The sequence below is a fragment of the Xenopus laevis genome, chromosome 5S (assembly GCF_017654675.1).
Source record: "Xenopus laevis strain J_2021 chromosome 5S, Xenopus_laevis_v10.1, whole genome shotgun sequence".
NCBI lineage: Eukaryota > Metazoa > Chordata > Amphibia > Anura > Pipidae > Xenopus > Xenopus laevis.
The window spans coordinates 108,176,039-108,248,127 of NC_054380.1; the positions used below are offsets into that span (position 1 = coordinate 108,176,039).

Consider the following 72,089-nt stretch of genomic DNA (forward strand, 5'->3'; position numbering starts at 1 on the left):
AAGAAACGAGAGAATAACGACAAATTGAAGAAACTGAAATTCATTACCCAATATAGCTCTGAAGCGAATGACATACAACGAATTATTAACAAACACTGGAAAATTCTGGGATCAGATCCGATATTGGCAAAGTTGGATATGGGTAGACCACAGTTCATTTATAGGCGAGGATCGAATCTAAGGGACAAATTGTCACCAAGTATGTTACCAGAAAGGAAAACACATATAAATTGGTTAGGTGTTAAGGGTACATTTAAGTGTGGAGCGAATATCTGCAAATGTTGTAGGTTTATTAAACCTTCGAAGGATATACGGAGTACTAATACAAACAAAATTTATAACAATAATACGTATGTCAATTGTCGTACTGAAAATGTCATATATTTGGCCACGTGTCGTTGTGGAAAACAATACGTGGGAAAAACGACTAGAAGAATGAAAGACAGAGTATTAGAACACATAGCATGTATAAATAGGAATGATTTAACTTCAGCAATTGCTGCCCATGTAGTTAGTGAGCATAATGCTAATGAATACTTTGTCTCATTCCAGGCAATTGAAACTGTCAGTTTGGGGAAAAGAAAAGGAGACATTGATAAACTGCTGTCCAAAAAGGAAATCAAGTGGATACTATTATTAGAAACAGTATCACCTGAAGGACTTAATAGAGAGTGTGATGTTAAGTCATATATAGAATAAAAGGGATATATAAAGGAAGTATTATTCAGACAGAACATAGATATAATCAGAAGTAGTAATTGATAATGATAGTGTTAATAATCACAACCCCTATGGACAGTACTTTTAGTTTTTTGAGCCCTATGAAGAATATGTGTAAGACAATAATTCCTCAGTGTCCCTTCCTACATACAATAAGATAAAGGAATAACGTTGCTAAATAATATTTGAAATCTATTTATACTTTACGGGGCAGATTTACTAAGCTCGAGTGAAGGATTCGAATTAAAAAAACTTCGAATTTCGAAGTGTTTTTTTGGCTACTTCGACCATCGAATGGGCTACTTCGACCTTCGACTACTACTTCGACTTCGAATCGAACGATTCGAACTAAAAATCGTTCGACTATTCGACCATTCGATAATCGAAGTACTGTCTCTTTAAGAAAAACTTTGACCCGCTACTTCGGCAGCTAAAAGCTACCGAAGTCAATGTTAGCCTATGGGGAAGGTCCCCATAGGCTTGCCAGCGTTTTTTTGATCGAAGGATATTCCTTCGATCGTTGGATTAAAATCCTTCGAATCGTTCGATTCGAAGGATTTAATCGTTCGATCGAACGAATAATCCTTCGATCGTTCGATCGTAGGATTAGCGCTAAATCATTCGACTTCGATATTCGAAGTCGAACAGATTTTAGTTCCTAGTCGAATATCGAGGGTTAATTAACCCTCGATATTCGACCCTTAGTAAATCTGCCCCTTCGTGTGTCAGAAATGAGTAATTTATATGGTTATATATGCATGACACATCTACATTAATTTTATTAAATATTATCTATATACATAAAAAACGATGCTGTGATATGCATATATATACTTTTTAACACCTATTTAACAACCTAGTGGTTTTAATGGTTACACTTTATTCACTTTACTTACTCATGTAGATTAATTGAGACTCTCTATATATATATAGTCTATATTGGGATCTCATGATATCAAATAAATTAATTGACTTATATGTAATGTGAGCAAACAAAATTATTGGTAATACAGTGTATTGGTCTAATACAATGTATAAAATGTGTCTATTCACAAATATCACTATATGAATATATGGATTCACAAGAATATATTTATTTATTTTTACATTTTATAATTGTTTTTATGCCTTCACTTTTTATCCACTTTTTTATCCACTATTTTATTCCCTATAATTTGTATGGTAATTTATTGGAATGAATTCATTTAATATTATAATCTAGGATTCATAAGTATCCAATGGGATGTTTTGATGCAATTGCAGGGAATGGATTTATGTTAATTTAATTTATACACACAGGTGTTTAACACTAGACACTCTATATAATGGGTTATCACGTGACACAGTTTGAACTCTGATGAAGTGCCAATAGAGAGGGCACGAAACGCGTTAGTTCGCACCACTTACCCACTGCCTGTTATCACTTATGCAAGTTGAATAAAGCCGCTTTTTCAATGAACAAGTGTGGCGAGTCTTGATGTGGACGGGCCAGCGCTGAATAGCGATACACAGATTTTGCCCTGTAGATGCCGGCTTGGAGTTGCCGGAGTATCGCGAGAGCTGCGGCCGAGACGCCACAAGGAAGGGTGAGCTCCGTTTTAATCTCTCACAACCCGTGTTTCTTCTTTGCAAAAGAATAGACAATAAAATAATAATAATAATAATAGACAAGTTGCTCGTTGACAAATAAAACTGGGCATCAAATGGTTAAATTAAAATAATAGAATTTGTATTTTTTTATTTTAAGCCTGTTAAATTGTAAATACAGTATATATTCTTCATTAAATATGGTTAAATAGAGTTTCATTTTCATTTTAATCACCTAATACATGTTCAGAATTGTGGCACATTTGGAAATAACATTTTTTAGTGTTTTTTAAATTAGAACTGTACATTACTTGTGTTACAAATTCTGGGTATTCAATTTGCAAAGTCATTTTTTCCAGTTACTATTCTCTGAAGTGTTGTATAGCATTTGCATGTTTAATCATAACAATTCACAAGTTAATATTTTACTTGAAGCACTGTTGTGAGATTGCTTGCAGAGCATATGCAAACATTTTTATGAAACATATAATTATATTCAAAATATAAAAATGTTTAACTGTAGTTAGTGCTTCCTAATAAATTAATATTGTGATGCCAAAATCTGAACTACTATTTTTTCATGGTTGGGATAATTAAAATTTTTACATAGAAATCACAGTAAAAAAACTCTCACGTTAAATTTAATAATTATTGGGTCACACATGCTATACTATTAACACGATGGAAATACTGTTAAAGCTGCCAAATAAAAAACATAAAAATTCATACACAGGTTGAAAGTTTAGGTTTAAACGTCCACCCTCTTTTCTCACACTTTATTTTCATTCTCAACTATTTGCACTTTCAAATTGCAAAATTTCCAATCTAGAGATAAGTATGTGACTTTTTTGCTATCAGCTAAAATAAACATTTTTTTATGGAATTGAGTTTCCTTTACAATTTCCTTGACTGGATGGGACATTTTCAGACAGATCTCATCAAGATATTGTATTGCCAGAAAGGAATATACTAAATTGCCATGACACTTGAAATTCAATGTAACAAAAATGTATTTATTTTTCAGGTGCTGCTGTATAGGGCATTGTGAGGGTTGTTTCATAATTTTCCCTATAATACTGTTTGTGTGCCCTGATATGCTTCTAAAATTGAGCAACCTCGATCTTGAAGTAATTCCCCCTGAGGCAGACACACACCGAATGATCCTTGGGTTGTTTGGCTGATTGGCTTGCTGGCCATATAGTTTGATATTGCGTGTATATGACCATGAAAATGTTGTATATTAAATTGTATCTTTGAGAAAAAGAATGTCTGAGCATATTGTTTTCACATCAATTTTAAAGGGCATGTAAAGTCTAAAATAGAATAAGGCTAGAATTGCTGTATTTTGTATACTAAACATAAATATGAACTTACTGCACCACAAGCCCAATCAAACAAATGATTTATGCGTTCAAAGTTGGCTACAGGGGGTCACCATCTTGTAACTTTGTTAAACATCTTTGCAAGACTAAGACTGTGCACATGCTCAGTGTGGTCTGGGCTGCTTAGGGATCGTCATAAACAAAGCTGCTTGAGTTCTGCATGGCTGGGAAGTAAGGCGGGGGCTCCCCCTGCTGTTCATAAGTATGATTGTTTCCCTGCTCAGCAGTTAGGGACCATCTGACAATTCCTATCCACAGCAGTAAATGAAGGGAGAATTTCACTGCATACAGTCAGGTTTCTTATAAAAACGGTACACATTTTTTATTAAAGTATATTGGAGATAGGCTTCTTTTTCATTAAAGAAAGTAAAAAAATTAATTTTATCTTTTTGCCTTTACATGCCCTTTAAGGATACAAATTAGAACTTATGGTATAGATGGAGTAAAACTTGTTTGCTGTAATAAACTAAGCACCTTTTTCATAAACATTGTTTGATAATAGATGCAAATAATCAAAATTAGGTTTTTGCTGGTCTCATAAGTTTTGAGATGGTAGGTTCTTCCATAACCATTTTGATTCTGTATAATTCTTATGAAATATGGCTGTGCCTTTCACCTCTGTAAATAAGCAATCCCTTGTGCAGGAAGAAAGGTTCCTACAAGCAGAGGGCAACCTATTTTTTCTGTAGAGACAATCAGATTTATGTGAAGAGACACCAATACAAGAGTGGAAAAGCAATGAAAGAGCTAGGCTTGTTTTCCTTATTTCCTTGAAAAGACATTGTAAGTTTTACTGGAGTAGCTTTATATGGCATGCAATTTGATTTTATCGATGCACTGCCCTATAAATAGCTGGTACATGGACAATGAGGGGCACATTTTTTCTGAAAAAGGAAGGCTGCAAACAACTCCAAATTTATCCTTGGACCTCTCCTGTTGACTTAAACAGCAATTCTGGAGGTCTTAGGTTGCGAATAGTCGAATTTGAGTTCTTAAAGGGCCAGAGAATGATAAATCTCGAAAATAATTTTTTTAAAAAAAACTTGAATCGAATTTGAATAACTCTCTAGTCAAATTTGACAGTTTTGACCATATAAAAATCAAAAATTCAAATTTTGAATTCAAATTTTCAATTCGATCCTTGATAAATCTGCCCCTGATTGTTCCTATCAGCTCTGTAAATGAGCAATCTCTACACAGTCTTTGTAGAAAAGAGTTTCTTACAGATTATTGCTTTTAGTTTTCAACCTACAGCTGGCTGAAAAAATCTAATCACTGATTCATTGCTATGGGCTACTACTAGGGTTGCCACCTGGCCGGTAAAAATTATTGTTCATCCCAATGTTATTAATAGGAAAAAAAGATAAATATATAGGAAGGCCGGTATTTTTTTCTGGAAAAGGTGGCAACGCTAGTTACTACCCAGGAGCACATTTTCCCAGTGTGTATAAATATGCCCCAGTTGTTTATCCAATTAGAGCTCACTCAAACAACTGATTCCAGTACAAACAAAATCTAACAAAACAACTGCCTTTTGCACAAATTCTGCATGTAGAGAGACATGATGTGTGGTGAGCTCTAATACATCTTCTAGGCAAAAGGAGCCCCAATAAGATATATTGGATCTAACTGTCAATGATTATCTGAAATGAAGACAGAAAGAAGAGAAACAGATGCTGAGAGTGGGATTGTGAAGATAAACTTTTTAATTGCTTTTATTTAGAAAACTTCTTATTTCAGTATGCTGAAGCTTCTATTAAATTGTTATTTTCGCGATAGTTCCCCTTTAATGCAATTAACTTTGATTCTATAGAATAGAAGAATCTACTTTTTTCTAATTTCTCATGCATTCTAATTTGCTTGTGTAATTTCTAGGACAGATAATTTCATGCTTTTTGTAGATGCCGTTCTCCACAGCTTTTGCAACCAATTGGCTTGGTAATGTTGATAACATGTATGTAACAACTTAATTTCATTATTTAATAAATGACACATATTTAAAATATTAAAAACAGAGAGTAGTCTGCTGTAAAGACTCTAGACATCATTTAATAATCCTGCTGCTGATTGTAAAATTTATGGTACTAGATGTCAAGGCCCCAACTACCAGAGTCACAGATTTGACATTTTAAGGTTGCTGTTTGATCTATACCTCTCTACATGTTGTCTGGCAGCAAGATCCATGGCATCTGGTAGACAAGAGATCAAATCAGCCATCACTGCATTTTATTACTTTTCTCTAGATAAGCTACAAAACCCAGATTTCCTCTACAGACTTTCCTCTCTTTTACTAAACTACTGCACACTGCAAATATTGGCACAATTCAACATGTTTCTACCTACAATGCTATTTTTTTCCATAGAATTCCAGTGTAATTGTGGACACCACAAGCCACATCAAAATATTGCAGTAGACACTTGAGCCACAAAGATTTCATATTATATGAAACTGCGAGCCCACTGGACCATAAGGGGTGATATTTAGGCAGGACATGCGCATGTTCTACAATTGCATATTATTTTAGTGGGCCTTGGCCCAATGTCCATTCAGAGTCCTGTACTTACCAGTAAGTACCAGAGCTGTACTTACCAGGCAGGGGTTCTGTAAAGGGCTCCCTTTTACCTCATGCACAGCACCTAGGGGGGAATTCACAAAAGTGTCGGGAACGAAAAAATGTCTTTAAAATGTCGTAGAAAGTGTCGTAGCAACAGCCGACAAATTCACAGAGCATTTCTCCGCCAATTTTCCGACTTGTGCGACACTTTTGAATTAGTGTCGTTAAAAGTGAGCGTGGCTTTTTCGGCGCCACTTTTCCCGCCATTTTTATGAATAACTCGTAAACTCATTTTTTTTACCGACAATTTTTCAGACACTTTAGGCTCTCCAAAATGAAAATGTCAGTCAAATTGTCTTTTAAAAAGTCTTCATAAATGTCGTTTGTACGATGAAAAGATATACGACATTTTAGAAAATTGACAGACTTACGAGACATTCAGAGACGGTAACCTCTGCCTTTGTGAATTTGCCGTTTGTACGACATTTTACAAATTTGTCAACCGCCACTTCTGGGTTATTTATTTTACCGACACTTTTGTGAATTCCCCCCATAGAGCACTAAAAAATAAGTTCAGCTATAGATTTGTGTAAGTTGTTTTAACTGGTGAAGTCCTGTGCCCTTTTTAGTGCTGCTTAATAGTAAATAAACACATAGGACTGTTTTCAGTTAGGGGCATATTTATCAAGGGTCGAATTTCGAATTTGAATTCTTTGAAGTTTTTTTTTGGCTGTAAAGGTCAGTTTTTGATCGGATAGGTCCGTACTCGAATTGCATGATTCAAAGTAATAGCCCATTCAAACTAATTCAAATCAAAGTTTTTCCCCCCAAAAAAACTTTGATTTTTCAAAATCCACCAATTGAATCCAAATAGGTTCTAGGAGGTCCCCCATAGGCTAAAACAGCAATTCAAAAGGTTTAGATGACGAATGGTCGAAGTCTAATTTTTTTAAGAGAATTTTCAATTTTTTCTCTAATTCGAATCGAATTTGAAGTATTCCCTGGTCGAAGTACACAAAAAATAGCTTGAAATTAGAATTTCTTGAATTCAAAAATTCACCTCGACCTTTGATAAATGTGCCCCTTATTGTTGGAGCAATAATTTTTATTTCTCATATATAGTGATGGGCGAATTTATTCACCAGGCACAAACCTGTGGGGAATTATCGCGATTCGCCGCTGACAAATAAATTCGCGAAACCGGCGCAAAAAATTGCAGGCAACAAACTAGATGCCGGCACTGTTTCGCAAACAGATTCGCCCATCACTACTTATATAATGTCAAAACAGTCATGGAGAGTTTGTTTCATTAAGCTTCAGCTGTCTGGATGGTGGGTAAACAATTATCATGTTGTTATGGATAAAGCTATTGTGTGAACAAGTTTTTTTCTTGTTTTACTGAACAGGTACAGTACCTGTTATCCAGAATGCTCAGGACCTGGATTTGTATGGACAAAGGGTCTTTTTGTAATTTGGATCTTCATACCTTAAGTCTAAGGCAATGGTTTTGATGTGAGCAACTTTTCCAACGAGCGTCCAAAACCATTTGACAGCGGAGAATTCGCTTATGTATTTGCCGGCGGTTGCAAATTTGCACCTGCTGAATTTATTCGGTCATCACTAGTTTAAAGTAATATCTATGGGAGATGGCCTTCCTATTATTTGGATCTTTCTGGAAAACATGTTTCCGGATTACAGGATCCTATACCTGTACATTGTTACTTTATTAAGCCATTAAACCTAATGTTTAGAATTATACAGGCACATGCCAGTGTACTTTGAAAGTGTAACAACTAGACATAATTTTAAGCTAATTCACATTTTTAAAAAGTATTAATCTTTTCTCTGTAATAAAACAATACCATGTAATTGTTTCCAGCTAAACTGACACTGGGGCTTATTTATAAACTTTGGTGGCTGAGAAAATATTTGCAACATTTTTGAAATTGTGAATTGAAATGACTGTCAATGCACACAACAACCTCGCACAGTGGCCGCACTTACACAAACACCCGTCTCATTTGCGAGCCATTTGTGAATATTTGTGCGTAAGGCAAATTTACAGAAAAACCAGAACGACCAGCACAGCAATGCAATATTTTAGCTTTCAGGAAAAACATGGGCAATGCAACCATTTGCCTATAAATATGCCCAGCGCCAAACTTTATATATGACCCCCACTAAGTCTATCATTCTATGAATCTGTTAGTAATATGTATTTTTTCTACAATGTAAACCAATTATGATGCCTTCTTTAAATAAGAACTTCAACATGTGTTAATAATTTAAAAGATGTACAATAGAGAACAATCGTTCTTCTCCTTGCTGGCTGCCAGTTATTTGGACTATTGGCAATTTTCTGATTTAATAAATACCAGCACATTTCTGCCTGTCCTTGTAATTAACACATCCATTGACACTTTGTGAAATATATTATGACTCAAGCTCTTGAAAAACAGTAATTCGATGAAAATAAAGTAGATGTGTACTGAAGTATAAGTGTTCCCACTTTCCGTGGTTATACAATACATCAAGGTCACTAGCTTCTTTGTCTGTGATTTCTCTTCTTCAGGGAACAAGAACATGTACAAGTTATGCAAATGGCAAATTACATGTGATTGTGGCCTTGTTCCCAAGCCGCAGTGCTTATGCAACAGATTCTTCTACATATTGACACCTTGATACATACACCTTGATACCTTTAGAATTGCCATAGCCTCTCAAACCATTCAAATGTAGTGTACTGAGGGAAAGAAAATATGCCTGCTGAGGACAGGAATAATTGGAACAGTCTTTCAAGGAAAAAGTTTTCTATAAGCCAAGAGAGGCATCAATAAGGTAAATTATTCATTCTACAGGGTCTTTTATATTATAAAGCTCAAAGCTATTAGCTGTAAGCAAGAAGAAGACTTGAATGAAAAGACAGAGTTTAGTCTTTTTTTTTCACCTCAATGAAAGAATGAAGAGAACAATAGTAGATACAAATCCTAATTGTCAGTGCAGCAGAATTCAATAAAAATAAACATTAATATGAATTATGTTGCATCCGATTTTAATTACAGTATAAAGCTTCCAATGAACCAATGCAAAAAATGTTTCATGTAACTTTATTATATGTACATAATTTAATACCTTTAGCCTTTTATATTTTCCATTTTTATATGATGCTGCTAATAATGCAGGGCTTAATTTCCAAAATATATCTCAGAAACCAATGTTGTCTAACCCCATGATGCTAAGGGGGTTAATTATTAAGTCCGAATTTTTAGTGGGAAAAAAAACCTTAAAAAAACCCCTAAAATGTCTCAAGATTTATTATACCTTGAGGATGGAAAAAGTCCAAATCCAGAAAAAACTCCATCTCGGACCTGCCAAGGTTGTATATAAGTCAGTGGGAGAGGTCCCTATACTATTTGGAAGTTTTTGTGGTCTGAGCTGGAATTATACTGAAAATCTGACTATTTTGGGCTTTTCAGGCAAAATTCTGAAAAAACTCGGATTCGGATTTTCGCAAAATTTTTTGAGTTTTTATCTGATGCTTTTTTAATAATAAATAAGGTCAAATCATGGATTTTAGTTTGGTCAGAATTTTGTAATTAAAATATTTGGAAAAATTTAGATTTTGATAAAGAAGGCCCCCATCTCTAATTTATCATCTGCGGTTAGTCTTGCCAACCATCCTAACAGGTAAATCACCTGTCAAGGCCAGACCCGGTGTTACAAATTTACCAGTAATGTAGTTGTTGGTAAACTTGTAATACCCTCTTTTTCCATCCACCAATTTTTAATCTTAATCTTTAGAATCTTTTTAATCTTCTGCTGCTCTACAGTTGCACCCTTTTATGATTATTTTTTTTTTAATTATAATTGAATGGATCGAATATTCTTAATCTTCTGCTGCTCTACAGTTGCACCCTTTTATGATTATTTTTTTTTAATAATAATTGCCTGTATCGAATATTCCTTTAGAACAATTGAATATATATACAATTTTTACTACTTTAAATACTTTACTACAAAGTACCTGTACTACAAATTTGCATCTGTTCTATAAGGGGAAGCAGGTGGATGGGATATCTGCTTAAGGTGCTTTTATGAAAATAAATAAAGCATGATACTTCATATACTGTATATTAAGCACATGGTTCTGTTATGTATTAAGATATGCTAAGGAAACAACTTTTAAAAGGTGCAGAGTACACTTTAAACTTCAAATTGTTTAGGTGCAAACAAGAAAGGGGGCAATATATCAACATTTGAATTCAAATTTTTACTGCAATTCAAGTTATACAGCAGTTCAAGCTAAAACTCACAAACTAGAAATTTAGAGATTTATTAATCACAAAAAAACTAAAATTTTTGAATGGAAAAAGTCAGCATCTAAAAGATGCTGAGTTCATGTAGAAGTCAAGATGTGTAAGGGTGGTCCAGTGGTTTGGCAGGGGTACCTGCCATGCTCCCTGCGGTGATGCCTCATTTTTTATTCCTTTTTTTATTCATTTAAGTTTTTTATAATCATATTTTTAATTTTTTTTACAAATTTTTAAACTGTGAGTTAATTCAAAGTAGAAGAAAACTTCAACTTCAAATTTTGATAAATAGGCCTCTGAGGTACACATTTATCAAAAGGGCACATTTACTAATGGTCGAATATCGAGGGTTTGATATGTAATACATACAGTAGTTCCATAGCTTTCTGACAACTGTAATGTAATCAAACTCCATTCTTATTAAAATAAGCAGTGTTCTGAATGATTGCCTCTGTTGGTAAAATAGTACCTCCAAGCTTTGAGCAATCAAACCATTCTCTAATGTTTGGGAATCTTGGGAATCACCAACATGTGTAACTCATTATCAAATATCTGCCTCATTTTCCTATATAGGTAAATATTTATAAAGTTTATACATTTGCTGGTTAGCTCTTCTCATAACAATGGTCTTCTTATATAGAAAAGTTCACACTAAAAGGTCGTCCTTAATACCCTCAATAAGGTTTAACTGTATCTCTGGACCCAAATTTAGGTTCATCTTGAACACTGGAGCTGCTTCTGAACCAAAGGAATACCACCACAACTGCTACCAGTACAGGACTCTTATCATTGTCACTAATCTTTTCTTGATGTTATGTACGGAGTATGAAAACACCATTACTTCAGGGAGAGAATCCCCAAAAATTGTACTTCTCACCAACATATATTAAACTTTAAAGTCTTTATTAAGAAATAACTTACCGAAACTCCGCTTGCACTCCTCTATAGAAAAGGTGAACGGGTGATCCATCGTGCATCACTCCATTTCTCCTCCCTGCCTTCCTTATATGAGATAGCCAGGGAGGAGAAATCGAGCACCACACGATGGATCATTGCCTTGTCGTCGTTTCTGAAGAGGAGTGCAAGCGTGCAAGAGGAGTGCAAGTGGAGTTATTTCTTAATAAAGACATAGCGATTTTAAAGTTCAACATGTGTTGGCGTCTTCTTTTCGTAGCATACTAACAAATTTTTTTTCAGAAAATTTTAGCTGTTACTGGTCCTTTAAGAAAACACATAATTTCCTTGTATGCTCCAAAAAGAACTGTAGAGCATTAAGCACCCAAAAGGATTATCTACGTTTATGCAAGGTGTTCATTTCTCTTTGTTAAATGGTGCATAAGAGAAGTCTGATGCAAAGTTTTTGCTTTATTAAGCAACATACAGTAAAAATATATCAGAAAAACAAACAGCTTACAACAAGTATGAAACAGAAGTTTTTCTAAGGAGACCAATAAACAAAAAAGAAAAGACCCAACTCATTGAGAATTTTTTGAGCTTTGACAGCCTTTCAGTAATGGTGTAAGTAGATCTCACTGAGCCCCATAGCAACTTCATTTTAGGCTTAGCTGAAGCATTAGTATAGGTATATATCACTGCTTGACCTGTTTCTGAGGCCCACAGGGCTGCTTAGCCCTAAAGAAGGCAAGCTCATCATCAACAAACAGTGCTTCTATTGTGTTTATAAACCAATTTTAAAAAGCCAGGAACGTGAAGTGGGAGTCACAGTCAGGGACATGACATGTTAGTAAGGGCAAGGTTTTCTCAGCCTGTAAAGAAATAAAGCATAACACATCACACCAGCATACAATGCCACTGAAAATGTATTCATCCCCTTGAAAGTTTTTATGTTTTATGGCATAGAACATGGAATCAAAATGGATTTATTTTTATTTATTATTAATTTACACTGGTTATCAGAATTAAGCTCTTTTATGTCAATGTGAAAACAGATCTCTGCAAAGTGATTTAAAAGAATTATAAATTTTTTTTAAAAAAAAACGACTTTCTGATAATTACAAAATAAGTATGATGATCTATATCAGTGATCCCTAACCAGTAGCTCATGAGCAACATGTTGCTCACCAACCCCTTGGATAAAAAAGGTTTGGGACCCCTGATCTATATATCTATCTGTTGCTTAAGTATTCATTTTGGGGGTATAGTTTTCCTTTAAGTCATTACTCCTATACAGGTAACCTATTGCATCTGAGGGCCCAGCAACGCAAACTGGCTATTTTCACTATGGGCTTATCTCTCCACCTGTTTCCCCCACAGGGTAACCATGAGGGGGGTTCACTCAGCCGACTAAGAGCAGTAGCCTCTCATCCATCCGGGCTCCTACCCTCTTCCTGGCATTTCCTTTATCACACAAGAGTAAGGGACCTATCATCATGCCAAACAGGTCAGAAGACCAGCCCCTTCCTAAGACACAGGCTACCTCACACCCTGCATCAATCTCCTATTGGGCATGCAGTTCATATTCAAGTGCCAGTGCCTATGCCTCTGCAAAACAGCTGCAGCCCCACCTTCCTCCCATGCGCCTGCCACAAGTACTCAATTGAGCCCTGACTCTGAATTGGTGCTTGTGCTAACTCCTAAACCTAGCCAAAACCTAGCCAAGATACCAGAGACCCTTGACAGGGTACTTGAACACCTCTCCGCCCAAAGACACAGCACACTGCCTCAAAACGACCACCTCCTTCCCGCCCTTCTCAGGAGGATCAGGAGGAATTTTCAGGGGAAGAGGGACAAATCCTCTCTGACAAGGAATCTGCCACTGATCAAGACACCCCCAGATCCCAGAGGGAGGTAGATAACTTAATTCAGGCAGTCCTACAGGCCTTGAGTCTAGAGGACGCCCCAGCAAATACAGAACCAGATCAAAACATTTTTAAACAACGCAGGCGCAATGGAAGACTCCAGACCATGAGGTCCAAGTGTCAAAGCGGTTCACACAGACATACCCCTTTCCACAGGAATGTGTTGACCTATTGTGCTCACCACCGGCGGTAGACCCCCTGGTATCACGTGTCAAAAAGCCACCACTATTTCTGTCACCGACGCAGCCTCATTTAAGGACCCTATTGACAAACGACTGTTAGGTTTCTGCAAAGCCATCTTCATGGCAGCCAGTAGGGCTCTAAGACCTATCTCTAAGACCTATCTAAGACATACCGCATGGGTTTCCAGAGCTATGGAGGTCTGGGTAGAACGTGTAGCCCAACTCATAGGGTCTGAGGACCCCTCCACAGATTTACTCTTGGCACAGATCACAGACGCAAATTCTTACATATGCGAGGCAGCTCTAGAAGCAGCCAAGCTAGTGGCCAGAGCATGGACTGGAAAAAATAATTTCACAAGCTACAGGTAGCAAAAGCACTCTTCTGCCACAAAACAGACCAAAACCTTAAGAGAAGTCCCTTCTTTTGTCCCTTTCGCCCCTCTCAAAACCGCAATGGACACAATCAGAAAAACACCAAACATCAGGATGACCAAGGTTCCAGTCCAGACACAACTCCAACTGGAACACAGCCAAAACCTCAACCAAACCCTCCCAAAACAATCCCACCTTGGCATGAAGGGGTGCCCACCCCCGAGGGCATCAGATTAGACGGCCGTCTAAGCAGCTTTCGGGAGGTGTGGTCACAAAGAGTTCAAGACACCTGGGTACTTTGATTAATATGTCAGGGCTACCTCATAGAGTTCACCCAACTCCCACCAAGAAGGTTCTTCATATCAAGATCCCCACTAAGAGAGCCCAAACGCTCTGCATTCCAGGAGGTTCTACACAACCTTGCATCCTCCAGAACGGTAGAACCAGTGCCACCCAAGCAGGAGGGTCAAGGGTTCTACTCCAATCTATTCATAGTACCAAAAAAGGATGGCTCCTATTGTCCAGTCCTAGACCTCAAGAAACTAAACAATTACCTCAAGAGGTGTCACTTCAAGATGGAATCTATTCAGTCCACACTAATGGCCCTAGAAAGGGAGGAATTTTTAGCAGTAGTTGACATCAAGGATGCATATCTACATATACCAATCCACCCCAACCACCAAAGCGTCCTCCGTTTCTTTGTACAGGGGGCACACTGGCAGTTTGTGGCTTCGGGCTGTCCTCCACACCCTGAGTGTTCACAAAGGTCATGGCGGTGGCCCTGGAATAACTCAGAGTCCAAGTGGTGGGGGTCATCCCCTACTTGGATGACCTCCTAGTCATGGCTCCAACACTGTCCCTGGCCACGGAACATCTACAAACAGTCATGAGAACTCTATCTCACCTGGGATGGATCATCAATACCCACAAATCAAAACGAATTTCGGCCAATGAGACCGAATATCTAGGGCTTGCCCTAGATAACTCCAAGGGGTGAACCTTTCTTCCTTCAACCAAGGTGTCAACACTACACAACAGACTCTGGACAATTCAGATGTCACAACAGGTGACTCTGTGCACAGCCATGAGAACACTAGGGACGATGGCGGCATCCTTCCCAGCAGTCCTTTATGCACAGCTGCATACCAGACCACTTCAGAAAACTGATCCTACAACATCAAAGAAAGGATCGGACGAACTTAGATCGCCTAATACAGGTATCGGACACAGTTCGGGAATCCCTCTCCTGATGGCTGCAACCGAAAACACTCCTCTCTGGCAGACCATTCCCCAACCTCAGGTGGACGGTCATCACAACAGACACAAGCCTACAAGTGTGGGGAGGAGTCCTAGGGGATCATACTGTGCAGGGTCGCTCGCAGTTAAGAGAACGCTACCAATCAACATCTTAGAACTCAGATCGATCTACCTGTCGCTACTTCACTGGACAGACCACCTGAAGGGGCACCCAGTTCAAATCCAGTCAGACAACATGACTGCGGTGGTCTACATCAACCACCAGGGAGGCACAAGGAGTCAAGCAGCATTGGCAGAGACAAATCAAATCCTACAATGGGCAGAGAGAACTGTACCGGCCATCTCCGCAGTTCACATCCCAGGGGTAGACAATTGGAGGGCAGACTACCTCTGCAGGGAAAGAATAGACCAGGGCGAGTGGAGGCTTTACACAGAGGTTTTCCAAATGATTACAGAAATATGGGGAACACCAGACGTAGATCTCATGGCATCACAGTACAACCACAAGGTAAAAAACTGCATGGCAAGAAGCAGAGACCCCCTAGCCTTCGCAGTGGATGCACTAGTGATATCCTGGCAGTTCCAGCTGGTGTACACCTTCCCTCCATTAGCTCTTCTACCCAGGGTCATAAGAAAGATAAGAGCAGAGGGGGTACCAACCATACTGGTAGCCCCATACTGGCCTCGTCACACCTGGTTCACAGATCTGGTAACGCTAACAGCAGATGCACCGTTCCATCTCCCAGACAGGGCAGATCTTCTGTCTCAAGGTCCCATACTCCACCTGAATTCACCTCGCTGAGTTTAACGGCATGGCTCTTGAAGCACTGATACTGACCAGATCAGGCGTTCCACCAGAGGCTATACCTACAATGTTGAAAGCCAGGAAGCCAGTATCGGCCAAGATATATCACAGGGTGTGGAAGACGTTCATAGTCTGGTGTAAGAACAACCACAGAAATCTTCTGATTTGGGATGAGAGTAATATACTATGATTCCTTCAGGATGGCTTATACAAGGGTGTGGCACCTAGTTCGATCAAGGTACAGGTTTCAGCCCTTTCCCTTTTTTTTCATCAGCATCTGGCACTGAAACCAAATATCAACACCTTCATTCAAGAAGCACTAAGACTGGCTCCCCTTTATCGTCACCCTATTCCTTCCTGGGATCTCAATGTGGTACTTTCAGTACTACAAGAGCTTCCGTTTGAACCGTTACAGACCATTTCACTCTCAACGCTCACAATCAAGGTAGTGTTCCTTCTAGCAATGATGTCAGCTAGTCGTGTCTCAGAACTTGCTGCCTTGTCCTGCAAACCTCCGTACACAATTTTTACAAGGACAAAGTGGTCCTGAGACTGACACCAGATTTCCTTCCCAAGGAGGTATCGTACTTTCACTTAAACCAGGATTTAGTTGTGCCATCCTTCGTCCGAATCCGAAGACACCACAGGAAAAGAAACTTCATACTCTGGATGTTTACGTGCCCTAAAGACTTAATCTGCAGCCACTAAGGACATCAGGAAGGTTGACAGTCTTTTTGTATTACCTGAAAAACCGAGGAAAGGTCTTCATGCTACCAAGGCGACAATTACAAAATGGATAAGATCCACCATCCTCAGGACCTACAATGTCAATGGAAAGCCTCCTCCATTCGGTGTCAAGGCTCATTCCACCAGATTGCTCAGTACTTCCTGGGCGTTAAAATCAGGCTTCCGCAGAGCAGGTTTGTAAGGCGGCAGTATGTTTATCACTGCATACCTTTTCTAAGTTTTACAAGGTCCATACACTCGCCTCAGCAGAAGCTTCAGGAGGAAGCTGTTAAGGGCAGTTCTCCCTAAACATTGAAAGGATAGTCCCACCCTCATGGGTAGCTTTGGGATGTCCCCATGGTGCCTGTGTCTCCCAATCTAGGCTAGAGAAAAATAGATTTTTGTACTTACAGTTAAATCCTTTTCTCTGGTCCTACATTGGGGGACACCGGCCTTCCCTCCCTGAATTGTTTTTTCAGATACTTAAGAATAATCAAAATATATCTAGTTACTGGCCCTTGGCCAGGAGGTTTTACAGTTCACTTCTAGTTACCGGCCCGTTGGCCATGTTTTTTCAACAGTTGCCTTTTTTCAGGCTTAGGAACACAGCACAGCTCTCTCTTCTTGTTTGGCTTATAATAGTCCGTCCTTACTTCTTTGGCCAGAAAACTGAAGATTGAGGAAGTAGGCAGGGAATAAAGCCCAGAGCAGGAGGAGGAGCTTCTTAACCTTTTAGTGTCCTTTCTCCAAGCAACTGGATCTTCATCCTCATGGTGCCTGTGTCTCCCAATGTAGGACAAGAGAAAAGGATTTAACAGTAAGTACAAAAATCTATTTATCATTCCCTTACAGGTTTTGGAATCAACCCTTTTACTCATTACTTTTATTTTAGTTGTTGCCAGATTTGCTCACTTCATTGACCTATTTAGTAGATCTCTTAATATCAGTTTCTTACTCTGGGATTTTAATTGAAAGGTCTCTGGGATTTTTAATTTGTTATAGAGAGCAAGTTACAGTATTCTGGGTTTGATCTCTGATATCCTTGTAAGTTTTGTGCTTATCTAAATGCAAACTTTTATGATGTTTTTTCATTTATGGAATATCATTTCATAAAAAAGTACAACATTATTATAAGCTTAAAGAAAAAACAGATTTCTTAAATAGCAGGGGGCTGTTTTAAGAGTATCTAAAATAATAATCACTATTAAACCTGAATTATTAATAAATACTAAATTTAAGATGATTGCCAAGAAACTATTTATCTTGGGAATATGTCACATAACGAAACCTATATTATATTCTATTTTAAACTGTGAATTCCAAATTCCAAGAGTAAATTGCTTCATTTACTACTTAGCTCTACATTATGATGTAGCCAGGCATTTTCTTCTAAAAGGATTTATTCTGGGCAAATATTAATAGAAAAGCTCATGTTTTTTTTAATGTAATAGCATGTCAGGATATTTCAGGAAAGTGTTTTCCTGGAATAGAGACTGAAGTATTGTAATCATAAACATTAACAAGTTTTAGAACATGTTTTTTATCATTTAATAGTAACATGCAGAATAAGATGCCTTCTAGTTATCACTGCGTTATTAATATACTCCAAGAAATTTTTCTTTAATGTGTTTCATAACCAGGTAAACAATTAATCAATTATTTAAATAAAATGATACCACTGAATATTTTAGGTCTTTATAAAATATGTCACCAGTGATGGGCGATTTTGCGAAAAAATAAAAAATTGTGAAAACCGAAAATTGACGGCTGCGTTCCAATTTTGGGCGCTAGTATGAAAAGTCGCTTGCGTCAAAGCGTTAAAGTCAATGGGCGTCTGAATAGTGTTGAAATTTTCGTGGGAGATTCGCAAATTTATTCAGCGGTTGTTATTGAGGAAATTCGCCCCAAATTCATGACAGGCCAATTTATTTGCCCATCACTATATGTCACATAATGTAAAATACTGTTTCCTATAAATATAGCCTTTTTATGAAAAATATTTTTTACCTAATAGTATACACCACTGTATGAAACCCATATTGAAACACTGCCATGTTAGATACTAAAGTCCATCTCAATGTGCTCAAACCATACACATTGTACACACCAGTGCTGCAAACAAAATATAACTTCATATAGCAATAAAGAAAGGCAAATTGCAGTAACAATATCAATATTAACCTTGCCCTGGGGTACCCATGGGTTAAGTCCAACCCTGGCACAGTCTTTGCCAAGACAAAGTCCCACACTCCACTCCTGGTTGACATACAGTCACAGTTCCAAGAGCTCTTTACCCCAGGTAATGCTACCTGCCCCAAATATCACTCCTTTAGTAAGAGGCAGTAGCTCGCACGTATTGAACCACGCCTGTTCTGTACAAACCTATATAGAACTGAAATTATTCTTGGTCTGAGGCACTTGTAAAGTTAAAAATCTTTTCTTTTTCTAGTACTGGCTGGCTGGCTCGTATACCAAAACAAAAAAATAATATTTAAGACAAAAAATAAAGTAGATATTATTATAGCTACTAGCAAAAAGGAGTCTATAAAATTGTAACACCCTATGGTTTTCAGTAAACTATTTTTATAGTGTTAGGCTGAAAAAAGACACACGTCCATCAAGTTCAACCTTTTAAGTTTATGCAGTGTATGACCTGCCTAACTGCTAGTTGATCCAGAGGAAGACAAAAAAAAAAACAAAAAAACATTTGATAAAGGTTAATCTATGTAGAACGCTGAAACTCACTATATTTTATTGTTTTAAGCATATATATAAACTTTTTCAGAAAATGTTGGTTATGGGTGTCGACCCTGGCTGCTGACTCCAATTGCTATTCAATTCAATGTGCTTAATAAAGAAAATATGTGCTTTCCTGCGATAAAGAATGCGCTATTGTACCTAATTCAATTAATTGCTATTTGTAATTTAGTGAATGCGAGAGACATTTTTTGGACTCCCGTTTTTTGCAGAATGGCTATCACTCTTTTTTTCGCAAATCATTCTGCAACATAACACGCTAAATTATACCTCCGTCTACAATTGCATAAGTACAACATATGTCGAGTTCATTAATTTATCATTTTTTCATGCGGAAAATAACTTTCAGTTACCTTTTAAAGCTTCATGTTGCCTAAGCTTTCTATCAACATCTTCTATTGGCTCATCTTGACCAATCAAAGTTTAATAAACACCCATGCTGCAAGTGCTTGCAAGCTTCATGTCTGCTATTCCAGGTATGTTTGGCCTTGCAAAATATACACCTATGTGTATTCTAACAACCCACAAGACAACTCTGTTGTGTATACCATACCAGCCAAAAAGGACCACTGCCAACCTTCCAAACAGATGATCTATCTTTTATTATCAGCAAGTATTCATCTTCTCTTATGTGTTTTATTTTTTTTTTCAAAATCAGGTTTAATGTTTGAGTGACAAAATAACCCACATCTAACTTATCATATTTGTAACATCCATCATCTCCAACAATCCAAACCAACATATAGTTTTTTTTTTTTTCAAACACTTATGGGCCATGTCAAATATAATTAGGCTTCTCCAGAATGTGCATTTAAAGGTTTCAATCACCCTATTTAATGAAAGATATATAATGATTTATGTAACATAATGTCATGTTTCCACGAATGGTGATTGATCCTACCATCATACAATTTTGTGGTATCATGTTTGATTTGTTTATGTTTATAAAAAGTTTATGTTTGTGTTCAAATTCTAAGACTATTCCAGTCTGCCATTACAAACCCCTGATGCTTGCTATAACAACAAGATACGTATGTGTTGTAAAGAAAGACAGCTGTAGCTATGATGTAAAACAAAAATATGGTGAATCAACCAAATATGAAGTTAAGCATTGTCACCGTGCTATCTTTGTTTTCAAAGCTTCAATTACGTTGAATTGCCTCTGTGTAGCCAATGTCATTATTTGCTGTTAATGTCACTGTGTCTATAAGTGTGTCTCAAAGGCCTAAACATAATTTTTTCCCCGTTTAGATGTAAATAAAAAAAGTATAATGGAGCCTACCACAGCCATGGTGGCCCCGACAACACCAATTCACATGGTGAGATGGCTAAGAACCAAGTGAAAGTAAAATCAGGTAATCTACCACCTCCAAACATTGCACATATAGTTCTGTTAGAAGAAGAAAAAGTTCTTCAAGCCAAGTGAATCTTCCAAGGTCAGAAGATGACATCAATTCAGACCACACCAATGTCAATCCAGTGGATAATGGTGATAGGCAACGAGGCCAAATGTTTAGCTGTGAAGAGAATTTTGCACACATCCCAGATATCACTGAAAGATATGATGATCTGTTTGAAATTGGCAAGGTCTGTACATCTTATTCACAAAAAAACAGCCTGCTGGAGTGAAGTCAAAGCATCTGTCAACAGAGTGAGCCCTGTATGCAGAACCTCTGATATCATCAAAAAACTACAAAAGAATAGTCAAACAAAAAATGTCGGAAGAAACCCTTCAGGCCAAAAATACTGGAGGAGGCCCATTTCAGCCTGTACAATTTTCGGTATGGAAATTGTTGCTACTTGACCTTAACCCTGAAAATGTTTAGTGATTGTTTCTCATTGACACTTTGCAACCGTTCTTGTTGTTGTATCTATATTAGGAGAATAATCCTTTGCAACACATCGCCTTTTTTTACTGTTGGCATGCATGTGGTTGCTCGGGTAAATGGTGCCTAGCAACTAGTCAGCCAGAAACAGAAAAGCAAATATGCCTAGATGATGTGCTACATTAAAAACCTAGTGTAAAAAGTATAAAAAGAGTGAAATATGACCCTCACACGTGTTGCAGTCATCCACATTTAAAAACTCCAAATATTGTGAAGAGTAAAAAATTATATGAAAGTTTCCATATCAAAAATGGGTTACATTTTAAAATTCTTAACCCCCAAAAAAAAGAAAAACATGGTGTAACATGGTGATTACTAAAGGTCAAATTACACTTGTCTAAAAAATAGACAGGGCCAAACAACAACATTTAATGATCCTGCTTGAAAAAAGAACCAGTGTACAGTGTGATATAAACCACATGAAATGAAAATGAACATGTTGATAGATGAGGTAGCAGGCACATTTGTAAGCCAAACAGCTAATTAGAATCTCATGTGTGAGAGAATTTGAAATAAACTTACAAGAGATGTGTCCACTAATAATTTGCTGCTGGACCTGGATCCCACATTGGCCTGAATCTGTGGGATGAATAAGAGAATCTTCAGCTTGCTCATTACCTTCAATAGTTTCATGTAATTGTAGATCCCCCAATAACTGATTGTCCACTGCAATATCATGTAAAATGCAGGCTGCTAAAACTATATCACCTACTGTACTAAGGGAATACTGCAGAACACCCACTGAATGGTCGGAAGCAGCTGAAGCGCACCTTGAGTAAGCCAAATGCACATTCAATAACTTGTCTGGCCCTTTGATGAGCTGCATTGGACTTTCCTTCACCAGCTGTGGCTGGATTAGGAAAACATTACTCCTAATTTTTCTCTCCACAACTGCGCTCAATCCCCCACTTCCTGGAAAGAGACCTCAGTTACAGCCCAACCCATTTTATTTGTATCATTAATATCCATGTAGCTTTGAATTTCATTATGCCAAAATAGTTTTTTGTGGAGATAATCAGTGTATTTATATGGTCAGGGAACTCCTCAGTGATGTGTAGTATCCTTATGTTTCACAATGGGGTGGGGTATTTTATTGACTATGTCATTTAGCTGAAAAGCCAAAAGAACTTTACATATTTGTTTCACAGCCATTGGCCAAGTACCCTTAATTCTATAGAGATATTTATGTAATATTAGATGTAACCTGGTCTGTTATTGCCTGAAGTTTAGCTAAGGAAAACTGTTTTATAACAGGAGATGGCTATTATTTATTAATCTTTTTCTGCATTACTACCAATTCGTATTAATGCAAAATATTATTTTTACTGAGCCCACCATTAACTTGGACTGTGCTGTGTTTATTTCAGTTCTTAATGATTTGGTGTGGGTTATAGAAACCTGCTGCTATTTATACAGAAATATTTATGAGCTATTTTTTTAAGATGTATTTTCCCCCTGTGTTCTAATTGAAGAAAAAGAATTGGCCTGTTAATGACATGTTATTGGTGATAAAAGTTATTAACCAGAGAATCTGCTCTGATAGGATTAAGGAAGAAAGCAAGGACTTAATTGAAATGACAATGAGAAATTTTTTAATGCTTCCCAAAAAGCTCTTGCATTTTTCAGTGACTCCAGTTCCTTAAAGTGTGTGGTATGAGGTTTTTCAGTTATATAGACTTTCTGCATTCTTAACACTTTCAAATAAGATTAAATAAAATGAAAAACTAGTGATGGACAAATAAATTCGTCAGGCTCAAATTCGCAGCGAATTTACATGTTTTGCTGCCGGCAAATAAATATGTGATACTGTTTTTTACAACTTTTCTGACTTTCCAACGTACAGGATATGATGTCACTGACATAAGATTGAGGAGGATGTAGCTTCATCTTATCAGTTCGCCAGGTGTATGGTGGCAAAGAAACTCTGGTGAAAGAGGTAACGTTCTGTAATATTCGCACTTTAGTGAATTTGCAGAGTAACGACCGTTCGCCTGATCGAAAACTCGCCTGGTGATAAGGTGCAATACTGTGCTAACAACACTCTCTTTCACTAGCAAATTGTCGTCTTAAGGTGGCCATACACGGGCCGATAAAAGCTGCCGACAGACCAAGTCGGCAGCTTATTGGCCCGTGTATGGGGGCCCCCGACGGGCTTCCCCGATCGAGATCTGTCCGAAAGTCGGCCAGATCTCGATCGGATGGGATTAAAAATCCGGTCGGATCGCGGGCGCATCTGTTCGTTGATGCGGACCCGCGATCCGACTGCCCGTTTGCGAATGCTAGGATCCGATCGTTGGGCCCTAGGGCCCACAATAGGATCTGCCCGATATTGCCCACCTCAAGGTGGGCATATCGGAGGGAGATCCGCTCGTTTGGCGACATCGCCAAACGAGCGGATCTATCCATGTATGGCCACCTTAAGCCTGTTAGTAAATCTACCCCAAAGTACCAAAGGATTAATCCAAAAGCAAGGTCAAGAGACCCCTCAAGGTCATCAATCAAAGCAAATTTAAGAGACCACAGGACAGTACAGGAACAAAACCAGGACTATGCAAGACAATAAATGACAGAGTACCTGATACTTTGTGTTTGTATTACCAATACAGTGGTACATACACATTAACAACTAGTAATTCATATGACCCAAAACAGTGGTGCACCTTTTACTAATATCCACTCACCACAAACCTACTCATCCACCAATCTACTTATACAAGTATTGATTGCTCAGATGGTTATGAATTCTGATGAAAAACTAAGGGCAGGACTCCACGGACAATTCCACCGCGATCCAACGCACTGTGCAAAAACGCAGGCGTCACATCGGATGTGACGGAAATAAGGTAAGTAATTCTACTGTCGGATCGTGTCGCAGCGTTGATGCGATAAAACTGTCGGATGCAGATGCGGCATCCAACAGCCATGTCGCATCAACAATGCGACACAATCCGACAAAAGCATTACTTACCTTATTTCCATCGCATCCAACGTGATACCTGCATTTTTGCGCATGGTGGCGGAATCATCCGTGGAGTCCTGCCCTTAAAGGGGAAGGAAACCTCGTCGGCGCTAACCCCCCTCCCCCCCCTCCCGTGTATTGCCCCCCTCCCTCCTCCCCCCTGGCCTACCCCTCCCGCTGGGCAAATGCCCCTAACTTGTTACTTACCCTTCTGCGCAGGTCCAGTCCAGGGAGTTCACAGGCGACATCTTCTTCCACTCGATCTTCTTCCTCCTTTGACCGGCGTTTTGGCGCATGCGCAGTAGGATAGTTTCGCCGGTACAGATCTACTGCGCATGCGCCAAAAGTCACGCGCATGCGCAGTAGATCGTACCGGCGAAACGATCCTACTGCGCATGCGCCGGTCAAAGGAGGAAGAAGATCGCGTGGAAGAAGATGTCGCCTGTGAACTCCCTGGACTGGACCTGCGCAGAAGGGTAAGTAACAAGTTAGGGGCATTTGCCCAGCGGGAGGGGTAGGCCAGGGGGGAGGAGGGAGGGGGGGCAATACATGGGAGGGGGGTTAGCGCCGACGAGGTTTCCTTCCCCTTTAAGCTCTTTGATGAAGTCAAACACAATTAGAGAAGCAGGTTATTTGCTAAGCATCTATAAAAACATCTATAAAAATCTATAAAACTGGGTAAATAAATAGGCTGTGCAAAATGAAAAATGTTTCTAATTTAGTTAGTTAGCCAAAAATGTAATGTATAAAGGCTGGAGTGATTTGATGTATAACATGTCAGTCAGAACACTATTTCCTGCTTTTCAGCTCTCTTGGTTTACACTGACTGGTTACCATGGTTAGAGACTTGAGGGGGGACACGTGGGTCATATCTGTTGCTTTTGAATCTAAGCTGAATGCTGAGGATCAATTACAAACTCACTGAACAGAAATGTACCATGTGGCCCCCCTTCAAGTCGCTGACTAACTCAGAGTTATAGAGCTGAAAAGCAGGAAGTTGGGTTCTGGCTGTTTTATTAGACATCTGTTCACTCCAGCCTTTATAGTTTACAATTTTGGCTAACTAACTATATTAGAAACATTTTTTATTTTGCACAGCCTATCTATTTACACAGTTTTTATTTTCACACTGAACTGTTCCTTTAACTTCAAGCCCGAAGAACCCTGTTCTTTTTGAATGGCTTTGTTACTAAATCACAGTTTAATTAAATGCCAGGTTTTCTGCATTCATGATCCATCAGGGAAAGGGGCAGTAAAAAGCACTGTTTGGTTTTGTTCCTTCTGATGGCACAACAAACTCCCAGCAGTGCATTGTATGATAGATGGAAATTGACTGCAAACATTAGAAGCAGATTCTTGCTTACAAAATGTTGATTGCTACTGCAAACACAAAATCTAGCTGAAATTTGTGTGCCATTCATCTTTGATTGTAACTTTCTGCAATGTCAGGTCCTTGAAATGGAAACAATTAAAAGCCAGGAGTATATCTATCATAAAGCAAAAATAATTTAGAACTTGAATGGGTTTAACAGACCTTTACATTATAGCTCTAACAATTAAAGTTGTACTTGTGGACATGAGATTAGTGCTTTGCTTCACATGTTTTTTGGTTACAGAAAGCCTACCTTTACCAGGCATTAAATACATGGCTCTCTTAGCACAACAAATGATTACTGTAGATTATTATGCCATATCTCCTTAAACTAACAAAGATTCATTGGGGGGTGGCAATTAGTGAAATGGCAACATTTTGCCAAAGCTTCACCAAATGATTTGCAAAAGCATTTATATTGCCCTACCATTTAAGCTCCTTTCCATTATGATAAAAGTGTTTTTCGTAAAAAAAAAAGAAAAGCCTCCAATGTTGCCAATATCTTCCAAACATGCCACCCGGATAGCTACTTGGATAGCCAGGCCTGGAGAGGGCTCCAATTCAAATGGTTAATATTATTGCAAAGGAGCCCAATTTTCATTGTTGGAGAAAACAGGACATTAACTTCTGAACTGTACTGATGCATTAGGGGTTTAATCTAATGTATAACAAGTTAATATTAGTTTATAGAAACTTAAGATGGAGATGACAGATATATTCAAAAGAAACATAGGTATACCAAAAAGCTGAATTATTATGATCCATCAGTTAATTGTAGCTAAAGTTGATTGCAGAATCATGACCATGATGAAGAGAATCCCCTTCACAACAGCCAAACAAGTGAACAACACTCTCCAGGAGGTAGAGTATCGATATCCAAGTCTACCATAAAGAGAAGACTGCATGAAAGTAAATACAGAGGGTGCACTGCAAGGTGCAAGCCACTCATAAGCATCAGGAATAGAAAGCCTAGATTGGACTTTTCTAAAAAACATCTAAAAAAGACAGCACAGTTCTGGAAAAAAGTTGAAGTTGAAAAATGATGGCAAGAAAAAGTATGGAGACGACGTGGAACAGCTCATGATCCAAAGCATACCACATCATCTATAAAACATGGCGGAGGTAGTGTGATGGCTTGGGCGTGCATGGCTGCCAGTGGCACTGGGACACTAGTGTTTATCCATGATGTGACACAGGACAGAAGCAGCCAAATGAATTCTGAGGTGTTCAGAGACACTGGGGCTCATTTATTAACGCAGCGCAGGGCATAAATGGACGCAAAAGATTGTCTGCGCCATCACAAGCGCCATCGCAAATATATCTGCGTGATATTGCGCTTGACACACAGATTTTGCGATGGTTTTGTTTATGCGCTTTGCGCAAAAGATTGGGCATTTATGTCGCAAAATATGCCGTGGTAGTGAGGGGCGTGACTGTGGGCGTGGCTACAATGCGCTTGCACTGCGACTGACGCAGCTTTGCGTCTATATATGGGCAAAACTGCACTCGGGCAACATCACCACAGTTTCTACGACTGCCTCTTCATGGCGTAATAGTAACGCTCTTTAAAATGCGCAGTCCTGTGTTTCTGCGCTAGTATATTCGCATTTTAGCGTTTTTGTTTGATAGAGATTTTTATATATGTGTGCATGGTTATAGTGTTAAACTGGGTTGTGGCAAATACAATGGGGCTGCTGTTGGTGGAGATTTTTTTTAGATGTGTGTTTAGAATGACAAGGGCTATTTTGACTGTTAGGGCAAGGCCACACCAGGCGATTTTGCTGCGATTCGAGTCGCGGCGAAAAGTCGCCGCGACTTTTAATCCAGAATCGCCGCGCTAACTTTTGCGCTGGCGTGAATGGGAATCGCGGCAAAATCGCCTGCGCGAAACACACGCGGCGATCTTTTTTCTATTGTCGCCCGAAATCGCCTCGCAATTCGAATCACGGCAAAATCGCCTGGTGTGGCCTTGCCCTTAGGATTTCGCCGCGATTCTGCCCGCAGCGACTTTTCGCTGCGTGTTTGCGCGACTTTTAAGCCGAAATAGCTTTCCTAACTTTCACACTGGCGTCAATGGAAATCGCGGCGAAATTGCTGCGCTAATTCACACGCGGCGATTCTTTTTCTATTGTCGCCCAGAGTCGCCCAGCGAGGCAACTTCGGGCGACAATAAAAAAGATTCGGCGCATGTGAATTAGCGCAACGATTTCGCCGCGATTTCCGTTGATGCCAGCGCCAAAGTTAGGATGCTATTTCGGATTAAAAGTCGCAGCGAAAAGTCGCGGTGGGCAGAATCGCGACGAAATCGCTGCGTGTGTCCCTACCCTTAGTATTGATAAATGTCAATATATTATACTGCAAAAATATACGTTTGTTTTAAAGGGGTTGTTCACCTTCCAAACACTTTTTTCAGTTCAGACTTTTTTCAATTACTTTCCATTATTTATTTTTACTGTTTTTCCTTAATCTAAGTGTAAAGTTGAATGTTGGTGTCTCTGGTGTTTGAGTCTGACAGCTCAGTAATTCAGGTGCAGACTCTGAACTGTTACAAATTTGCAACATTTAGTTGATACATTTCTCAGCAGTATCTATGGAGTATTAGCAACAATTATGTCAATTCTAACAGCTGCCTGTAATGTAACCCAGGGATTCTGCTCAGCAGGGACAAAGATAAGAAATGTATCAACTAAATGCATCCATTTAGAACTGTTTACAGGGTCGGCGACAATCCTCTCCCAGAGCTGCTTCAGAAGGTGAAAAATGAACTATACTCTTCAATATTAGAAAACACATAAAAAATAGAAAGTCATTGGAAAATGTCGTTATTTCTGGTGATATTTCTGAAACCAACAAGTTGTTTTGAAGGTGAACCACCCCTTTAAAGATTCAAATAATAAATTTGATATCTGCATTAGATACAATAGAACTTTGTATTATGTCATAGCGTTATGAAATATGCTAGTGCTCTATGAATCCTTGTTAATAATAATAAATAAAAACATGATCATTTTACTGTAGTTGTAATTAAGTTTCAAACACCACTGAAATGTGTAATATTAAAGTGTAATACAGCTGGAATTTCTATCGTCTTATTTTATTAAAAAAAAAATAGTATACAATTCAGAGAAAATGTAGTTAGGTTCAGATAAATATTAAAGTCAATAATCTGATGAATGTTTTTCCATTCACATTTCATCTTCATTTCTTGAAGGTATCTGCAAAATAAATTAATCCAATTGTAATTATGAAGTATTATTTATTAATTATTTTGATTAAAAAAACAATGCAGTATGAACTATTTGAACTGGAGCAAGTGCTGTGATGTACTTTAAGTGCCTGAGGGCTACAGATTTTCACCTAAATATAGAAATCTTGTCCTATCTTCTAATTTCATATAAATAAAATCCATTAAAAAATGATATGTTAACCCTAAAATATAACCATGTAAAAGAGACTGTTGTAGCATTATGTTGTTCTGCAGATAAAGTATTGTAAAGCATGCAGAATTTTAGATAATAGAAAGTGTTTGTTGTCTTTTCAGTTTTGTTTAGACTTAAAATGATTTGATTGGTGTCCTTAAACAATTAGTTTAGTGTCCTCTTAATTGATTTTTTAGTTATTATATACTTAACTTTGTATGCATCTTAGTTACTAAGGTCTAAATTTACTTAGCAACCATTTATTAAAGGCAGCTTGTACAATTGATATCATTGTTGCTATCATTCCATTAATACTGCTGAGAAATATATAAATAAATTTATTAACTAGTTACTGTTCAGATTCTGCACATGGGTCATGGAGATGATGGAAAAAGTACACACAGGACCTTTATCATAGCATAAGTATATTTTACTTACCACTGGAAATAATTTGAAATCAGTTGTCTTCGTATAAGCACACCTTCCACATTGTTTTCTCGATTGTGATCAATGATATCATCTATTTGTGGACTAAGATCGCTGGCAACTTCGATGTGTTCTTTATGAAGAAGTGCATAATTGTGAAGAATGCAGCAGCTGAAAATAATTTGGCATACTTTCTCTGGTTTGTATATTAAGAAACCGCCTGTTTTATCTAGGCATCTAAACCGACTTTTTAGAATACCAAAGGTTCTTTCAATTATGCATCTGGTAGCTTTATGGCTGGAATTAAAATTGTCTTCTGCAGCAGTTAGTGGATTAAGTAGTGGTGTAATAAGCCATGGTTTCACTGCATAACCACTGTCACCTTAAAAATTGAAAATGTAAAGAAAATTTAATAGATTAAATTTGTCTCATTTAGGATTCCTTAGTATGTTTTTTCAAATGAAACTAACTACTGACATGTGCTTTACACAAGTGCTGGTTTCCTAAGCGAACATCACTAATTTATTTTATGCCTATCTAAAAGCACAAGTGAAATGTTACATTTATTATCCTCATAATGTATTTGATTGTGTTAATTATTGAGTATAGGTGTGATTGGAAGCTTTAAAATAATTAGTATTCACACACATTTCACTGTCCACTGTTTTTTAATCCTTAAATCAGTACTAAATTTGACTTTGAGGGACATCAGTTACTGATACACAAAGGGGTATATGTATCAAATAGTGAAGTTAGTGATATTCAACATATTAGGGGGTAGTGAAAAAATCTGAGCTTGCCCTGTACAAGTGTAGCAAATTCCTGCTGGCTGCAGCTTTGACGGTAACCTGGTAACACAATTCTGTCTAATATTGTGTGTATGAATGAAGCCCTTTTTCAAAGCAATGTACCTACACTGTTGTTTGAAATTGGCCTGCGCTATACTACTGGTTACAAGGGATAAGTGAAGTGATGGATTTTTAACTGTGTCTTAAACAAAGAATGAACTTTCACTCTCACCTTTCATAAACATGTCTTTAAAAATGCTATAGAAAAGAATTGAAATTGGCAGAAAATCACTCTAGTGGACCGCAGTGATCTCTAACTTCAGTCTTTGATAATTCTACCCCAATGAGAGACACAGACCAAGAGAGAAAGACCAAGAAAGAGAGAAAGAGAGAGAGAGATGGAGAGAGAGATAGAAGGATTCTATGGGGATAATTCTATAATTATAACTGAGGAGAGTAATTAGTCATTAATGAATTGATGTTTTTTTAAAACATTGTATATTGCCTTAAGCATGAAGAGATATAATGTACATCAATCATGTACTAACCAAGCAGCCATCCATTTCCAGCTTCTCCTGCTTGAAGCCGTTGATGTAAGTGTGAGTTGCGGAAGATGAACGAATCATGTGTTGATCCCGGATACTTTGCCACAACATCTAGAATTTTACTAGATGCATCACAGACCACCTATAGAAATAATGTTTAAGAAGGTCCGTAAAGTATAAATGTCTTAACATTCGCATAAATATAGTTTTATTTAAAAAAAACATTCATTTATACCTGTACATTTATCGAATGGAAGCCTTTACGGTTGTAATAATAACGCTCTTTTTCAGCTGGTGGAATTAAACCTATATGTGTGCAGTCAATGGCCCCAATGACATTAGGCATTTCTGCAATGGTATAAAAATCATTTTTTATTTTTGCCAAGTTAGCTGGACTCATGTCATAGTGTAGCAGCTCAGGTGTTAAGCTACAAATGCCATCTAGTACATGTTTCAAAGTTTGAGAAAAAGTTGGCTGACTGAATCCACTACATGCACTTATTGTTGTCTGAAATGAGCCTGAAGCTAAAAAATGCAATGTAGCTAGCAACTTAGAGATGCCAGGAATAGCATGGCTACGTTTGGTCTTCGGTTCCATGTAATGCTTAATTTTTTCATACAATTCTGTAATTGCTGTACGACCCAGGCGGTATCTTAACCTGATTTCTTCATCAGTCAAGTTATCCATAACAGTACGAGGATTAAATTGTCTTGGAACCCTCAACCTTGGCCTTTCAATATTGTCACCATTTTGAAGATTTTCATGTAGCATTGCCAATAAGGCAAGCTGGTAATTTTGGCATAAAGCCATTTGTGAAATCCAGGTCTTTTTTTTTGGAAATATAAACAAGACTTAACACCACCAACCACCAACACAAAAAATTGTAGGTTCGCACTGTTGTAGACGCACAGGCACGTAACAATGGACGCAGGATGACGTAGATGCGTAGTCTATGTTGAGTTTGCGCCTGTATGAGAGCAATATGCGCACTTATGGACTCAAAACGCTTCAAAAAGTGCTCTATTTTGCGGCAATAAAGTAGCTAAATTCAACTTTGAATAGTGCTCCGATTTGTTTAAAAAGGAATGCATACATTTATAAATTGGCTCTTCATAAAGAGTGGTATGAGTCTTTGACTAATGTCTTAAAGGAAGATTTTAATGTAAAAATTAAAACTGGCTAAATAGCCAGTGTAATATAAAAAATGTTTCTAATATAGTTAGCCTAAAATGATATGTATTACGGCTGGAGTGACTGCATATGTAACATAACATAACATTATTTCTAACATTTCAGCTCTATAACTCTTAGGGGGTTATTTGTTAAAGTCTGATTTGTTAATGTTAAAAAAATCTGATCAAATCCCCATGGCTTTTTTTTAACTTATTTATTTATAACTTTATCACCCACCAACTCCAACAGCTTAGGGAAATGGCCAAAAACCTAGTGCACATCACAAAATCCTTGGCACTTCTCCTATTGACTTATATGCAATCTTGACAGGTCTGAGATGCCGGTTTTTCATATTTTGACTTTGGCATCTTCGGTGTTTAATAAAATTAGAAGAATTCGTGATTTTTAAAACATGGAAATTGTTAAAATAAACATTTTTCATGTAATCAGAGTTTAGTAAATAACCACCTTAGTCAGTCAGCAACTTGAAGGTGGCAACATGGCACATACATTTTCATAAATGGTAATGTTCGTTGCGTTTGCTATTGATCCTCAACATTCAGCACAAATTCAAATAAAAATATTTATGACCTATGTGTAGGGATGCACCGAATCCACTTTTTTGGATTTGGCCGAACCCCCGAATCCTTCGCTACAAATTAGGCTGAATATCGAACCGAATCCGAACTCTAATTTGCATATGCAAATTAGCGGAGGGAAGGTGAAAACATTTTTTATTTCTTCGTTTTCTGACAAAAAGTCACTCAATTTCCCTCCCTGTCCCTAATTTACATATGCAAATTAGGATTCAGTTCGACTGGGCAGAAGGATTCAGCCGAATCCGAATCCTGCTGAAAAAGGCCGAATCCTGGGCGAATCCCGAACCGAATCCTGGATTTGGTGTATCCCTACCTATGTGGCTCCCCCTCAAGTCAATGATTGATTACTGTTTGGTCACTGTTTTAGCTAGTATGTAACACATCCAACTATAGCCTTTAGTCTTAAAATTTGTGTTTATCTATATAAAAAAACAACAAATCTTTTGCACTGGCTATCCATTAACCCAGTTGTCATTATTACACTGAACTGTTCATTTAAGGTCATTATAAATGACCTGCCCTTTGCTCTGGAGGATGGTGATTGTTCACTCCTTTGTAGCTATCTGGCTGCCACTGTTATTGGTCTTTTATTTCAGAATGATGTGGGGGCCCTGGTGGCTATTGTGATCCCTCTGTCTCAGTTACCCTTATAACCTTCTGACATCCAATGTCCTTTTGATATTGAAATGCTGGGGTGTTAGGAAGCAGACTACAGTTAGGGAAGGTGATCAGAGTAGACATTAGTTTACTAAGTTAGGGTTAACAATGAATGGATCGTAATATGTTTGTGTAGCTGTAAACATGGTTCTTAACAATGAGAGTTAGGTCTTATCCCATCCTATACATTATAGACTGAATAAAGTACACCTCATTGTAATTGAAAACCCTAATAGATTTAGTTTATAACATTTAATATGTAGCATTCTTAAATGCTTCATTCATTTAAATATCTTTATGTTACAAAAGAGGATGTGTATCATAAATCAACAATAATATAGTGTTGCTGTATTATGAATACCTACACAGTTTGCAAAATGTATCCTTCAGCACTTCCCATACTGGATCTGAGTTAGTAATTTTCACAAATTTGTTTCCTTACAATTGCACTTATATGATGTCAATACATAAACAAATATAATAAAGTTAAACAAAATAGAGGAAGGGATATATATGACATAGTAAACATGACGAGCACATGCAGAGTACAGGTACATGTGGAACTGGAGCCAATTTAATGTAACATAGGTAGAGCATAATAAACTTTATATAGGTGGGTATAACACTGAGTCAGGGTCATAGGTATGTTTCACAAACTGTACTCATCCTAAAATTATAAGGGCATATAATGAACATAAGACAAGAAACTGAGAATGCACCACACACCACTTAACACTGATCACAATTTAGTAATGTTTAAATGATACATGCCACTACTATCTTTTGGGTCTGCTTTCTACTGTCAACTGTTGTGTCCTAATCAGCAACTCATATTTCTAATTTTCTTTAGTAACTAAGAACTTTGAGGCCCTTATAAAATACACACCTACAGGGCCTGCTATGACTTACATTAATTGTAGCCTTTTACTCCAATTATCCTTTTTTAAAAGGTACATAACACACTTTTATCTCTCAGGCTGGTTGCATTCAAAAATGTTATCTGAACATGAAGAATTACATGAGCAAATATCAGCAAATTCATAAACTGTTTTATTCAAGCAGAAATGTGAGTTCAGTTTTAGAAAATAACTCCTGCATAACAATACATATTGGCTATGACTTTTATTCATGAAATACTTTATGAGCTAATATAAGTTTGCTTATGCGAACGGATGCATGGTTGAACGGTGAGTTGACAATGAGAAATGTTGCTTCTTATAAGTGTACTACATACTGGAACGTAAAAACCCGGGGTTTTCTGTTTTGAGAAAAAAATCTCACTTCAGTTGTTGTTAATACATTTACCAAGTTTGTTTAAAGTTTATGTAAATATAAAAAACATTACTTCTTACGCAATGTAATGACATCATTGTGAAATCTTAAAGGGGTGGTTCACCTTCAAACAACTAGTTTATTTTAGATAGATCACCAGAAATAACCACTTTTTCCAATGCCTTTCTATTTTCTGTGTCACCGTTTTTCTAATATTGAAGAGTATAGTTAATTTTTCACCTTCTGAAGCAGCTCTGGGAGAGGATGGTCGCCGACCCTGTAAACAGTTCTAAATGGATGCATTTTAGTTGATACATTTCTTATCTTTGTCCCTGCTGAGCAAAATCCCTGAGTTTCATTACAGGCAGCTGTTAGACTTGATACAATAGTTAATAATACTCCAGAGATGCTGCTGAGAAATGTAGCGACTAAAAGTTGCAGAATTGTAACAGTTCAGAATCTGCACCTGAATTACTGATCTGCCAGAGTCAAACACCAGAGACACAAACATTTAACTTTAAACTTAGATTGTGGAAAAATACTAGATAATAAATAATGGAAAGTATTTTAAAAAAGTCTTTATTTCTGGGGAACAATCTAAAACAACTGAATTGAGAAAAGAAAGTGTTTGGAAGGTGAACCACCCCTTTAAAACGTGAAAAACTGTCCATTTCTAGTGAACTATCTAAAAACAAATTAACAATGTAACAGAGAAGCTCATAAACTTATTTAAAGAGAGCAATGCATATGCTTTGAAAAGAACAAACACCATACTTGTCTGTCATATTTGTAAGTAAACCTATAGTTTTTATATTGGGCATGTAACTTTAAAAGTGAAGACAACAAAAATGTATACCTTCCCAATTTTTAATATTTTTTTTTTTTTTTGGACCCACTGATAAAATGTTGTTAGACTTCCTTTTTCGGTATGAACGCCTGGGAGGTGCTGTTTCTATTGTCAAAACCTCTTTGACAATTGTGGAGCATTGGTCAATAAAACTATCATTATAAACATCATTCTGTTGGCTGACACTGTTGTCAGTTATAGCTACATTTTCATCTGTATGACTGTTGGAATCAAGTGCCAATAATGGAGATTGAGGCTTGCTTTCATTCACATTAACTGTATCACTGGGCAAATCTCCTATGTGTTGCTCGAATGTATTGGTTGGATTATCGATAATATAATCAGTTGAGTCAGTTTCAACTGTGAACACTAGTTGCCTTTCCATTTTAAGGTAACCTACTAATGCCGACTCTATGGTTTTTATACCTTTATTGATTGTTTGTAAAAACCCATTGTTTTCTTTTGTTATCTCAAGCTGTGCATTTGACACAGATAGTATTTGTTTCAGAACATTTAAACACTCTTCCTGAGCAGGTCTACCTTCTTGACATATTTTGAGCAGCTCATTTTGAATGTCTTTCTTTGAATTATCTACATAAAGTGAAGGTTTCGACATTTGACTTTTAGATGAAGTTGCAAAATCTTCTGTATCGCTTAGATCTATGAAGTCATTGATGCTGTTTTCTACAGTTGCTGCAAATGTAGAGAAAAGATAAGTTAACAATATGATTTTTAAATTAGTAAAACAGATAACATATTTTGACACAAACATTAATTTCAGTGCAAATTAGACATTTTGAATCTCTTTTAAGAAGGTGTTAAATTTGGCTAAACTCTTAAGGTCTCTAGGGCTTGTTGTTAATAAGTCATTGCAATATGGAAAGTATATGAATGACTGACAGGAACAATTGGGCAGTATGTTTTAATGGTTTTAACAACTTATTACAGCACACCACACAAAGTAATTTTTCAGAGCTACAATTTTGGGGAGATTTTGCTGCTTTTAATGTTCTAATATGTGACTATCCAATAATGATCTACACTATATATATATGTATATATATATATATATCTGTATATATAGATTTTAATTTTTTTTAATTAATTATTTATGTGTGTTCCTTACCTTTTCACAATATTGAATTAAATATGGTTGTCGTGGCTGAAAGATGAACCTTGTAAACCCTGAGCTACAGTTCAATGTTTGTTCAGTAAACACATAAGTCTGCCAGGCAGGTCCGGACTGAGAATTAAAATAGGCCCTGACATTTCAAGTACACAGAGGCCCAATCAGCCCACATAAAGTCCTAAAAAGCCCCCACCAGTCCACTAAATAATGACTTTATATGGGACCCTAGAGCAAGCCCCTCTGGCGTTTGCCAGAACCCACAGATTGCCAGTCCGGGCCTCATGCCAGATAAGGGTTATGCCTAATAAACACAGAAGTGGAAAAAACTAAAAAGTGTTTTTTCACACTTAAAACCCTATTGAGTAGTACAGAGCTGTGCATGCGAGACGTTTTGTTGAAAGAGGTGCTTTAATATGTATGAGTTGACTTTTGATTAGATAAGGTGAAAGTAACAATTCTTTGCACTACAGGTAATATATTTAATTTTATAGTTAGTACTTTGGTGAGGGGTTTGCTCTGATTTTGACCCTTATTTTTGACATGTAACAGTGATTGCTTCTAATGAATATATCTATCCATGAAAATACATTTTATTAAAATGAACTATAACTTATTACATTTATACATGTCTTTAACAAGTGTAAATAAAAGATAACTATATTACCATATTCACGGACTGATTGCACGTCACTACTATCAAACTTGGAGTCACCTTTAATTAATAATTCAGGTATTGTCCCTTGAACCTTAACAAAACACAAAAGATTTAATAATAAATGTTATTAAAAAGCAACTGTTTGTAATTCCGATTTTTCTATATGTTAAAATGTTAAGGAAAGATTTGACACATTTACACACAAAATTCTAATTATTATATAAATACATTTATTCATTCTTGTTCAGTCTACAAATTTTGAAACTCACTAAATTGTAACTAAAACTTAGGACAGATAATTTATTCCATTTGGCAACATTTGTGAGCTTATAATGTTTGCAATTATTACAACATTGATATTTAATATTATTACCCTGCACCTCTTCTCTTCCTTTCCCAAATATAAATATTGAAATGTTTTTTAAAAAAAACAAAAAAAACGGGGATGTTTATAAAGTTAGAACTTTCAATTAAATTGCATTACTTGGGCTTCAAATTGATTCAGTGATGTAACCTTCTCATCTCCACCACCAGTTTTTGATCTTTTTTTCTCTATATCACTCAGTTTATCTTTGGTACGCCTAGAAATGTAAAAGACAATTACATTTATGTAAAATGACATCAATACTTTCACCTAAGTAGTTGTCTGCAAGTATGGCAGTACCATACAGTCATTAATAGTGTAAATAAAAAAATAAAAATTAACATTGTCAACTAAACAAACTGATAAGTAATGTTTACAACATTTACAATTAATAATTAGCATTTGAGTGCTTTATTAGAATGACATCAACACTTCATATACTTTTTTACCGTCTAATATCCAACCATCGTTTCTTCAGCTGAATGACTGTTCTTGGACCCACTCCTACAGAACTAACTTTGTTTTTTATATTTTCCCATATCTGTTTTTTTCTTTGATTTGAGATTTTTGAAGCTAATGATCCATAAAGTAGGTCATATTTTTCCGAAATCTGTAAAGAAGATGATAAGGTATAATCTTTATTATTGATTTAAATATAACATAAATAGTATTATATGTTTAACAGGTTGCTACTATCTGCTTTTAATTAATCAACACTAAACGGTACTATTATAGCAGCATTGTTACTAGTGTCCAAAGTCATACATGCATTCAGGCATATATTGATTGGGATAACAAAATTAAATATTAAAAGGTCAGCCCCTGAATCAAAAAGCAAACAATTATACACAATTTTGATCAATACACCCCATTAAAACAATTAAAAAACATATATTAAAATCAGATAGAAGAATAATAGGCAAAGTGATTAATATTGTTGAATTCAAAAAATACTTAAACTTTAGTGGTCAAGTATACCAACAACTTAAAAAATACATCATTAAGTAGATACGTTATCATGTTAAAAACATAATTAGAAACAGAAGATAGTGAAAGACTGACTATAAAATAAACTTAGTTGTTTAATTTATTCCCTAATGACTTTTTACAGTCTTACAGTTTGTCATCATTCTCTGTATAGTGCAAATATAAAAAAACATGTAACCCAAGTCTACATGCATTATATAACAACAATAGTAGCCAACTAAACACTCTTTTAAACATATCAATGTATTTCAACATGCCTCTTGTGTATGATATTATTAATTAACTAAACTGTACTTTTAATATATTAATATTGTATAGTTTAATTAGTTATTCATGTGTTTTATATGACCTGATTTAATTAAGCTGGCCTTCCAAATTGCTTATTCACAACTAAATTTACATAATGACATATTACCACCCCCTTCAAGAGGTTATGCACTTAAATAAACTTGTTATAAAAGTAGCTATATAAGGTTGCAATCAAACAGTATGTAACATTTACTGCTTATCAGTTTAAAAGCAAAGGATTAGTTGTGAGTTGTTTCCTACTTGTGAACTAAAAATGCATATTATTAAATATGCAGGAAAACATATACAAATATTTAGTACATTTAGAGGACAATCATGTTGAAAACTATGTAGAAAAAGTGTAAACCTATAAAATATTTCGTGCCAACCATTCATGAATTTGTCCGATGTCACAGATGCCACATACAATGTAGACTAAAAAAACAGGGATTTTACTAGTTGCTATGGACAACATCATTGGTGATGCGTGTCTGCAAACTTTTATGTGGTACATGTGCCCTTTATAAAGTATTCTTATTTTTACATAATTGATATGAACAACTGTATTTGCCTTCTATTGCACCACTCACAGCTTTTAAAACAATAACAACTTTAATCCTAATAAAGCTTTGCTTGAGTTGCTCATTATTGACTATTTAGACTGCATATGTGCTGATGCAAGACATTACAGTATTAAATATACATGAAAATAGAGAACTAACTCGCACGTACAACTATACTACATACATTTTATTAATATATAAAAAATACGTACTTCACGAATTAATACCTCTAACTCTTCATCTGAGAATTTTGTCATTCTCTTGCGATTCTGATCATATTTAGACTGTAGTTGTGTGTCTTCTTCTGAAAGATCACTTGATGAGTCTTTTCTCATATTTATAGATGAGTCTTTATTTTCAAAAACATCATTTTTACAGTGTTTAATTTTTTTATTTTTTTTACCATTTTCCTTTTTTTGAATTTTCTTACTCTCCTCTTTGTTATAAATGGCCTCACAAGTATTCTCACATTCAACTTCAAATAAAACACTTTCCTCTGGCATAGTTTCTGTCATATCACTTTTTTCAGTCACAATGTTCATTGAAATGGCAGTTGTCTGAGGCATATTTTTTTCCACAGCCTGCACATTATGACAAGTGGCAGCATTAGAACTGGAGCCAGAATTTCCATAAGTTCTTAATAAAGGCAAAAACTGCAACAGCTGCTTTAATTCGACCTCTGTAAGTGTGGCTTCCATTGCTTGAAGAATTAAGTATATCAAATACAGATACCTTAGCAAATTAAATGTGAACTTCAAAGTGAACACTTGCTTCCCTCAACGCGCACCGAATTTTCGCGCTCTTAGTTACGCAAGTTGCGTCATAAAGGTCCTACGTCAGCACCACACCAGCCGAAAGAGACTGCCCGCATGAGAGCAAATGAGAGTCAATATAGACGCATGTTTCATCAATGCGCCTGTATTGGGAGCAAATGAGAGTCAATATAGACGCACGTTTCATCAATGCGCCTGCATTGGTTTTATGTGCATCAAAATTGGCACTAACTCGTGGTGTGGAATGGGTGTGGTTTGCATGTTTATACGGCGAGTCGGGAAGGCACCAGACACTTTGCAAAGTACATCAACGTCATGTCATGCCAGCTAAGGAGCCAAGCTTTCTCTAGAAGAGAACTTTATTTTCTAGTTGAGGTACTAGACAAAAAGAGGTAAGCTAGGAATCATAACTTGCTGCTGATGTGGAATAATAATCATTAAACTACACTTAACAATATTGACATAACTATAGCATTACTATTGTTTTGTAAAATATATTCTGTTACTCTGACATATAAGCTAAACGATGCATTAATTCATAGGGAAGTCTAACAGTAATTATTACTACATCAGAATCTTTAAAATTGTGTAAACTTCAATAATGATGTATTAATGATCTACTCAAACATATTGATGCACTTATAATAAGTGAGGCATTTCATTGTCTGCTACAGCTCTTGGATTTAATGCAGGAATGTGGATTATTATTTTTTATAATTATACATATTGAAAAAATGTTACTGTGTGATAACACAGAATATACACAGAAAGCATTAGTCAGTTTCATGAAAGGGCACCTTTCGAACCTAACATGGGGGAGTTTTGAGGCCACACTTTAGTTTGGGATAACAGTAGTTTTGTTATGAAAAAATGCCCCCCGCCAGCACTATCCTACCCACACCGAGAGGGAGCTCTTGGTGGCAGAAGCCATGTCTAGTCAGTCACATGCACATAACGCACATGTCGTTATGTGCATGGGCATAATGAGCCATTTGTGGCTCATTTTCATGATGTGCTTGTGAGTGACTGGACATGGCTACGGGCACTGGGAAGTAGCTCCCTGTGCAGGTTGCCTTGCGATGGCATGGTTTTTTATTTAAAAAATAATGTTATGGCCAACCAGAGTTTGCCATATAATACCCCCACCTGTTGGAGATTGCATTTGTACCCAACATGTGCCCTTTAAGGCAAATTGCAGTAAATATACTTCCGGCACCATCATGTGATACTGTTGTCCTGCATTTCACTACAAGCAAGAACATGGCAAAAAATACCATTCTACCTTCTATGCAGCTGTAATCAACCAAGCACATGTAAATGCCAAAAGTGGTTATGAGGGAATCTGTCCCCATTCACTTTGTAGAAACAATTTGTAACAGTTGGAGAATTTTGTAAATAGTTGTTGTTAAAGGACAAGGAAAGGCAAAAAAATTAAATACCATTTTTACTTTCTCTAAAGAAAAATAAACCTATCTCCAATATACTTAAATCAAAAATGTGTACTGTTTTTGTAAGAAACATGATTGTATGCAGTGAAATGTTCCCTTGATTTAATGCTGTGTATAGGAATTGTCAGAAGGTCCCTAACTGCTGAGCAGGGAAACAATCATACTTATGTACAGCAGGGGGAGCCCCCGCCTTACTTCCCAGCCATGCAGAACTCAAGCAGCTTTGTTTATGACGATCCCTAAGCAGCCCAGACCCCACTGAGCATGTGCAGTGTCAGTGTCAGACAAAGATGTATAACAATGTTACAAGATGACAGCCCCCTGTGGCCAACTTTGAAAGCATAAATCATGACGGGTACATTGTCTACTATGCAAACACACACACAACTGGTTTGGAAACAGATGGCCGCAGTTATTTATTAACACATCAATAAAATTAAATAACATGTCTAACATTTTAACATTTTACAAACCGTTTGTATAACAAACTTATAACCTTTTAACCTTGTTCCCCCACCCAAGGGGGGGGGAGGAGGAAGGGGGTGTAGGAGTATTGGCTGTACCCCAACTGATATACCCTATAAAACAACCCCCTTTAACTTTCCCTGATGGGCATTGTAGCGGTACCCTCTGCCAACTGCGACAAAAAGAAAATCACCCATAACCAAAAAGGGGAGGGAGGGTGGGGATGCTGCGTCCTTCCGCCTCCGAGTCCCGCCGCCGAATGGTAAGTATGGCTGCCCCACTTCTTCCTCAGCTCACCCGGGAAACTCTCCACCAGTCGGAAACCTGCAAGAAAAAGGGGGGGGGGCGGGGCCTGGCGCTACTACAAGAATTGTCAGGCCCTGCTTCCCTTACTGTCCATTGGGTCTCATTTGTTTGATTAGACTTGTGGTGCAGTAAATTCATGTTTATATTTAGTATACAAAATACATTTCTAGCCTTATTCTATTTTACACTTTCCTTGCCCTTTAATACGTGGCAATTGTCAAAAGATACAACTTGTTTTCTCAGTAAAAAAGTATAAAAAGTAATGGTTATGTCTACAGCTTTGTCTAGATGATTTTTCTGACACTGAATTATGCAAAATAAACTACAAGTGTAGGATCCATTATCCAGAAACCTGATATTCAGAAAGCTCCAAATTAGTGAATGGCTGTCTCCCATTGACTCAATTTTATCCAGATAATCCAAATTATGGAAAATGATATCCTTGTTCTCTGATATAATAAAACAGTAGCATGTACTTCACCTGAACTAAGATATCATTAAACTTATTGCAAGTAAAGCAGCATGCTGGTTTTATTTAAGGTTTAAAATAATTTCTAGTCAATTAAGCCATGAACACTCAAATAACGGACAAATCTGCTTTATGGAAAACTCCTGGTCCTGTACATTCTAGAAAACAGGTCCTATACCTGTATTAATTTATTTTCCACAACAAAATGCCACATAGCAAAAAGCTTCATTTCAGAGTAATTCAATGGCTTATAAATTAATTTCCAAAATTTTGTGTTTAGCCTGTGTGATTACAGTTGCATATAGAAGAATGGAACAGTTTTCAAGCTACTCTCATCTGCAGTGCAGCACAGTAAAAAAACCTCTACATATAAGCAGGACAGAAAGCATATTCTTTTAAACTAGTCAATATCTCTTGATATCAAAGACTGCTGACCAACCAACTGCTAAAAGTATAGTACAGGTATGGGACCTGTTATCCTGAATGCTCGGGACCTGGGGGTTTCCGGATAACGGTTCGTTCCATAATTTGTGTCTTCATGCCTTATGTCTACTAGAAATTCATGTAAACATTAAATAAAATTAAAATCGGGTGCTTTTGCTTCCAATAAGGCTACTTTTTTACTATTTCTGAGAAAAAGAAAATCATTGTTTAAAAATTTAGATAAAATGGAGTCAATGGGAGACAGCCATTCCAATATTTGCAGCTTTCTGGATATAGGGTTTCCGGATAACGTACGCTATACATGTATTAATGTGTTATTCTAAATTCTGTGAATCAAAGGTCAAATATTAATAAGTGCATTTGTGTACTTTTTTCATCATAACAGATATGACCATGTACCAACATTTGCCTTAAACTATCAGTTTATGAAGAATAACATAATCCAGGAGGCGCAAAAGATTATTGAAAAAAAAACAGGTCGCAAGAGAACATTCCGACAACTGCAACGGCGCTGGAATGATTTACATAGACGTGAAACAGAACGACTGGAAAATATACGACACAGAATCAAGTTAAGTAAGTTTATTTAAAATGTGCTTTGTATTTGAAATAACTTGGATTAAACTATTAATGATAAACATATGTTTTATTATGAAGAAAGTAACAAACCATCAACAGTTTTTATATTAAAAATTACTTTACATCCCCATCTTTTTTAACACAAATATCACATGATTGAAATAAACCATTTACATATAAGTACAGTTATTAGCTCACATTAATTTGCATGCTATTATACATAATTTCGCATCATTATACTTTGAGCAAATTAGTTCCTAGAGAACTGAAAAACTGATTTATTAATTATTGGGACATGTATTTGACATTATATATTTTTGCTAAAGCTTCCATTTATAATACAAAAAGATAAAATGTTATGTCATTTTTTTTACATTCTAACAGATAAAGAAAAAATCAAGAAAAAAAAAAAGAGCCATGTTTCTCCACCAGAACAGCAGCCACAAGCGGAATCATCCAAGCATATACATCAGCACATCCCGACCTCCAATACTCCATCACAACAAAGAGAAAAAGAGCCAAGAGCAAGACCATCTGGCCAACAACTTCAGGCCCCATGTTATCCACCAGTAGAGCACCCAATATCTGGAACATCAGCAAATGTAGTAAATGTCGACAGAACAACAACAACCAAGGCTCCTCTGGATCTACCTCAGCAGTGGCAACAGGCATTTGCTGAGCCTTCTACCAATATCACATACACCTCACCTACATCCCAGTCTCCTGTACTGCTGTGTGGCTATGATTTTCAGGCTCATGATGTTTCAGAGACTGCTCATCCACCACATAAGCAGCTGCCTGAATCTTCACCTGACGATATTACACATATTTCTGTCATACCGTTATCACCAACGCAAGCTTCTGCAGGACCAGACATTGAAGAAGAAGTAAATAGCAGCTATGGAGAAATCCAGCAATCTAATTTGCTAAAGTCTGTTATGGCTGATAATATTGATAGATCCCCTAGTCAATATAGTGCCCATTGCCATTGCTCTTGTGTTGAAAAAATTGATATTATTCGTAAGGAGATAGAGGTCTTCAAACAAGATCTTTTTGTTAAAATTGATGAAAAATTTTCTATTCTTGAGAATCTTGTAAAGAAATAGTTTTTTTGACAATGTCATGGGATTTTTGGAATTGTCCGATCATGTTCCATAAATATTTTCTTTAAAGGGATCATGTCATGGTAAAAAAATTATTTTCTAAACACACCAGTTATTATTGCGACTCCAGCAGACTTCTACACTAAAATCCATTTCTCAAAAGAGCAAACAGATTTTTTTATATTCAATTGTGAAATCTGACATGGGGCTAGACATATTGTCAATTTCCCAGCTGCCCCTCGTCATGTGACTTATGCCTACACTTTAGGGGAGAAATGTTTTCTGGCCGGCTGTTTTTCTCAGTCTCAGTGGGAGATGTGATTTCATGATTGAGTGTTGTTCTTAGATCTACCAAGCAGCTGCTATCTTGTGTTAGTGAGCTGTTATCTGGTTACCTTTGCATGGTTCTTTTGCTTGGCTGCTGGGGAGAAAGGGAGGGGGTAATATCAATCCAAATTGCAGTACAGTAGTACAGAGTGATAGAAATTTATTAGAGCACAAGTCACATGTCATGGGGCAATTGGGAAATGTACAATATGTCTAGTCCCATGTCAGATTTCCAAATCGAATTTAAAAAATTCAGTTTGCTCTTTTGAGAAATGCTTATCAGTGCAGAATTCTGCTGGAGCAGCACTATTAACTGATTCATTTAGAATTATTTTTTACTATGACAGTTTACATTTTTTTATTAAAATAATGTTTAAAATCTTTCGTGTTAGCCTAAATTCTATTATACATAAAAAACGTAGACTTTACAAGTTTACATTACAGTAACAGAATCTTTTATCCACAAACCCATCACTAGTAGAGATGTAGCGAACTGCCGCCGGTCAAAAATGCGAACGTTCGTGGACAGTTTGCGAAATTCGAACACCCGCTAAAATCGTTAGAAACGAACGATTTTAATCATTCGATCGAATGATTTTCGTTTGAATCGATCCAACGATGGTAACCATTCGATCGAATGCTTTTCATTCGATCAAATGCTAAAATCATTCGAATAGAACGATCGAACGTTTTAAGCATTTGATTGAATGAAAAATCATTCGATCGAATGTTTTAAAATCGTTCGATCGTTCGATTCGAACGATTTTTAGCATTCGATTGAATGAAAATCATTTGATCGAATGCTTACAATCGTTCGAACGAATGGAAATCATTCGATTTGTTAGCGGTCGAAGTAATTCGAATGGTCGAACGATTTTTTTTCCGAATCGAACGTGAACCCAAATTGCGAACGTTCCCAAACGTTCGCGAACGTTCGGCGGACTCGAACGGCCGATGTTCGCACGAACGAGTTCGCGGCAGAACAGTCCGCGACATCCCTAATCACTAGTGATAATATCAGTTTCTTACAAAATTATTTCCAGATAATCACAATAATCGTTTACATTAATGTGAATTATTTTGGATTTTCAGCCATCAGCCATAAGTGATGTAGAGTATGGCCTGAGGTTAAGGTAAAATTTTACATTGTTGAGAATCTGTTAAACAAAAAAATCTTTTTTGACTATATAACTTGAATATTTGATTAATCAGATCCTTTTCAATAAAGATGTTATTTTAAAAAGTAAATTAATTCTTGTGTTTTAAGATGTATTTGTTGTGGGCCTCATTTCAATTAGAAAACAAAAACAAATTTACAAACAACACAAAGAGAACCATTTTTTAAATACATGTGAAATTTTTGGTAATTTCTGCCCTAAGTGTTGTGGACTATAGACTGATTTAAATGCAGACAATGTTATGCAAAACAATAGGTTGGCAAATGTATTTATGTAGGTGTCTTCACTAGTGATGGAGCGAACGGGCGCCGACGTGTTCGCGAACGCCGTTCGCGAACAACGCAAAATTTTGCGAACGTTCGCGGACAGTTCGCGAACATCGAACACCCGCTAAAAATCGTTCGATTCGAACGATCGAATGATTTTAATCATTCGATCGAATGATTATCATTCGATCGAACGGTAAAATCATTCGAATCGAACGATCGAATGGTTTAAGCATACACTCGAATGCTTAAACCATTCGATCGTTCGATTCGAACGATTTTAGCGCTCGATCGAATGCAAATCATTCGATCGAATGATTAAAATCATTCGATCGAATGGGGAATCATTCGATCTTAGGCTGTCGAAGTACTTCGAATGGTCGAATGGTCGAACGATTTTTCTATTCGAATCGAGCGCGAACACCAATTGGCGAACGTCGCGCGACGTTCGCGAACTTGCGGCGGATGCGAACGGCGATGTTCGCGCAAACTAGTTCGCCGCAGAACAGTTCGCTCCATCCCTAGTCTTCACCCCTGCCCACCAAATAGGTTACACATAATTTAAACATACACAGAATAGAGTGTCATGGTGCACAACGTGAAACTCATTCAAAGAGTATGCCGTCTCCAAAGTAGCAGTCGCTCTTAAATGCAGCCTGAGGAAAATGACGCAGACGAGCCTGCATAGAATAAAGGGTTTTGTACAGGCATAAAGAACACTGAAAGATCTTAAAAATTAAACACCCGGGATTAGAACTCTATGGGCAGAAACAGGCTATTAAACCAAAAAAAATAATAAAAAAAACAAGTTTTAATACAGTTTTAAAACGTCAAGCTTTTATAAAAAAAATGTGCTTTCCATAAATTCCCTTCTAGTTCTCTGAGAAAAAGTGAAAGGGCAATGATCGAGCGCACTAGTCTCAATTTCTCCATACTTGCTTCTATTATAGGATATAGGCTTGGAGGAGTAATCAATAGGGATGTCGCGGACTGTTCTGCCGCGAACTAGTTTGCGCGAACATCGGCCGTTCGCGTCCGCCGAACGTTCACGAACAGTTCGCTACATCCGTTCGCCGGCGGCAGTTCGCTACATCCCTAGTAATCAAGCATTGCACAATAGATTGTTGGCCTTTCGCCTTTTCTCGTGATAAGCATAAGCGGAGTTACAGTAATTTACTTAACGTTTTTAAAAAATCATTGCACTTACTGGTATCTTTAATATGTATAGTAACCTTTTCTTTTCTTACTTGTCCTTTAACTTGCTACTTAATGCAAAGCCCATCATGCAGGGAGACACAAGTGCTCAGCAAGCATGACATGGCACTATTTGGACCCCCCTTTGTACTTTTACAAAAGAGATAATAATGGCATTTAGAAACAGCAAGGCATTGTCCATTAATGGGGTGGTTGACCTTTAAAATAGATTTTTAGATAACTTTAAAAAAAGCAAATAACTGTAAAACTAATAAAAATAAAAAACTAAAACCAATTGAAGATGTGCATGGTATCGATAATTGTATAAGTTATTAAAACTATTTTCAGTATTCAAATTGGAGTCATCCCATGAAACACATGCTGTGTAAAGCTACAAATATTTTGTTTTAGATAATTATTATATCTATATATTATTGAAATCAATGCATAGTTGCTAGGGTAATTTGGACCCTAGCAACCAGATTCCTAAAACTGCAACCTATAGAAATACTGAATAAAAACTAAATAAGTCAAACCCCACAACTATTACAAAATAAAAACCAATATCACATTGTCTATAGCATTCTATAAATTATATTAAAAGTTAACTGAAAGGTCAACCCCTGAAAAGTGCATATTAACAAAGCCTTTCCCCCCAATACAGTTGTATTGATCAGGGTTCCTAAGACTGTCATGTAGGCAAAACAACCTTGCAAAGAAACTATTAGCACAGGAAGAGACGCAGATGCGGCAGAATGGACGCAGTTTGCGCCATATACAACGCAAATATTTAAACCAGCGCATTCATAAAGGTGCACCATTGCACCTATCTGCGTTTACATCACCGCACAATTAATAAATACTCGCATGCGCTGGGCAAATCTCAGGCCTCTTCGCTCTTTTTAGCGCTACACTGCGTTAATAAAAAGTGCGCACAATTTATTATAGACATTGCGAGAGTTTAACCGCAGGTTCACGCGTCGCACCTGTCTGCGTCTACATCAACGCACAAATCGCAGTTTATGTGCTACATTAATAAATACTCGCATGCGCTGGGCACATCTCAGGCCTCTGCGCTCTTTTTAGCGCTGCGCTGCGTTAATAAATGAGCCCCACTGTCTGCTCAAATCCAGCTAAATCAAATTGATTGGGAGGCGTTTCATAATGACCCAAAACATACAGCCAAAGCAACCCAGGAGTTTATTAAAGCAAAGGAGTAGAATATTCTTCAATGGCCAAATCAGTCACCTAATCTGAACCCAATTGAGCTGGATTTCACTTGTTGAAGAATAAACTTCAGACAGAAAGGCCCACAAGCAACAGCAACTGAAATCCGCTGCAGTAAAGGCCTGTCAGAACATTAAAAAGGAGGAAACCCAAAATCTGGTGATGTCCTTGAGTTCAAGACTTCAGGCTGTCACTGCCAGCAAAGGGGTTTCAACCAAGTATTAGAAATAAACATTTTATTTTCAGTTTTCTAATTTGTCCAATTACTTTTGGGCCCCTGAAATGTAGTGATTGTGTTAAAAAAAGGCTTTAGTTCCTCACATTTTTATGTAATCTTTTTATTCAACCCACTGAATTAAAGCTGAAAGTTTGCAGTTCAACTGCATCTGAGTTGTTTCATTTAAAATTAATTGTGGTAATGTACAGAACCAAAATTAGAAAAAAAAGTAGTCTGTCCAAATATTTATGGACCTAACTGTATATACAACCGCGACACAGTGGAGAGGGCGGATTTTCGAATTCTGACTTTTTCTATAAAAAGAATAATAAATCTCGAGAAATTCAGTTTTTCTTTTCCACTAAAAATTGGGATTTTATTGTAAAAAAAACACCTAATTTTTTTTGAGTTTTTTGCATTCATACTTTAATAAATAATTCCCAGAAAGTTAATATTTTTGTGTAATCTGATCATAGGCTAAATGTTTTCATCCTACAACTGAACCACTGAATAATTCTTCTGTGTAGTCTTTGAAAATCCCATATTCTCACATTAGTACACACTGTCACGATCCACTGGATCATTTGGACCCACACATGAAAAAGTGTCTTATGTTTTAGAAAGCAAAGAGGTGCGCTGATTATTACAGCAAGTAATTGCTTCACAGTAGTGATGGGCGAATCTGGGGAATTTCGCTTCGCCAAAAAAATTGCGAATTTCCAGCGAAATTCGCAAAATGGCGAAAAATTTGTTTTTTTTACACTGACGAATTTTCACCGGCAAATTTTCACTGGTGAATTTTCATGGCGGTTTCGCAAATTTATTCGCTGGGAATTCACAGCAAATTCATGCCTGGCGAATAAATTCGCCCATCACTACTTCACAGTTCAAGTACCAACAGCCCAGAGGGGGAATAGACAAAAGGACCAGTTTCAAATGACTAACAATCTAAGGCAGTTAACATAGGTGAGTTGTAACCGAAGCAGACTACTCCACTCTCCATCTGTAAGCCCCTGTGCCAACATCAACAGAAATATGGAAAATAAATAAAAATCACAAATCAAAACACCCACCATGATTAATTTCAGGAACAAAACTGCCTGTACAAAAATATTCTGAAAAATGCACCTAATATTAGCTTCATAATGAAAGTGCCAGGCAGATCTTTCATGTATAATGCAGCACATTCATCTTTGTTTTGCATGACAACATGTGGAAAAAGTAACTGCTGCTTCAAACAGAACACCAATAAAATATAAACTTTCCAAAAACACAACAAAAAATAAAACATACTTTGCATATTTTCTTTATAATAATGATTAGCCTGAACAGGTTTACCAATCCTTGTCTGACAGTTCTGTGAATCGTCATGGGGTTTGATGCCTCGTGGGCTTTAAGCTTTGATGGTAATGAAATGCAACAAATCCAGCCTGCTTGAAATGTATAACATTTTTCAGTCTGTTCTGTAGCATTAATTAAGTCTGGGCACCATGTTACTGTACTTGGCTGACCATTAATAAAATAACCAGGTGGATTAAAGTTCACCCTTGGCTTTAGTAAAATTGATTTAGTTTAGAATTTCCACGAGAACTGAATATGTTAACAGTTCTCCCACCTTTCATCCTTGGAGATGATAAACATAAACCAACTGCATTGATGTCATCAGAATAAAACCGCTTGGAAGTCTATTCCTTTGTAACCACACTATATTTTTTTCCAGAGCTTAGACACATGTCTGTATTATTTTCCTATGGGACAAAAATGTTAGCATTAATTGAAATACTGTACGCAGGTGATGGTTGAGAGGGGTGTATGACTTATGTTTTCGTATTTTCATTTCTACATGCATAGAGCTCTAGGTAACTTGGAAATATTTGTAGCATTTCTAACTGCCACCTGCTTCAATGGTCATAGATTAATAACACCTGACCAAGCATGAAAGCGAGCTGGGACCATCTGCCTCGTCCCATAAGAGGATGCATTTCATCCTTTTCGTCAACGCTGACTTTCAGATAGCACAAGCAATAATACATTTTGTAATTTCATACCACATAACCTGACCCAGTTACAAAAGAGAAATACATTCAATAAGTATTCAAGTAAAAACCCATTGTTCATTTTAAAGGCCAGCTGGTGAGTGCCTGCCAGCATTGCAAGTGAAACTACTTCCAGCTAAATAGCATTTCCTGATGCTTAATGAGTTTAGATATATTTTTCAGTACAAAAGATGCAGCAGGACAAGAGGTCATTCTTAAGGCAGGGAGATAAGGGAAAAACTTTAGAGCGATGCTAGATAGAATTGTATTGGGTGCATGATATTATAAACTTTATTGTAAAGTTTATATTGACTGCCCAAAAAAATAGGTTCAAATCTATCTAGCAATCAAATGCTAGCCAATATATAATATTATAATATAATAAAGTTGTTAAAAAAGTGGTGTTTTGGGTAAAAAAATGCAGAAAAACTGCTTAAAGGGATACTGTCATGGGAATTTTTTTTTCAAAAAGCATCAGTTAATAGTGCTGCTCCAGCAGAATTCTGCACTGAAATCCATTTTTCAAAAGAGCAAACAGATTTTTTTATATTCAATTTTGAAATCTGACATGGGGCTAGACATATTGTCAATTTACCAAGTCATGTGACTTGTGCTCTGATAAACTTCAATCACTCTTTACTGCTGTACTGCAAGTTGGAATGATATCAACCCCTCCCTCCCCCCCCCAGCAGCCAAACAAAAGAACAATAGGAAGGTAACCAGATAACAGCTCCCTAACACAAGATAACAGCTGCCTGGTAGATCTAAGAACAACACTCAATAGTAAAAACCCATGTCCCACTGAGACTCATTGAGAAGGAAACACAGCAGCCTGCCAGAAAGCATTTCTCTCCTAAAGTACAGGCACAAGTCACATGACCAGGGCAGCTGGGAAATTGACAAAATGTCTAGCCCCATGTCAGATTTCAAAATTGAATTGTGCGTTTTGAAAAAAACATGTTTTCCGATGACAGGATCCCTTTAAGTGATTATTATGCACCCCTTGCTTTCCACATCAACCAATAAGAAACGAGCCCTCCCCAGTCCTTTCCCATCTGTCTAAGAAGCTATCCCATTTTTGGAAGAAATTGGCAATATTGGGAGCATTTGTTTCAAAATGAAGAACAATTGTAACATAGTGGGAAGGAGTATTTTTGACAAAGACATTGTATTTGCTACTGCAAAGCTATAAATACTTGAACTATAATGTTAATATAATGTTCATCTCTCAATGCATTTAGGGAAATTCTGGCAAAATTCAGCAGGTTTTGAAGATTTTCCGGAAAAGCAAAACGAGCCAGTTTCTCTCATCACTAATTAAAACTGTATCTTCATCTTATAAAAATATGTAAAAAAAAAGTTATTATGATTATCAGTATAACTAAATATTCACATTCAGAGTATCCCAGTACACAAATCATCACATACTCACTTTCTTACTTGTATATGGGAATTCTCTCATTTTCCTATTTTTATGTACTCTTTTGGGTTCTTACTAAATTAAGACCAGCTGCCTCAAGTCTTAAACTCAAAAGATGACACAGTTTTAAATCTTGGTTCTGTTGCTTGTAGGATGTTTATGAAACTTAGCTTTTATTGGGAAATATACAGGCTTCACTGTGCTTTTACAAAACAAGATGTTTCCAATTGAAAAACCCGGCAGCATAATTCTAAACATTGTTAACTTGCACTACCAGATAGAACCGGGAAAAGAGATTTATGTTCTAATAAAAATGATACATTGAGCAGATATTTATTTGTGACAAATGTGCAACGTAGATGAGACCTACTGTGCCATGTAACTGTCTGTGAATAACATAAGGTCTGATGTAAGCACTTTCATATTTAAGCTATTGCTGATTTCTGAATATTGAATATTTTATTTAAAACCTGATTAAAAGAAAGATAATATCAAAGCAGAAGAGATTACTTATTCTGCTGTGATAATGTTAACCCAACCAATGAGTGATGTGTGAAGATAAGTAAATCCATCACACTGGGGTCTGAGGAATAGATTTTGGCATCTGGAAGCGATGATAACAGCTGGCAGTTGGAACTTAACTTCTCCTGCAATGTTTTTGTCATCCAGAGGCAGTAAATATGACCTTTAGGGAGAGTGAGATTGGCTTTAATATAACACAAGGGAAAAAAAGTATTTCCTTCCTTTCTTTTCCTTTCATCTACTTTCTTTCCTTTCTTTCCTTTCCTGCTCTGTCTTTCCTTTATTTTTTTTCCCCTCCCTAGTTTAAAAAGAATAATCACATATGAATCAACTGCACCCTGTTCAACCAAGTAGACAAGAGACAAGTAGTGATGGGTGAATTTATTTGGCAGGCGCGATTCGCCGCCAGCGAATAAATTAACGAAATGGGCGCGGAAATTCGCTGGCCGGAGTAAAAAAAACGGATACCGTCGTCAAAAACGAGATGCCGGCTCTGTTTCGCAAATTTTGCGCTGTTTCGCAAATTTCACTGGAAATTCCCAATTTTTCAGCAAATCGAAACGGCGCAAATTCGCCATCACTAGTGCCCATCACTTCTATGTTAAAAATTGCAATAATCATTCCTGTCCATGCTTGCCAAAGGAAAAGGAAACTCTGGGTGGAAATTGGTGCATTCATCTTGTTTAATTATACATAGTTGTTGTCTATATATCTCTATGTAGTGTTACAGCTTGGGAATGTCTTGCATTGTTTTGCAAGAGGAAGTGCTAAAAGACAATTTTAACACTTATAATGATAGAAATGAGTATACATGTACATTGCACTTTATTGATATAATCCTATTGCAAATCACGCATTTGGTATGATTCTTTTTTCACGATCTGCAGTTGTGTTTTTCTTTATTGATTAGCAAATGCCTGCCTGTTACTACAGCGCATCCAGGTTAATTTTTGATGTGTATATGCTTTTTTGATGGATTGAATGTTGAGGCAATTACCAGAATGAAATCACGCTGTACAATAAAATCCCTTACCATGGAATCAATTTTCAAAGAAGTTGGTTCTGTGGTTTCAATTGCTCTTGGTTTCAAATACCCCAGTTACATAAATGATTATTAGTTACTGTTTGGGGAAACTTAGGAAATGCAGTTCAGCATTTTTGACTTTCTGAAGTCTGAAATTCCAATTTTCTCTGTTCTGGTCTTTACATTTCAGAGCGTTCAGCTTTAAATATGTGAGAGTCTGCCTTCACTAAAGCATTTGATGATTCCAAGCTGTCATGCAAGTTAAACTGTATTTCGGGGTGCTATGCCCAGTGCCCACACAGTATAGCCCTGTAAAGTAGTGATGGGTGAATTTATTCGCCAGGCATAGATTTGCAGCGAATTTCCACATTTCGTCACCCACAAATGTTTTCACGAAACTGCAGCAAAAATTTGCAGACAAAAAATCCGCCACAGCAAAAAAGATTTGTCGAGCGAATGGAAAAAAATATAGTGTGGTTACAAATTGTCACCCGAATAAAAATTGTGCGTCAAAATTCTTCAGATGCCCATTGACTTTAATACACAAAATAGTCTCGCTTATAAAAATTGTCGCTCGCGTCAAAATTATTTTGATGCCCATTGACTTTTGCGAATTTTTCGCAGTTTTGCCAATTTTTTTGTCGTTTTTCCAATTTTTCTGCGAAGCAAAACAGGACAGATTCGCCCATCACCACTGCAGAGTAGAAGTAGCTGTAGATAGGACTAGTACAGGATTACATGAAGATAAAAACAAACCTTTGATCCAACCTGCAGCTTTCAATTACCTCCCAGAGATCTACAAACAGCTGATAAAAATAAAGAGAATATTTTGAATATTAGGTAAAGAAACTGTCTTTTGTATGCCACCATTAAAAATTCTCTTTAATGAATATCCCTCTCTTCACTCTTAAGCTACCATTAAAATAGCTTTGCCCTTTATAGCTGCAGAATTACTGTGGCGGCAATATAATGTGCAACTGAAAAGAGTAGAGCAGAAATGTTAGCTGTAAAGCAAAGCATTTAACTGCTGGAAGCATAATATTGTAACCAACAATTCACCTCCTGATAATTGCACTATATAGCTGAATGGTGCTAAATAAAAATAAAATGCTTATATCACTGTTTTATAAACACTAGATTTACAACAGGCCTTTTTTATGATTCACGGCAGGATTTTATGAAATAATCATGGATGTTTTTTTGCTCAGTATATTTGTGTTTAGAAGGTTTGATGCTGCGGCCACTGCCCAGGTGAAAACACAATTCAATTCAACCCTGCAGGGATCTTGGAATGGAACACTATCAATTGGGGGACCATAAATATACATGGTAAATAGAATGCATTCTAAAACCTGGAGGTAGAAAGAACAATACTGCAGATATTTTTATGTATATATAATCATTTTAAGGGAGTTATATAAAGAACTAGGACCAAACCAAACATTTATTTTTTTATTTTTAGATTTATCTACATTTGCTGCTGGTACTGCCACAGGAACATGCTTATTTTGCCTACTGAATTAACAAATGACAGATTAATTAGACTAACTGCCATTTTATTTTTTGCTAAATCACAGCAGTTATCTGAGCTAAGGGGCCGACTTAGAATACAGGTATGGGACCTCTTATACAGAATACTCGGGACCTGGGGTTTTCTGGATAATGGATCCTTCCATAGTTTGGAAGTCTACTAGAAAATCATGTAAACATTAAATAAACCAAATATGCTTCCAAAAAGGATCAATTTTATCTTAGTTTGGATCAAATACAAGGTACTGTTTCATTTTTGCAGAAGGAAATCAATTTGGAAAGTGGAGCCTATGGGAGATGGCCATCTTGTAATTCTGAGTTTTCTGGATAATGGATCCCATACCTGTATGCAGTGTATATACAATATAAAATACAAGACTGACTGTAACTGACATTCCCGTTACATAACAGAATAGAAATCAGTGTATTCTGCAGAATGCAAAAAAAAAAAATGTAAATGCCATTCAAACTAATTTTTTCAGCAATCTTTTGACCAAATATGGATGGATGAAGTTTGGTGAATCTGCCCCTTAGGGTTGCTATTGTAAGCTTGTTTAGTATACATCATACTAGAAGTTAAGGGGAAACTAAACCTTTAATATCATGGAGGAGGATGCTGAAAAAAATATATTGTTTTTTTGTTAACAGCACAAAATTGGCAGAATCAAATCATTTAGTAGACATAATGATTGGCGGATACATTTGCTAGAGATGAACTGGACCCTAGTGTTTACTGTCATTAATTCTTTTCATTTCAAGATTTAGGGGCCTCATACCAATCATGTATAATCTTTGTCATGTGCTGCATAAATATGTCAGTGGTGCATTTCATTGGTGTTAAATTTTGTTTTACCTAAAACAGATGAAATATTGTTGGTATTCTAGTGTTGTGAGGTCACTACTAGGATACCTGGGAAAGTCCAGGACGGAGCTTATTTATGCCCCAGGTTCCTAACAGAGTGGTTCCGGGACTGCTAGTCCAGCCCGGGTGTTTTGAGTTGTCCTGAGGTATCTCAGGTGGTTAATTAAAAAGGCAGCTCAAGACAGAGTGAGGAGCTCCTGTACAGAAAAGCTGCCTGTGTGAGCTGACTGAAGGGGATTGAAATCACTACAAGGTTTGGGATTTTGTATATTCTTCAATGTACTCAGTTTTGTGGAGACAGGCGGTAGGCCTTCTCCTGGTTAGTGAGAAAAACTGACCTGACAGAGGCGACAAACAGCAATGGGCCTAGTTTAATATATTGTTGCACCCAGATGTTCAGTAGTTAATTTTTGCCATTATTCATAAATTGTATATATTTATTTATAATTTATTCATGTATTAATAAGATTAATATTTTATGTATATGTAACTGTAATTTGGCTTAAAAAGACAAATAGCAACTAGTAGAGTTGAGTATGGGTTATATTAGACTCTCTTTCATCAGTATGGTCCTTCGTTATGTGGAAGAGAACACGTGTTGGTTAGTGGGTACAAGCAGATAAAAATGTGTGTTGCAAGTCTGGGTCCTAGTCTGGTCTGGGTTTTAAAATTTGGTTTTGCACAGAACTCTACAATACAGAGCTGTAGTAGATCACCAGACCTTCAAGTATCAACTAGAGAAATCACCATGTAATTAACACATTATTTCAATAGTGAACAGCAGCATCTGTAGAATAATGCATTGAATGCACTACTGTGGTACATAATTCATTTCAGTGGGAAAAGAGTGTGACTGTTTGTAACTGTTCAATCTGCAAAATCCAGAAGCCTGAAAACACAGCCATGAAAGTATAAGTAATGTAAACATTTCATAAGTCATTAATGGGGCTCATTTATCAACACTGGGCAAATTTAGGCAAATTTGCCCATAGGCAGTTACCTATAGCAACCAATCAGTGATTAGCTTTTTGAAGCCAGCTGCAAGTAGAACAATCAATGCAGCAATTTGATTGGTTGCCATGGGTTACTGCCCATGGGCAAATTTGCCCAGTGTTGATAAATGACCCCTATTGTAAGAAAGGATAACCGGAATCCACATTGTACAGAACCATTTATAAATGCAGTACTTATCAGTGCCCAGTTTGGCAGCATCAGATTTATTTCTCCTGATTCTACCTTTGCTTCAACATTCTGAGAATAGAAACATGTGACTTTTTCTACATTGGATGATATTTAAAAAATATTAGCATAATTGTTGTTAGTGCATTGATTGATGGCATTCTGGAAATTTAGAGAGGCAGGTCCATAAAATGCATATAAAGATGTTGGTAATAGGCAGTATAAACTGTCACAGATTTTTTTGCAAAATAAACTACATATTACTTTTATTAATTATGATATTTCAGTGGAGAAATACAAAGTACCTGGAGGTAAAAAAGGCTGCCGTGTAGCTCCCAGATAGACGCCATTGCCAGATATATTGTGAATTAATGACCCAATCCAGAAATAAATCAAGAAAAAAGTACATTATAATCTAAAAATGGGATGGAATACTTTAAGTCTAAGTGGCAATAGCCAGATACTTGAAAGTATAATGTGTAAAGGCAAAAATGTAGACTATGCAGTTTACAGATAGATGAAAATGTCCATTGAGTGCTTTGTTGGCTATCAGTATCCACAGATCTCGGAGTCCTGGCCAATAATTATCTCAACATCATTTTAAATGATCTATAACTAAATCAAATTGATGACATTTTGGCACAGCCTCAGAAGCTCCCGGACATGGCATCCCCTGCAGATTTACTTCTAGAAGTGACACAATCTAATTTGACTGGTAGTGTGTTCAGCTGTTAGGTATCATGTTAAATGCTAAACCAACATATCCAAAGCCAACTGAACATGATGGCACAAAGATGTGTGAAATATTTGCTAAATGTTTATTATGCAATCAGACTCTAAATTATTTAAAAATGTGTGTAATTAAATATGGATAGGCCTGTGGTTATTCAATCTATTTTCTGGCTATTAAGTCATTCTTTAGAGTAGGACATCTTAGCCTGTAAAAGAACTTCTCATCCTCTGCTACATGTCTGAATCTTAAGTGAAAATCTGTTCCCGAGGCTACTAATGAGAATGGAAGAATATACTGAATCAAATTAATAGTTGAACTAAATATAGCAAACCATAACTTAGAATAACACTGGACACATTTGTAGTGAATGATATTAGATTAGTTCTGCAAAAGCCTTATAAATGGATAGCAATGCTTATTTGAAGAATAGGACAGTTTTAATCGCCTTCAGTCAAATCACAACGAGCATTTTTGTTATGTTATAATGGTTAGGAGGATGAAATCTGAGTGGGAAATTGAAAGAAAAACAAAATAAGGCTATATGTATAAAACGCAATAGCTAAATAACAAGTACTTATTCTGGAATTCAGAGAATTCAAGGATGATTCTTCAATTTTAAACCAAGAAATGTAAATTTATAGATGATTTTATTGTTCATCTAGAACTGTGAAAAGTGAATTTAAGGTTTTCTTTTGATAGGTTGTCTGACTTATTTTTCTAAAAATTCTTGTGGAGAAAACATCTGGCAAAATGATCGCATGTGAAGTCATAGGCGGTTGTTTTAGTAAATATACAATATGTTAGAGTTCAGGGAAACAGTATTTTCATTAAGGAGCTGGTTTATTATTGCTCTGTATTTTTTAACAGGTTGTAATGAGGGTTACTGCTCAATAAAAAAACAATATACAAGGACTGTTTTTGATTTAACATTTTTTTCCAGGCTGAAACTATTAAAAAACACAAAAAAGTCCAAAAATGCAGATTTTTTTTTTCTCAGTTTTGTGTAAAATACATCTGGCAACATCATTACACATGACAGCATTAAAGTTTGTCTTATTAAATATTCAATATGTTAGAATTCAGAGAACAAGTATTTTTTCAATTGACTCTGTATTCATTACTAAGCAGCAATGTTGGTTACTGCTTTGTAAAATACAAAATCACACTTTTCAGATTTAACAGTTTCTTGTAATAAGTACTCAACCCGGCGGTCTATGGGTTCAAGGAGGTCGGCGGGGATGCTCGCTGCACCTCAGGGGATGCCCGCCTCGTGTCTCTAGGGCATGTGATCTAGGGCGCGCGCGGCACGCACTGCTGGGGCTTATAGGCGCATTAACGCTGCCGTAAAGACGTCATCGTGCAATGGCGCCAAATTCAAAAGTATTTAAAGGGACATTTTATTTAAACTCATTGCCCATTGTTAGGTTCCATTTGTGAGTTCCTGGGTGCTATTCTTGTTATATTCTGTCCTCTGATTCCTGTTTTGACCCCTGCCTGCCTGACTTTCTCCTGACTTCTGTGATCCTGACCTTGGCCTGTTATTAGACTATTCTACACTCCGTTATCTGACCCATGCCTTTTTGACTACTCTGATTGATCTTCTGGTTTTGACCCTTGCCTGTCTGACTCTGCTTGAATTCCGCCCTCACCGATCCGGCCTGTTTGACTACATTTTCGTTTTACTCTTGAACTGTGAACTTTTGCCCAAAAGACTTTGCTTAATGATCGTGCTCCTCTGCTCGTCCAGAATCCTCGCTTGGCTCCTCTCTATAAGACCTGGTGGAATCCAATTAGCCGAGGGCTCCTCCTGAGGTGAAAGGCGGCTGTTAAAGGTTGAAGTAAGAGCCGAGACCAGAGAGCCTAGCATTGGTTCGGGATTCTGGGTGCCGATTCGTGACATTTCTTTTCCATGCTAGAGTTATTTGTATAAGCACAATAACCCCCCCCCCCACTTACTTTCTGCTTTCAATTTACATCAGGGACTAAGGATCTAGTGAGGAGCACTGCTGCTGAGCTCTAATACTCCATGGAGTAGAATAGTGTTCAAGGCAGTCAAATACCATTCTAGTCAGTGTTGTATTGAACATGCACTATATTATATAATACATTGCATGCACGTTCATTACAAAAGCTACATCTTGAGCTGCACCTGGGACAATGTCATACGTCCCTTCTTCATCAATCTACTTCTCAATGGATGCTGCTAAAACAACTCAGATTTTGCAATGAGGCATGCAGAACATATATCACTTTAGCAGCTGCAACACTGTCATATTGCTATCCTATCTAGGACTGTCTCTTTACCATTTAAATGCAGTTTTGCTCAGAATATTGTATTTACTTCTTGTTGTGTGTCTATATTTAACTATGCTTGAAAACAATGGTAAAAATGTGTAATTGTAATGTTTGCTAGAGGAATCCATTCTCTAGTGCTAACATTATATATAATTTATAGCAGTAAAAAACCCTGTCTTGCTTTATGGCAGGGAATTTAGAAATACTCACAAGACATAAGCAGGATCAATAGTTTTTTATCTGAATGGTTTATTAACATTTATTACACAACTGCTTGGAATACCTGTGGCTAATATAACAGCGAGAGCTAAGGAGGAATAGGCAAGGCAAAGAAACTGGACGCATCAATCATATGAAATATATATATATATAGAATTTGAGCCTGTTAGGTTGCTGGAAACAACACTAGTGTCAGGACTGGTAATTGGATCAGATGGTGACAGTAACCCACATGCAACCCACATTGACAACATGCCACCCTGTGTATGAGCAGGAAGCTGGTGACAGGAGAGATGGTAGTGAGGTCTAGAAGCAAGGTACCTGGGAGCAGAGGAAGTCAGACAGGCCATAGTCAGAGAAGGTGAGGTTTGGTCATTGCAGCCAATGAGAATTGGTCAATTCAGGAAGGATCAAAAACAGAGAAATCACAGATAGGATACCACAGGAATCTAACAAGGTAACCAACCATGTAATACTAAGTTTGGCTTGTTAAATGAGCCAGGGGACATATACGCAACATCACAGCACATGAGACATTACACCAGTAAACCCTAACCAGTGGCTGGTGAGAGCAGCATGTTGCTCACCGACTCCTTGGATGTGGCCTTAAAGCAGGTTCTTATTTTTATATTCCTAACTTGGAGGGAAATTTTGGTTGCTTAAAAACGAGGTGTACTGCCAAACAGAGCCACCTGTAGGCTGCTAGTCCACATAGGGGCTATCAATTAAAGCCCATTATTTTGCACCCCCAGGAACTTTTTTCATGCTTTTGTTTATCTCCAACTGTTTTTACATTTGTGTCTCACAGGTAAAAAAAGGTTGGGGACCTTGCATACACCAATGACAACAGGCTTTGTGTTTACAAGGTCAAGGCCGCCTGTACACACAAAGAACTTGGGTGAACAATCTTAAAAACAACTTTAAGGGGCAGATTTATTAAGGGTCAAAGTGAAAATTCTAATTTCGATTTTTAATTTTTTGGGTCAAAACTCTCAAATTGTGAATTATACAAACTCATTCAAGATTTAGATAGAATTTTAAGGGATCAATTTGGTGATGTTTGAAGCCTTCCTTTTCAGAGAAAATTTAAATTTGAATCGAGTTTTTCTAATTCAAATCGAGTTTTTCTAATTCGAATAGAATTCGATTCGAGTTTTCAATTCGTCCAAGTTAAGAAAATTTAATTTTATTAATACATTTTGAATTTTGAATTTATGGGAGTTTTAAAAGACTCACATGAATTTGAAAATCGACCCTTGATAAATGTATAAAAATATAGGTACTGTAGCTCAAAGCAAGAATCAGATAATTTTTTGGATGGATAGTTATTGACACTGAATTAAAATGTCAAAATGGCATCAAACTACATTTTAAGCAGTTATCCCACCCACCCGTGGCACTAATGTTCATACAATTATGTCTGTGACCAATTCATTTTTATGGTTGTTCCCTTATTGTTTAATATCAATCCGGCTTTATTATTACACACAGTGCGGAGTTACAATTTCAGTGAGGAAGTGTCGTTTACCTAGACACGAAACGCGTAGGTTTGCACAGCACACCCACTGAAATTGTAACTCCGCACTGTGTGTAATAATAAAGCCGGATTGATATTAAACAGTGGTATTCCTTCCGTTGAATGGCCGGCGCTGCTAGCGAGGAATCTATAGTGTGAAGATTGGAGTATCTGGGGCTAATACCCGAAGTCTCGCGATAGCTGCGACCAGGAAGGGAACGCTGAACGACGAGGCGAGCTCCGCCATAACCGCTTCTTTAATCGTTTTATCATGTTCCCTTATTACCTGCACCATTTAATTAATAAATATTTATAATGGTATTGTGACTTGGCTCTTTCTTAATAAACATATATTCAGTTTGTGAGACATTTACCTATATCTCTTTATTAATGAGTGGCTATTATGCATTGGTCTGAATCAAGCAAACTGAATCTCATACATCTCTCCTAGCAATATTAGTCTCTCAGATAGAAATATCCATTAGAGTTATGTCATGTGAACCCATGAAAAGAGTCTAGACCCATAGCACACCTATAATATGGCAGCGATCCAAGTTAAGCAAGAGACTGCAAGTCTTAGGCTTAATTCCAAGGATGACATGACTGCTGCATTAAAATAACATTATAGGGTTGTCTTGTGATTGTGACTGCAAAAGTACATGCTTCAAATGAGAAAATGTTTTATACAAACAGAAAATGGCTAAAAACCATAGAGTTTGTGCATCATAGACATATAATCTTTGTTCTAATATAAAACAAAATACGGTTTTTATTTCTTGTATTTAAAACCCTTTCTTTCATAAATAATAACTCTACACAATATATTTTTATAATAAGCATGTTTTATGCTGCATAAACAGACTGCTCTCTCTGAACAAAAGTTCAACAGACTGCAAAAAGCACACTGGATAACCTTGCAGTGCCACTGACTTTGCCTATTCAGCAGTCACTGTTCTGTGATAAACTAATTGGTTCACAGGAGATCCTCATGATCAGTAGCCTATCAGGGGAGCAATACAAAACACTACAAATGTAAGATGGAGAAAAAGCATAAAGTACCTAAAGACCATCTGTTTGGAGTGCATAAAGTACTACAAGAATAACAACATAGAATAAAAGATAAACATAAGATATAATCATATCTCAGATTCCTAAATATGAATAGGCTTCAATGAGCGCTGGGTAGAAATGTGAGAATTCTGGCCAGAAGGACTTCTGTAAGTTGCAGAGGTTTTTGCGCCTAATGCCAGAGCATACTTTGAACCTCAGTCTAGGAATTAAAGTAAGTTTTCCTAGAATGGTCCCAAAAGCTTGGTGTAACGGTTGGCACCCTAAATCTAGAACCCGTGCCAAGCACCCTGGTCTCGGCTCGTGCTTCTGCCTGTAGCAGCCGCCTTTGGCCTCGGGAGGAGCCCTCCCCAGGCCATTAGTAAATGGGCCCCTTGGTCTTTACAACAGAAAATAAAGTTTAGAAAAGTACAAATAAAAAGTTACTTTGAGTAGTGTAGGTATAGTTTTCTTCATTGAAAACCGCCTGATGGCTATACTTTTTTGTCATAGAAAATTACTGCAAAAACCTCACTGTGCATGCAACAATTGGTCATAAATAAAAAATGTAAATATATTCCGAAATATAAAATGCTATTTGACAAATGACGGCACCACCCTATTATTAGGATTAGGCTCACAAAAACACTTGGAGACACAGAACATTTGATTTACTCCCCTTGATCCAACCTAAAAGACCCTTCTTGAACTGCATTATTCAAATCCAAAGGCAACAATCTGAATGAAATCCCAGTTCATTCACCCCTGCAGTTTTCTATACTGGATATTAGAAGGATATTAGAGGCAAGATACAGCAGATACAGGCTAAAATATTGTATGTTGTACCACAGAGCAGCACTTGAATAATAGTATAATTAACCATTGAATGGCAGGTATGTTAAAACATGTATGTACTTTATTTTTTACACTGTAATTAATCATCCATTTTCCTACAAACCAGACCAGAAATCACAAAGAAATACAAGTATGGGACCTATTATCCAGACTGCCCAGGACCTGTAATTTGGATCTTCATACCATAAGTATACTAGGAAATCCTTTAAACATTAAATGAACACAATAGGCTGTTTTTTCTTCCAATGAGGATTAATTAAATCTTAGTTTGGATCAAGAACAAGGTACTGTTTAGTGATGGGCGAATTTATTCGCCAGGCGCGAATTCGCGGCGAATTTGTGCGATTCGCCGCCAGCGAATAAATTCGCGAAACTCCCGCGAAAATTCGCGGAAAAAATTCGTCGGGCGTCAAAAAAATTTATGTGAAAAACGGGCGCCGGCGTCGGAAAAACGGGCGCCGGCGTCAAAAACGGGCGCCGGCGTCAAAAACGAGACGCCGGCACCGTTTCGCGAATTCGCCCATCACTAGTACTGCTTCATTATTACAGAGAGAAATTAAATCATTTTTAAAAATGACTGCTATAGTTGTTATTTTCTACCTTTTGTATCCTGTAGTTAGATACAAATAGAATCAGAGTACCATAGCTTTAACCTTATATCGTTTAACGGATATTTTATTATGGCACGTAAAATGATTACCAGCTGTTGTGCCTCTGTAGGTGCATCTTTTTATGACACTGATGTATAATGTGTGTTGTGATCATTGTGGCAGTTATATCTCTCAGGACATATCTTGGAACTCATGAAGTACTGGGCCTGCCCTGGAATAAATCTCAGTGGTGCAGACAAACATGGGGGGCCCCTCCCCCTCAGAGAACTAACACAGCACATGTATTCCTTGCAACACTTACTAAAAAAAATCTTAGTAAGAGTGGTCCAGTAAGACCACTGAAAATATGTTCAATGATCACTCCATTAACTCAAGACTTGCCAGTAAAATGACTGCAGAAATGGCTTCTGGGCACTGCATTGATACATTGAAAGCATTAACTCACTAACCTGAATGACAAATTTTTCTTCTAATGTGCTTGTCTCTCTTTGCCTCTTCCACCTCGCTGAAATTTCAGTGAAAAAATCAAACACATGGCCACCTTTGATTTATTCCGGCCGGAACAGAAATGTGTAAAAGTTCTGTTTAAACCCTGGCAGCGGTGGTGGCAGCCTTGATGGCCCCTTGGGCTCCCCGCGGTTCGGTCCTGCGGGGGCAATATTTACGCCACTGATATATCTCCATGTATTGACCTACCTGAATCGTTGTATTCATGCACAAATGTAGTACGTGGCTATAAATTGTCTCTAACCAAATTCACTGCAGCTGCATCTTCATAGATTTCTTTGACACTAAGGGGGTTATTTACTAAACTCTGAATGCAAAAATCACGATTTTTTTTTTTTTAATAAAATCCGACTTTTAAAAAAACCATGACTCTCGGAATTTATTAAACCCAGAGGATGGAAAAGTCAGAATCTGAAAATCCGGCATCTCAGACCTGTCGAGGTTGCATATAAGTCAATGAGATAAGTCCTAATGATTTTTCAGGTGAAAATTCCGGACAAATCGTGAAAATCTGATGGAAATATCTGAAAAAAATCGTGAAAATCGGATGGAATTATCCGAAAAAATCACGAAATTTTTCCGGGAAAATGTAATAATAAATAAGCGTAAAAACCCGAGCAGATTTGATCGGAGTTTGTAGCAGAAAATATTGAGATAAAGTCGGACTTTGATAAATAACCCCCCTAACTTCTTAAAAAATGCATTATCTGTTGTATTATATTGTACTCACCCTAGTCCTGTTAGAGGAACTGGCTTTGAAAGACAATATAGTTATTTTAAAATAGAATAAATATTAACCATGCTTAGGAAGAAGCTTGCAAAAACATATTTAGATGAATCAGGGTTGCAGCAGGTTAAGGAGCTTAGGAAATGCTGTCCAACATTTAAGAATACAAGTCACGTGTCCCTCCTGTAGAAGCTTTGCAGCAAGAAGAATACAAGGTAATAAATCAACAGACTATTTCCTAGCATAATCATAGCACCACTGAACAGGTTATTTGATATTGAAAAAGAATTTAGAGTACCAGGCCTCAACTAACAGCCTGCATTTCATGTAAATCTCAGGATGTCGGCAATTAACATCAAAAGCACTCATGGTGAGATACCCATGTAATGCGGGAATATGATGCCTTACCAGTCCTTGCATTACACTCTATTAAATTCATGCTTTGATTACTACTGGGCACACTTTTCAGCTGCCATTTGACGTTTTTGCATTTCAAAAAAAGGGGAAAAAAGAAAGAAACAAGAGCATTTTAATGGATTTTCTGTTGCTGTAATAATAGCTGTTAGAACTTATGGATCCATCATGAATGCCTTGAAATCTTGTAAGAGTCTCAACAGTAATGCTATGTTATAGCTGTGTTGATAGTATGTAAAATAATTTTGGTTTACATATGGAATATCTCTAGAGAGTTCCCCCCCCCACCCTAACCTATGCAGGATGTGGCAAATATATGGGGAGCTCCTCTAGCCTGAAGGGTCTCATATTTATAGAGCAGCAGTGTAGAGATTGGAATTAGAAAGCAGGTGTCATAAAGGGTTCTTGTATATAATATTCAAATTGATAATCAGCAGCACTCAAAATGTTAAAGGAAAACTAAACCCTAAAAATGATTATGGCTAGAAATGATATATTTTATATAATAAACTAACCGAAGCAACCAAAAGATTCAGCATCTCTTTAGTAGTAATGATCCAGGACTTTAACATCATAACAAGAGTTTCTCATCTTGAATTCTGTTCGGTGCTCGGTGGGCTTTGTGCAGCTGTTGAGAAGCTAAGATTAGCGGTCGTAGCAAATCATCAAGCAGAACATGAGGTTTGTCTGTAATATAAACTGGTGCTACAGGGCTGATTATTATATTCTGACGCTAGTTATCTTTATTTACTGTATCTATTCAGTATATTGTGTGTTGGTCCCTAAGCTCAGTTAGTGACAGCAGCAGAAAGACCAAGCCTATGAGCCTGCGCACTTAACCCCGATTCAAGAATTACGCATGTGCATCAAAGAGCAGACGAGTGTGTCATAATTCCTTCAATGCCTAGCAGTATCAGGTAAAGCTTGCGCATGCGCTGATTTTTTTTTTTGTCACGTCAAAAAGTACTTGCAAGTGTTCGGCTTCTGATTTTTAATAACGTAAGAGCTTATGTGAAAAAAAACCCTAAAGATTCAGATGGGCAACGGGGGAACAAGTAATTGGTGCAGTCAGGTTTAGGGGGCTTGACTTGTATTTTAAGCTTTAATTCTCCTTTAAAGAGAAGCAGAGGGAGAAAGAGATGATATAACAGAGTATGAACGTAGAATTTTTAAATTTAGAAATCCATACAACATATGTTTCGAATAAAAACACATGCAGATAAGGATCTATTATCTGGAATGTTTGGGACCAGATATTTTCTGGATGAGGGATGATACTGTAACTTTGATCACCATACCTTACGTTTGCTAAAATTCATTAAAGGGATACTGTCATGGGAAAAAACATTTTTTTCAAAATGAATCAGTTAATAGTGCTGCTCCAGCAGAATTCTGCACTGAAATCCATTTCTCAAAAGAGCAAACCAATTTTTTTATATTCAATTTTGAAATCTGACATGGGGCTAGACATATTGTCAATTTCCCAGCTGCCCCAAGTCATGTGACTTGTGCTCTGATAAACTTCAATCACTCTTTACTGCTGTACTGCAAGTTGGAATGATTATCACCCCCTCCCCTTTCCCCCCAGCAGCCAAACAAAAGAACAATGGGAAGGTAACCAGATAACAGCTCCCTAACACAAGATAACAGCTGCCTGGTAGATCTAAGAACAGCACTCAATAGTAAAAACCCATGTCCCACTGAGACACATTCAGTTATATTGAGAAGGAAAAACAGCAGCCTGCCAAAAAGCATTTCTCTCCTAAAGTGCAGGCACAAGTCACATGACTGGGGGCAGCTGGGAAATTGACAAAATGTCTAGCCCCATGTCAGATTTCAAAATTGAATATAAAAAAATCGGTTTGCTCTTTTGAGAAATGGATTTCAGTGCAGAATTCTGCTGGAGCAGCACTATTAACTGATTCATTTTGACATTTTTTTTTTTTCCCAAGACAGTATCCCTTTAAATAAACCCAATAGGATTGTTTTGCCACCAATATAGGTTCATGCAACTTAGTTACCAACAAGTAGACTTCAATGTTGTGTCTTTGCAGATCAAGTAAGTAAAACTCCCCCCCATCACTTCTTCCAATCCAGAAGCCACATTTTAGTACATTATCATGATTAGATAATTAGGAGGGAAATTCAGGCTGGGAGCTGAATCATTTTTGCTTTTGAAAAATTCTCCCTGCCCACAACACAGTAAATACAAGAATACCATGGAACTCAAAGGGGTCTTCTACTAGCCTCATATTACAACAAGAGGTACATTATTATATTTTTAAATAAACATTTCAATGAGTCATGTAACTCAAATGACTGATAATGACCAATGACATTAGTAAACACCATATATTACAGGTTGATAATGGCTGTTGTGTATTACAAAGATATATTTCAGTGTATATTTGAAGTACTGAAGTTTTGTAATACTGTATATACTATTTATAAATAAACTTTATTATCTGCAAGAGTTTGGTAATCAAAAAAAAACACAACCTTCCCTGAACTAAGTTTGTGTGAAAAAAGTTGACACAAGAAATACAAGCTTTAGTATTGTTTTTATTATTTTTAGTATTATGTTGTTATAATTAATTTAGTATTATGTTGTTATAATTATTATTATAATAAATGATACTTAGTATTATTTTATAATAATAACATAATAAAATACCATTATTATAAAATAATACTGATAATAATTGGTTGAGGGCATCTTAGACCACAGAATTAGCTGCAAGGTACATCAGTACCTGGTTAAATGGGGGAATGAATATTATACTATTTTGTTATTATTTTATTATTATATATAATAATAATAATAATATTATTTTATTATTATTTTGTATTATTTTCAGTTTTTAGGAGTGCTGCTTTGCTTGTTGTGCATTACTTCTTACAAACTTAATGATCAGCCTTTTCTGTACCTAAGACTATTTAATTAGGAAATATGAAGGTTGTTCACATGCCTCCTCTGCAAACAGACATCTTAACGTTTATTGCTACACTTGATCATATCAGCAAACTCCGGACAGTGTTTCTAATCTTTGTTACTAGCCTACTGTAAAATGCCTCAATCACAGTTTTATTTGCTTTACAGCCAGATGTAACCTCTGTTTTCCAAGGGTTGCATTCACTTGGTATGCTTGTGTTATTTCACAAAAGCTGGATTGTATTATGTGAGATCTGTTGGTTTTGTCATTCTTCCATGTTTCCTGAGGTATAGGGATGTAGCGAACTGCCGATTTGGTGTTCGCGAACGCCGTTCGCGAACACCGGCAAAAAATGCAAACGTTCGCGGACAGTTCGCGAACTTCGAACACCCGCTAAAATCGTTCGATTCGAACGATCAAAGGATTTTAATCATTCGATCGAAGGATTTTCATTCGAATCGAACGATCGAAGCCATTCGATCGAATGCTTTTCATTCGATCGAATGCTTACAATCGTTCGAACGAATGGAAATCGTTCGATTTTTAGCGGTCGAAGGAATTCGAATGGTCGAACGACTTGTATTCGAATCGAACGCGAACTCAAAATGCGAACGTTCCCAAACGTTCGCGAACATTCGGCGGACGCGAACGGTCGAAGTTCGCGCGAACTAGTTCGCAGCAGAACAGTTCGCTACATCCCTACTGAGGTAGCCTCCTGTCACTGTCATATATCATATTGACCGGTACCAGAAGTCTTCTCGCAGTGCCACAAAAGTAAATAAAGTAAATAAAATAATGCTTTGGAGGTGTTATACTTTATTAAATAAGTAGTTCATAATTAGAACATTTTCTATCTGAATGAAATTGTTTTTATAACCTTGTTCTGCTAAAATAGAATTTCTGGTAAAGTTCAAGTTCTAGTTCTAATCATAACCACCCAGCAAAATAAACAATGAGCAATCATCAAACAAATTTAACCCAGTGGCTTTCCAACTGCGACGCCTCACTCCTGGCGCATCCATCCAATCTTTCAACCTTCTTAAAACCTGTACTTCCTTTGGAGGGATGTTCTCCTATCCCTCCTCCAATCCACCTTTAATTGTGGATAATGAAGAGGAGTTTGAGGTTGAAGACATCTTAGCCCACAGACTCAAGCCAAAATTCCTGGGAACCAGTATATAATATTAATTCTCATGTCTGGAGGTTGCTCCTGGGGGAGGCAATGTAAGGCTCTGCAATGTAAGATCACCGCTGTATATCCTGGCCCTTCTGCCTCAGTGCACTTGAGCTGAAGGGAGCACAGATGTCCCATGTATTCCAGGGGTGAGTCAGAATTGTTGTACATACCTGAATAACAACACAGGTGTGTAATCACTCTAGCACTTCAGTCTCCAGCGATTAAAGGGACCACAGAATTAAATTGTAATCACTTGGTTATAAAGTTCTGTCTAGAATTCTTTACCTATTCTTGAATACCTGTTGTGACCTGTGCCTGAATCTTCACCCTAGAACCTGTGCTGCCTGCCCTGACCAATATTTGTTTGACCATACTTCTGTCTGACTCTTGGAACTTCACTACTTTCAGTTGTGTAACTACAGATAACTACAGCACTTAACATTTTCCATATACAATTGGAACCATTTCCAGTGTTTGGTGCTAGATTGACATGTGTGCACCATTCTTTAGACGCATGTACCCTGCCCTATTGACACAGGGCACTGAAGAACACCTGGCACTACCACCTTTGCATAACTTTGAATAACATGCATAACTTTGAAGAGCTAATTGTGAAAAAAGTAGCTCATGAAAATGAATGCTGGGACATGTGGTGTGCCATGGTGCACCATGTGATCTGTGTGACGCCAAAGCAAGTGTCCTCCATCTGCAGATTGCAATACAGGATGCCATGGAAGGAGATCATTGATTTTGCCCTATCTACTGATGTAAAAATGAATGCTTTGTCATAAAATCAAATCATTTTTATAAAGTATCTCTCTAGAACTGTAGGAACTGTGTTGGAAGATATTGCACAATATAGCATCAGTTTAATGTTCTTGGCTTGCAGAATGTGGCCAAAAACTGTAAATAAAAGCTGTATTTAATTACTGGACGATTGTGTGTCTTTAAGTTAATTACTCTCATGACTGAGCAGATAATATCATATATTGACTTGAAAGTTGCTCTTGAAGTTGATTTTGAACTTCAGAATTACTTGCTATTGCAAAAATAACTATACTTTAGACTTCAGATTCAATATTCA

At 37.0% G+C, this 72,089-nt stretch overlaps 2 protein-coding genes across 2 annotated transcripts; both read right to left on the bottom strand.

The window, feature by feature from the left end:
• Positions 1-29,542: 29,542 nt before the first annotated feature.
• On the bottom strand, positions 29,543-31,678 carry LOC121394123 (putative nuclease HARBI1). Its single transcript, XM_041564129.1, has 3 exons — positions 31,103-31,678; positions 30,871-31,009; positions 29,543-29,916 (listed from the first exon to the last, which is right to left on the bottom strand). The coding sequence occupies exons 1-3, from the start codon at positions 31,676-31,678 to the stop codon at positions 29,543-29,545; spliced, it is 1,089 nt and encodes a 362-aa protein (XP_041420063.1).
• A 3,479-nt stretch (positions 31,679-35,157) lies between these two features.
• LOC121394125 lies at positions 35,158-40,100 on the bottom strand. Its single transcript, XM_041564130.1, has 6 exons — positions 39,833-40,100; positions 39,611-39,751; positions 38,014-38,200; positions 37,685-37,781; positions 37,210-37,291; positions 35,158-36,109 (listed from the first exon to the last, which is right to left on the bottom strand). Exons 1-6 carry the CDS (start codon positions 40,098-40,100, stop codon positions 35,397-35,399), a joined length of 1,488 nt encoding a protein of 495 aa, XP_041420064.1. The 3' UTR covers positions 35,158-35,396.
• Between the last annotated feature and the right edge of the window lie 31,989 nt (positions 40,101-72,089).

Coding starts and splice junctions, on each gene's coding strand:
- LOC121394123 (XM_041564129.1), bottom strand. CDS start 31,678: ATGGCTTTATGCCAAAATTACCAGCTTGCCTTATTGGCAATGCTACAT. Junction 31,010..31,102: donor TCCATTCGATAAATGTACAG/GTATAAATGAAT, acceptor TTATTTCTATAG/GTGGTCTGTGATGCATCTAG. Junction 29,917..30,870: donor TGGAAATGGATGGCTGCTTG/GTTAGTACATGA, acceptor TCAATTTTTAAG/GTGACAGTGGTTATGCAGTG.
- LOC121394125 (XM_041564130.1), bottom strand. CDS start 40,100: ATGGAAGCCACACTTACAGAGGTCGAATTAAAGCAGCTGTTGCAGTTT. Junction 39,752..39,832: donor CATTTATAACAAAGAGGAGA/GTAAGAAAATTC, acceptor TTGAAAATAAAG/ACTCATCTATAAATATGAGA. Junction 37,292..37,684: donor TGAATCAATTTGAAGCCCAA/GTAATGCAATTT, acceptor TGTTTTGTTAAG/GTTCAAGGGACAATACCTGA.